The following is a 72,089-nucleotide window of genomic DNA, read 5'->3' as shown; positions in this document are numbered from 1 at the left end:
AGCCTGCTTCTTCCTCTGCCCCTCCCACCAACCCCACTTTTACACCTATCGCTCTCTCTCTCTAAAATAAAAAATTAAATAATAATATTTTTAAAAAGTAATATTTTAAAAACTTGTAAAGCTCATTTATGTTAAAAGTGAAGGGAACTAAACATGATAAATCAAAGTGATATGTACACTTCACAAAATATATCAAAGATACTTTAAACTAACAATACCCAGGCTACAAGTAGATTAAGCTTGAGTGCAAATTGTATTTACAAGACTGTTCTTCTCAATTTTATGTATGATAATGTAGTGGCAAACAAATGAATAAAAGAATAAAAATAGAAATTAGTTAAATAATGTTATATCTCTGCTATGGAATTCTGCATGGATCAAGAATTATGTTCTAGAAAAACACTTAATGGCATGAGAAATAATCAATATATTTAGCTAAGTGGATGGTATATGTTACAAAATACTATGTTCAATGTGAAGACATTTATTTTAAAATATTAAATTATATCCATACATCGAAAAACTGCAGTTGTATTCAGTTAAATGTCACAATCTTAGTGGTGTGAAGATAAATGTTTTGAATTTCTTCTTTGTGTTTCATATATGCTACATTATTCATGTTGACAATCTAAACTTTGTATCGACACAAACACATATATTACTAAGAATACAATACTTTTGTAACTCAGAACAACTCTCTCTTTAGGCTCCTTTCTTTCTTTTCTTTTTTAAGTACACTCTATGCCCAACATGGGGCTTGAACTCATGACCCCAAGATCAAGAGTCCCATGCTCTTCCAACAGAGCCACCCAAGTGCCCCTGTAACTCAAAACAACTCTTAAAAATTTTAAATGCAAATGGTAAACTTGGAAGAATATTCGTAGTCACTCAACAAACAATTAAAAGTATCTAATGATTTGTAAAGAGGTCATACACCTCATTAAGGAAAAACATCACCTCTGTCCACAAAAACAGAGGCCACAAAGGTTCAGTTTGCCAAAAATGCCAATAAGGAAGAAGCATATAAAATTACTCAATTTTCCCAGTAGTAGAAATAAGCAAAAATTAAACAAATCTGTAAAAAACACAGAAGCTCAACTGTTCTCATCAAACTCAGAAAAGCGAAAATAATCTCAAGGCTCAGTGCTAATGAGAGGGATGGTATAGAGTTTGACTGTAAATCAACGTAATTTTTCTGAAAAGCATTTTAGAGAATGTGTATGAAGTCCCTTAAAGTTTCATACATTCTGCTTCAAGAATTTCTTCAGGGTTTCTAATCTAGGCCAGTAATCAGAACCATAGATAATGTTGTATCGCTATCATGTCAAAATTTGGAAAAAACCCACTGATCCATAAATGACCATGTCAGCAATGCATCAAACGATTAAGAAAATAACATGCAATCACCCAAGTCTTTTTTCAAGGACATTTACTGCTATTGAATAATACCCATCACATAATAGTAAATGAGAAAAACACAACACACATGTGCACGTGTAAGCTTCCAACTTCATAAATGTGTGCACAGAAAAAACGGACTAAGAATGTGCAAAATTTTAGCAATAATTGCCCTTAAGTAGTTGGAAAAGGGATGGGGTTATCTCATTTACAACTTCATTTCGGGGCTTTCTAAACATTTTACAGCGAGCTGCCTTTGTTATATAGCAGCCATAAAAGCAGTCACAATAGAAATGAGAATGATGACCACATGCTGGTAGTATTTACTGGGGACACAGTAGAATTACATTGTGTATTTTTACTTTTTTCATATTCTTCTCACAACTGTCTGGCTTAGATGCTATTATTACCCCTCCCCAAATTGCCAATGGATGAACTGAAGTTTAGGTGATTAAGTAACTGTGTAGTTAAGGAATTTGGTAACTTGTCTGCATGGGCAGTACAAGGCAGAGACTGCGCTCAGAAGCATAACGAGAAAAAATATAATAGAAGCAACACTTGGGTTTTCAGCAAGACATGCAATATGAATACAGAATAGTTCTTAGTTCTTACCTTTTTCCTCCTCCTCATCCAGGTACGTTAGTGTCCACCAATGTTGAGTCTCTCACCGTTTACTGATAATTACTTTGCTTTATGATTCCATACCAGAGGTCAACAAAGTTTTTCTGTAAAAGGTCAGATAGAAAATATTTTAGACTTTGTGGATCATGTGATCTCCGTGGCAACTGCTCAGTATCTAAACAAAAGTGCACACACACATACTTAACACCTGATGTACAGGTAAACTAATAAACATTAGGAATACAAATACATGCGATACCCAAACAAATGAGCTTGGCTGAGTTCCAATAAGAATTTATTTATAGATGTCAAAATTTGAATTTCATGTAATTTTCAGATGCTATGTGCACTATTCTTGGTTTGATTTATTTAACCATTTAAACACTGTAAAAGTCCATTTAGCTCTGGGCCATATAAAACAGGGGAGTAAGTGGATTTCACCCATGGGCTGTAGTTGGCTGATCTCTGCTCTGATATCTTTGCATATAAACTCATCTGTGTTTGTACATGCTGCCTCCTCTACCTAGCTGACTTCTTCCTTCCCATTTTCAAAACTCAGATATGTTTCCTCTGTGATGCTTCCAGATAGGGTTATTCGTGGGTACTTTTAAAAATACTTAGTTATTCAGTTATGTTTTAATTATCGACTGGTCTCAGAATTTCCCAATTTAATCTGCAAGTTCCTTTAGGCCAGGATCTGCTCATTATTTACAGGCATAGGCCGAAGGCACACCCAGAGTTAGCTGTTTATATGTACTTTTGGATAAACGGATGGAAAAAAGAATACAAGAGTTTCAGAAAGTTTATTATTCCTGGAGTTTCCATTGGATTCCCTATCTACTCATACTCTCTACTAAAACCACTTTCATGAGAAACTCCTTTCCAGGACAAAGTGTAGTGTTTGGTGCTGGTGAAGAGGATTGGAAAGGTAGAGGGAGGAGAGATGGAACGGCCCTTTGGATTCCCATAGAACTTCTGGAAACTACTGGGGAAGAGGAGATGGCACCCTGGTGCAAGAGTGGGAGGCATCACGGAACCTGATGGCTCATGGCCGGCCCACAGGCTCCTTCGCACCCAGTCCCTCCAGAACTTCTGCAGGAACATCTCTCTGCTAATCATTTGACTGACTGCCCCAGAATAAGAACCCACTCTTCTAGGCCTTCGGCACCCATGATATCGCCCGAAAGCAGTAGTGTACTCTGATGTGCTCTGCTTCATGAATGTTCCACTGAGGCAAGTCTTCCCTGAGTTAATGAGAGGAGAGTCAAACTTAGAGGAAGTATATGTCCTGTGGAGGCTGCAGGGCTTGGAAGGTTTCTGACCCAGAAAGCTTTAGAGGACAGATTTGGAAAACTGGTAAACTCAATCTTTTTGTGGTCTCAGATGTCACTTATCTTATGAAGTAGAGAGAGGAAACTGAGGCCTACGCATGAGAGGAATGGATGAGATCTTACCAATGTGGACACCGGAAGAGAATGAGGTGTCCCTCCCACGCCTGCCAAACCTGGTCCAGTTGAGCATCTGAACCTGGAGAGGAGTGCTTGGCTGACCTGGCCCTTGCAGGGAGGCTTACCTGTGCCCATTAGGAGATCTGCCTTGCTCAGCTCTGCCTGACACCCATACTTCATGCTTGCCCTTGAGTATTTGCCGAGCTCTGGCTCTGTTGTCAGAAGAACCAGAAGAGGAACCAGGGAAGTCTTACTCTCTAGCCTGGAGGGGCCATTAATGGCTGGACCTGAATCAGCCAGGTCCCTGCTGCCTCCTTTGTCAGGCACAAGTGAGCACACTCCATGAGCTGGCCATGCTCCCAGTCCTGACTTAGGAGAGTTATTCCCAGCTGTGTCTCTTTTGCCCTCAGGGCCAGTTGAAGGGCTGACATCTGTTTTCCCTCCAGGTATAATTGGGCTCACCTTAGTTCCTCTTCCTTCCCTTCCTCAAGGGTACCTGACCTCTCTTGGATCCACTGTCCTTTGGGGTCCTCAGGAATATCAGATGCCAATAGGATGAAGTTCAAGAAACTAAACCCATACTCTAGGAATGTAGCATTGTGTAGAGAAAAGCACAGAAGTTTTGGATTCTGAGGGACTGCAGTATATTTTTTATTTTATTTTATTTTATTTTATTTTTTATTTTATTTGTAGCAGAAGTTTATTCTTCTGTTTTATATTCTGTGGAAAGAGATCTGCAAATATTCTTTATGTGGGGGTCTGAATGTCTTTTTTCCTATTTTTTAATTTTTAATTTTCATTATCATCAATTAAGCAACAGATAGTACATTATAAGTTTTTGTTGTAGTGTTCAATGATTCATTAGTTGGGTATAACACCCAGTGCTTGGGTGATGCTTATTAAGGAGGACATGTGTTGGGATGAGCACGGGGACTTTGGTTTAATTCCAGTACTGGAGCTCTCTGATTTGTGCGGCTTAGCAATTTTGTTAAACTCTCTGAATTTCACTTTCCATATTGCTGAGACAATAATAATATGTTGAGTTTATAGCATTGATATGATTAGATGGGATATATTATTAGTCTTGATGTTCATATATTACAGCATGTGTATGCATATCTCATATGAATATAATGCTAAAATAACCAATCATATTGCCAAGAATTGCTCATCAGCAAATATGTATTGACTGATTACTACATGCTAGGAATTCCATGCATGGATTGGAAGAACATTGTTAAAATGTGTATACTACCCAAAGCTATATACATATTGAATGCAATCCTTATCAAAATACCACCACCATTTTTCAAAGAGCTAGAATGAACAATCCTAGAATTTGTATGGAACCAGAAAAGACCTTGAATAGCCAAAGTAATTTTGGAAGAAAAAAAAAAAAAAGCAAAGTGGGAGGCATCACGATTCCAGACTACAAGCTGTATACAAAGCTGTTATCATTAAGACAGTATGGTACTGGCAGAAAAACAGACATATAAATGAGCAGAACAGCATAGAGAACCCAGAAATGGATCCACAACTATATGGCCAACTAATCTTCAACAAAGCAGCAAAGAATATCCAATGGAAAAAAATGACAATCTCTTCAAAAAATGGTGTTGGGAAAACTGGATGCAACACACACATGAATGAAACTGGACCACTTTCTTACACTATACACAAAAATTTATTCAAAATGGATGAAAGACCTAAATGTAACACAGAAAACCATCAAAGACCTAGTGGAGAAAGCATGCAGCAATTTTTGACCTTGGCCACAGCAATTTTTACTAGGCATGTCTACAGAGGCAAAGGAAACAACAGGAAAAATGAACTACTGGGACCTCATCAAGATAAAAAGCTTCTGCACAGAGAAAGAAACAATCAACAAAACTAAAAGGCAACCAGTGGAATGGGAGAAGATATCTGCAAATGAAATAATGGATAAAGAACTCAGCAAAATCAATTTTCCAAAATAAATAATCAAGTTAAGATATGGGCAGAAGACATGAACAGACATTTCTCAAAAGAAGACACAGAAATGCCTAACAGACACATGAAAAGATGCTCAACATCACTATCATCAGGGAAATACAAATCAAAACCACAATGACATACCACCTCACATTCAACAGAATGGCTAAAATTAACATCTCAGGAAACAACAGATGTTGGCAAGGATGTGGAGAAAGGGGAACTCTTCTGCGGTGTTGGTGGGAATGCAAACCAGCAGAGCCACTCTGGAAAACACTATGGATGTTTCCCAAAAAGTTAAAAATAGAATTATCCTATGACCCAGCATTTAGCACGATTAGGTATTTATCCAAAGGTTACAAAAATGCTGATTCAAAGGGGCACATACACCCCAATGCTTATGGCAGCACTATTGACAATAGCCAAATTATGGAAAGATCCCAAATGTCCATCGACTGAAGAATGGATAAAGAAGAGGTTGTGTGTGTGTGTGTGTGTGTGTGTGTGTGTGTAATATATATAATGGACTATTACTCAGCCATGAAAAAGAATGAAATCTTGCCATTTGTAAGGACATGCATGCAACTAGATGGTATTACACTAAGGGAAATAAGTTAATTAGTGAAAGACAAATATCAGATGATTTCACTCATATGTGGAATTTCAGGAACAAAACAGGTGAACATAGGGGAAGAAAAGGAAAAATAAAATAAGATAAAATCAGAGAGGGAGACAAACCATAAGAGAACCTGAACTATAGGAAACAAACTGAGGGTTGCTGGAGGGAAGGTGGCGGGGGAGGATGGGGTAACTGGGTGATGGGCATTAAGGAGGGCATTTGATGTAATGAGCACTGGGTGTTATATGCAACTAATGAATCACAAAATCCTACCTCTGAAACTAATACACTATATGTTAATTAAATTGAATTTAAATAAAGGATTGTTTAAAAAAACTTTTGTTTAAGGTGTACAACATAAAGACTCAATATTCATGTATATTGTGAAATGATCCACAAATAAATGTAGTTAACATCCATCACCATAGTTACAAATTTGTTTATTATGTGAACTTTTAAGATTTATTCTCTTAGCAACTTTCAAATATGCAGTGCAATATTATTAACTATAGTCTCCATGCTGCCTATTATATCCCCATGACTTATTTACTTTATAACTGGAAGTTTGTACCTTTTAACCCCCTTTACCTATTTTACCCCTCCACCCACACCTCACTTCTCTGGCAACCACTAATCTTTTCCCTGTATCCATGACCTCAGTTTTTTGTCTTTGTTTTTGTTTTAGATTCCACATATAAGTCAAGTCATACAGTATTTGTCTTTCTCTGTCTGACTTATTTCACTTAGCATAATGCCCTCAAGGATCATTTGTGTTGTCACAAATGGCAAGATCTTCTTCTTTTTATGGCCAAACAGTATTCCATTGTGTATATAAACCACATCTTTTTCATCCATTCATCCACTGATGGACACCTAGACTATTTCCATATCTTGGCTATTGTAAATAATGTTCCAATAAAAATATGGATGCATGTATCTCTTCAACTTAGTGTTTTCATTTTTTCAGATGAATACCCAGAAGTGGACTTGCTGGATTATATGGTAGTTCTATTTTTAATTTTTTCAGGAATCTTAATGCTCTTTTCCAGTGGCTATACCAATTTACATTCTCAGCAACAGTGCACATGGGTTCCCTTTTCTTCACATCCTCACCAATACTTGTTATTTCTTGTCTTTTTGATAATAGCCACTCTAACAGGTGTAAAGTGATAGCTCGTTGTGGTTTTGATTTGCATTTCTGTGATGATTATTGATGTTGAACAACTTTTCATGTACCTGTTGGCTATCTTATGTCTTCTTTGGAAAAACGTCTATTCAAATCTCTACCCATCTTTTAACCACGTTGCTCTTTTTATTACTGAGTTTTATAACTTCTTTATGTGTTTTTTATATTAATCCCTTATGAGACACATGACATGCAAATATTTTCTGCCATTCTGTAGGTTGCCTTTTTGTTTTGTTGATGGTTTCTTTTGTTGTGCAAAAAAGATTTTTAGTTTGACATAGTTCCACTTGTTTACTTTTGTTTTTGTTGCCCTTGCTTTTGGTGACAAATCCAAAAAGTCATCAAGATCAATGTCAAGGACCTTGCCACCTAAGTTTTCTTCTAAGAGTTTTAGAGTTTATGGATTTACATTCAAGTCTTTAATCCATGTTGAGTTAGTTTTTGTATATGGTGTAAGAGAGTGGTCTAGTTTCATTCTTTTGCATGTGGCTGTCCAGTTCTCCCAACACAATTTACTGAAAAAACTATCCTTTCCCTGTTGTATAATCTTTGTCATAAATTAATTGACCATATATGTATGGATTTATTCCTGGAATTTCTATTCTTTTCCATTGATCTATGTGTCTGTTCTTATGCCAATACCATACTGTTTGGTTATTACAGCTTTGTAATATAGTTTGAAATCAGGAGACATGATGCCTCCAGCTTTGTTTTCTTTCTTAAGATTGCTTTGGCTACTGGGGATCTTTTGTGGTCTCATACAAATTTTAGGATTATTTGTTCCATTTCTGTGAAAAAGTGCCATTGGAATTTTGGTAGGGATAACCTTGATTGCTTTGAGCAATATGGATATTTTGACAATATTAATCCTTCCAATGCATGAGCATGGGATATCTTCCCATATATTTGTGTCTTCTTCAATTTCTTTCATCAATGTCTTATAATTTCCAGTATACAGGTCTTTAAACTCCTTGTTTGAGTTAATTTCTAAATATTTTGTTCTTTTTGATGCAATTGTAAATGGGATTTGTTCCTTAATTTCTCTTTGTAATAGCTTGTTTTTAGTGTATAGATATACAACTGATTTTTTATGTGACTTTGTATCCAGCAACTTCACTGAATTCATTTAGTAGTTTTAATAGTTTTTGGTGCAATCTTTAGGTTTTTATATAGTGTGATAGTTTTACTTCTTCCTTTCCAGTTTGGATGCCTTTTATTTCTTTTTCTTGCCTAGTTGCTCCGGTGAGGGCTTCCAATACTGCCTGATTAAAAGTGGTGAGAATAGGCATCATCGTCTTTTGCCTGATCTTAGAGAAAAAGCTTTCCATTTTTTTCTTTGAGAATAATGTTAGCTGTGGGCTTCTCATATATGGACCTTATTATGTTGAAGTGCATTCTTTCTATACCTACTTTGTTAAGAGTTTTTTTTTTATCATGAATGGATATGAATATTGTCAATTTTGAATACTGTTAGATGCTTCTTCATCTATTGAGATGCTCGTGTGATTTTTATTCTTTATTCTGTTAATGTGGTGAGTCACACTGATTCATTTGTGGATGTTCAACTATATTTGCATCCTTGGAATAAATCCCACTTCATCGTGGTGTATGATCATTTTACTGTATTGTTGAATTCAGTTTGCTAATGTTTTGTTGAGGATTCTCGTATCTATGTTCATCAGGAGTATTGGCCTCTAATTTTCTTTTCTTGTGGTGTCCTTGTCTTGTTTTGGTATCAAGGTAGTGCTGGCCTCATAAAATGAGCTTGGAAGTGTTCTATTTTTTGGAAGAGTTTGAAAACGATTGGTATTCATTTTTCTTTAAAAGTTTGATAGAATTCAGAAGTGAAACCATCTAGTCCTGGACTTTTGTGTGTGTGTGTGAATTTATTTTTTATTCTTTTATTTTTTTAAATTTTATTATGTTATGTTAGTCACCATACAGTACATCATTAGTTTTTGATGTAGTTCTGACCTTTTGATTGTTAAGAGGTTTTTGATAGTTGATTCAATCTCCTTACTAGTTATCAATTTGTTCAGTTTTTCTATCTCTTTCATGATTCAAGTATTGATACACTGTATGTTTCTAAGAATTTATCTATTTCTTCTAGGTTGTCTAGTTTGTTGCCATGTAATTGTTCATATAATCCTTCGTATTTCTTGGGTTGGTTATAGCATGTCCTCTATCATTTCTGATTTTATTTCTTTGGGTCCTCTCACTTTTTTCTTGGTAAGTCTAACTAAATGTTTGTAAATTTTGTTAATTTTTTTCAAAAAAAAAGAAAGAAAAAAACCCTAACTCTTAGTTTCATTCATCATTTCTCTTGTTTATTTATTTATTTATTTTTTGTCTGAATTTCGTTTATCTCGGCTCTGACCTTTATTTCCTTCCTTGTACTAACTGTGCTTCATTTGTTTCTATGTCTTTGGATTGAAGAATTTAATTTAATTACATGTAATGTGATTATTGATAAGCAGGTAGTAATTATTTCCATTTTATTCATTGTTTTCTGGTTGTTTTGTAATTCCTTTGTCCCTTTCTTCTTTTTTGTTTTCTTCATTTGTAATTTGATGATTTTTCTGTGGTGGTATGCTTATATGTCTTTCTCTTTATCTTTTGCATATCTACTAAAGGTTTTTGCCTTGTGGTTACCATGAGGCTTACATAAAACAAGTTAGAACAGTCTATTATAAATTGATAACAAACTAAGTTTGATCCCATCCTAAAGCTCTACATTTTTACACCTCCCTCACTGTGTTTTATGTTTTTGGTGTCACAATTTACATCTTTTTATTTGTGTATTCCCTAACAAATTATTGTTATAATATTTTATAATGTAATATAAGTTATACTTATTTTTACTTCTTTTGTCCTTTAAACTTCATACTAGCTTTATAAATGCTTAACCCACAACCTTTAAATATTAGATTATTCTGAATTTTACTTTATATTTACCTTTACCAGTGAGATTTATACTTCCATATGTTTTATTGTTACTAATTAGTGTCCTTTCATTTCAGCATTTCAGCTTAAAGAAGTCTCTTTAACATTTCTTATAAAGTCAGTCTAGCAGTGGTAAACTCCTTTGCCTGGTATAGTATTTTGTTGGGTGGGTTCTGTTTTTTTTTTTTTTTCTTTCAGCATTTTGAATATAATGTGCAACTCCCTTCTGGCATGTAAAGTTTCTTTTTTTTTTTTTTTTAAAGATTTTATTTATTTATTCAACAGAGAGAGAGACAGCCAGCGAGAGAGGGAACACAAGCAGGGAGAGTGGGAGAGGAAGAAGCAGACTCATAGCGGAGGAGCCTGATGTGGGGCTCGATCCCGTAACACCGGGATCACGCCCTGAGCCGAAGGCAGACGCTTAACCGCTGTGCCACCCAGGCGCCCCTGGCATGTAAAGTTTCTGCTGAAAAATCTGCTGATAGTGTTATGGGGTTCCCATATATGTAACAAATTGTTTTTCTTTTGCTGCTTTTAAGATTATTTCCTTTTCTTTAACTGTTGATACTTTAATTAAAATGTGTCTTGTTGTGGAGAATTGGGAATTGAGTTCATCTTATTTGAGAACTTCTCTGGGCTTCCTGGATCTAGATGTCTCTTTCCTTTCCCAGGTTAGGGGATTTTCAGCCATTATTTCTTCAAATAAGTTTCTTGTCCCTTTCTCCTTCTGGGATACCTATAATGTAAATATTATTCCACTTACTGTTGTTGTAAGTCCCTCAAAAACTATCTTCACTCTTTTTCATTCTTTTTTACTTCTTGCTGCTCTGTTTGGGTGAGTTCCACTATCCTGTCTTTGAGTTCACTAATTCTTTCTTCTGCTTCATCTAGTGTGCTATTGAATCCCTTTATTGTGTTTTTCAGCTCAATTATATTATTCTTCAGCTCTGTAACTTCTAATTGTTACTTATGTTTTTTATCTCTTTGCTGAAATCTCACTTTGTTCATCCATTGTTTTCTTGAGCTCAGTGAGCACATTTCCTCTTCTCTGTGGCCTGGGATGTAGCCAGTTAAGAACAGACAAGTGCACAAGTTCCTTTCCAGGAGTTACTGGCAACCTGGGGTGGGGCAGAGGGAGAGCACAGAGATGGTACCCACTAGCATTTGTGTTAGGAGAGTATTTCAGTAGGCTGCCAAACATGTGTTAAATTAGATGTCCATCCTTCAGGCCAAGCTTCAAGATAAGCAAATAGGCCTATTTTACAAAAAGTCTGAGTGCTTTTCAGTTGGCTGCCTCCGTGCTGGGCCCTGGGGTGGGTGAGTCTGCAGAAGCTCTTTAAGAACTGTTCTGAGCTCACTGTAGTCTTGTGGGCCTCATGGACACAGCTCTGCTGGTTTCAAAGCTAGATGTTTGGGGGCTTGTCTCTCAGAGGCAAGTCTTAAAAATTGGGTACCAGATTAGGGATTCAAACCCTTAGCTCTTCAGTGAGAAGCTTAGAGTTGTGAGCTTCCTCCTTGTTGTGGGCTGCAGTGCTGGGGATGGGGTTTATGCTGACATTGTGTCTCAGTTTCTTCATCTGTTTCAATGTAGGGTTTTTTTGTTGTTGTTTTTGTTTGTTTGTTTGTTTGTTTTCTCATTCTCCCAATGTGTGGGAGTTGCTCATCTGGTTTTGGTTTTCTTTCAGAGTAAGTTTTTCTGTATGTGACTGTGGGTTCAGTGTGTCTACTGGAGGAGGTAAGTTCAGGATCCTCCTATGTTGTCATCTTGAATTGGAACTCCCATGCTTTTCTTTCTTTAGATTCAATTGGAAGTATTGCTCAGGGTCATCTATTGAAGAGCGACATCTTTGTTATATTTTCCCTGAGCCATTTTGCCTAAATGGAAGGAATTTTGGAATATTTGTTACAGAAGTATTACACATGTAGCTGTCAGTCAGGATACTACAGATCATGATGGAGTAAAAAGCAACACTAAAATCTCAGTGGCTTTCATCAACAATGGTTTATATCTTACTTTTTAAAAAGATTTTATTTATTTATTTGTCAGAGAGAGAGAAAGAGCACAAGCACAAGCTGGGGGAGCAGTAGGTAGAGGAAGAAGGAGGCTCCCCTCTGAGCAAGGAGTCTGATGCAGGACTTGAACCCATGACCCTGGGATCATGATGTGAGCTGAAGGCAGACACTTTGACTGAGCCACCCAGGCATCCCAACAATGGTTTATATTTTACTTATGCTACATTTTCAGTGTGGATTTATTGCAATGTTGCTCCATGTTTTCTTCACTGGAGGACCTGGGTAAACGGAGCATCCTCTATCTTAAACATTGTCTCATGACTGAGGAAGAATAGAAAGGTGGTAAACTACAAGATAGCTTTTAAAGCTTCAACTCAGAAAAGACATAGACTTCCATCCACATTTCATGGACCAAAGGAAGTCACATGGCTAAATCCGAATTTAGCAGGAAGAGATGTAAAATTCTTGTACCAAGGAGAGGTACAGCAAGTCTCTTGGCCATGTTGGACCTTAGCATTGCAAGAATATATAATTGCTCTAGAGAGAAAAGAACTGTAAACAGTAACATACTATGTCCCACTGCCTGTATTATCTTTTGGAAAGTTAAAATTTCATAACTGAAATGGATAATTTCCAACAAATATCTTGTTTAATTTTCAATTAATACAGCCGTGTAACTAGACTGGCAGAAAGTACATTTATTTGTAACAGATTCTCAAAGTTGTTTCACTTGCCAGTTTTTTATTTGTTACTGAAATTATCAGTGAAGTGTATACAGAGGGGTAGAAAATATTGTCACATCAATGATGTATTTGTACCACATTCTTTTGAAACCAGTAGGTCTGATGTCTTTTCTTTTTTAAAGCATTCCATCTATTTTCTCTAAAAATGTATCTGACAATCCAATTTTTTCATTTGCCCCAGGAAAAAAATCTCTTTTCAAATACTGATACTTTTGAAGAATTAATTTCTAATGTCTATAAATAAATATATCTTAGTATTTTATTTTTGAATTTATAACATTTAAAAATAATATATATGTGACAAGTCACAAAATTTTAACAGAAGTTGATTTTTATACAGACAAAAATTCACAAAAATAAGCAATTACTTTAATGTAATTAGGGAACCACTATGTAGTGATCCTTATGTCTACAGCATTTACTCTGTGGGTTACTGATGTTAAATGAATAGTAATATTACATTATTATGTCTGTCATGATAATAATTCCTATAGATTAAAATTGGAAACTAAGTAATTCCATTCTTAAACAAAAGGAAAATAATACAAACTATAACATGAAATGCTAAATTTGGCTAGTCAAGTAATACTAATAGAGATTTTTATTTTTTATTTTAGTATACTTACTTATCTGTACATAGGCCAGAAAAGAAGCACATTATGCTCAAGTCTTTTACAGCCTTACTGAATTTTTGTTGTTATTACATCACTTACTGGGAAAAGATGGGTGAAAGTTCCTACTATAATTGTAAACTTACCTATTTATCTTTTAAATTCTGTCATTTTAGTTTCATACATTTTGAAGCTATGTTACTAGAGACATTCAAATTTAGGATTATTATATCAATGTGATGAATTGATCTTTTTGATATTAGGAAGTTATTTTCTTTTTTTCTTTGGTAGTATTTATTTTTTTGAAAATTCTTTTTTTTTTTTTTAAAGATTTTATTTATTTATTCGACAGAGATAGAGACAGCCAGCGAGAGAGGGAACACAAGCAGGGGGAGTGGGAGAGGAAGAGGCAGGCTCCCAGCAGAGGAGCCCGATGTGGGACTCGATCCCGGAACGCCAGGATCACGCCCTGAGCCGAAGGCAGACGCTTAACCACTGTGCCACCCAGGCGCCCCATTTTTTTGAAAATTCTTGATACAGTTTATTAACTCAGCTGCTCCAATTTTCTTACAATTAGTGTTTGCTTTATACACCACTTCTTCATTCTTTTTTCATAGCTTATTTTTATAGTCTTTATATTTAAAAGGCATTTCTCATTAACAGCATATATTTGGGTTATGCTTTTTAACCCAGAGCGATGACCTTTGCCTCTTAATAGAAATATTAGTCTACTCCTATTAAATATGCATAAGTAGAGTAAATATGGAGAATATTTATTTTCCAATTTTAATCCATAAGTATTTTTATCATGATAGGCATTATAATATAACACTACTATTCATTTATCATGAATAATACACACAGTAAATTTTATAGACATAAAGATTACTACATAATGACTCCCAAATTACACTAAAATAATTGCTTATTGTGAAATTTATCAGTATAAATATCAATTTCTGTTAAAACAGACTAAACTTACAACTAATTTTGATATGGTTGGGTTTGTATCTGCCATCATTTCCTGCCTTCCTTTAAATTGAACATTTTTCTTCTCTTTTGGTATTTTAACTATGCTTATCGAATTATTGCTAGCTTATGTGTTTGCTCTAGGGATTACCATTTGCATCCTTAACATTTAGCAATCTACCCTGAAGTAATATAACTATTCATATGTAATGCAACATTTTTTTAAAGGTAAGCTTCCATTTACCTCTCTTTCTTTTGTGCTATTGCTGTCATACATTTTACTTATACATATTTTATAAATTTCACAACACGTTGTTATTATTTTGCTATAAAAATTGATTTTCCACTTTTACTGATTCTGTCCACTTAGTGCAACTAAACACCCTGGACATTATGTATAAAACATAAGACTCTGAAAAGTGGAGGAAAGGCTGACTAGCTAGGGACGTTGTGGCCCAAGGAATGAAATGGTAGTGAGTTCTCTGGGTTTGTATTTGATTTTATATATTCCAGACTTGATACTGAAGAAGTCAGAAATCTAGACATGCAGATAGGTGCAGACAAAAAAGCTCCAACCAAAGTGTGTTCTTTCTAGGTAAATAACCAGGAAAGGGGCAAACTAGCAAGATAGAATGTTTTAGACAAAGACCATTCTACTTCGGCAAACACAATAGAAAAAACTATGGTCCTATCCTTACCCATACTAGCAAAGGTTGAGTGGGGAGTTTAGACTTCCACCATCACCAGGCTGGGTGAGAAGCCAGGAATTTCACCCCCACTGGGAGGTGGTGAGCTCCTCTGCCCCACTGCCACCAGGTGTCAGTGGAGAGTTTGGACTTCTCCCACCCGGCAGTAATAAGATATCCTTCTCCCTTCGTCTGAAAGTTATGTCAGAAGATGCCTAGAGGAGAGTCAGGACTTTGGCCACCACCCAGCAGTAATGAGGCCACCCATATAGTATCAGTAGAGGCTACATAGGGAGCAGTAACTAAAGCACTCTTACTCCTCCTGGGAAGGAGTCAGTGGAATAATAGTTAGCTAGAACTCTCATCCTTGCCCAGCAGTAATGAGAAGCTCCACATCTGGATGTCAATGGACAGTGAATAATGAATCGAGAATTCTACCCACACCTGGCAATAACAAGGCCATGTCTCTCCTCCCTCTCATGTAGGAGAAATGTCAGAGAAAACCAGCTAAAGGAGGTTTAAATCAGATGCAAATCTCATAAGAGAATACCCAATATATTCTGTTATCAACAGAAATTTAGTCATCATACCAAGAACAAGGAAGATCTCAAACTGAATGAAAAAAACAATCAAGGATGCCAATTCTAAAATTACAGAAATGTTAGAATTATGGAAAAAGATTTTAAAGTAGCCATTATAATGAAGAATTATGAGCACACTTAAATGAAAAAATAGAATCTCAGCAAAGAAATAGAACATGCAAAGATACAGATGAAATCTTGTAGTTAAAAAGCAAAATAAGGAAATAAGAAAGTTAATTGATGGGCTCAACATCGGAATGAAGGGGGAAAAGGAAAGAATGGAGGAGACTGGAGAGATTATAACAAAAACTCTTGATATTCAGGTTATCAGAGTCCAGGAAGGAGAGGAGCAATCTCTTGATTGGGGCTGAAAAAGTACTCAAGTAGTGGCTGAAAATCCCTCAATTTGGCAAAAGATAAATCTACAGATTCAATAAGTTGCATGAACTCTAAACAGAATAAGCCCAATGAAATCCACAAGCCATCCAGAGACACATTTCTGAAAACTTAAAATTAAAAAAAAATATTTTGGAAGGCAGCAAGGGAGAAACACCTTTGAATGATAGCAAATTTCTCATCAGAAACCATGGTGGCTAGAAATAAGGAGCACCCTAGTTTTCAAATGCTGAAGAAAAACAGTCAACTTTGAACCCAATATCCAGTGAAAAAATCTTACAAGAATAAGGGGGAAATTTATACATTCTCAGATGAAGGGAAACGAAAAGAATATGTTACCAGCAGACATAACCTTAAATAATGGGCATAAGAAGTTCTCTAAACTGAAAGGAAATGATAAAAGAAGTTTGAAATAAGGAAGGAAGAATACAGTAAGCAAAAGCATGGGTAACTATAAGAGAATTTCAGTTTTATAACTGACATATAACATTCAGTTTCAGGTGTACAATATGTTGATTTGATACATTTATATATTGCACTGTGATTACCATCATAGCATTAGCTAACACCTCTATCACATAAGCTACAGTAAGCAAGGCCATTGTGTAATTTATGGAGGCATAGACATATAGATCAATGAAACAGAAAAGAGAATCTAAAAATAGACCCATAAACATATGCTCATTAATTTCTTAAAAATGTGAAAAAGTAATTCAATGGAGAAAAGAAAGCCTTTTCAACAAATGGTGCTGGAACATTTGAGCATCCATGGATGAAAAAATTAACCTTGACCCAAGTCTCACATCTTATACAAAAATTAACTCAAGATGGAACATGGACTTAAATATAAAATATAAAACTATAAAACTCTGAGGAAAAACATAAGAGAAAATCTTTGGGAACTAGAGTAAAACAAAAAATTCTTAGAATTCAGGCCCCAAAAAATTCATAAAAGAAAAAATTGATAAAGCAGACTTTATCAAAATTAAAAAGTTCTTCTCTGTGGAAGACTGTGAAGAGACTCAAAAGAGGCTTCCCTCTTAAATTGTTGGTGGGAATGCACACTGGTATAGACAGTCTGGAAAACAGTACGGAAGTTCTTCAAGAAGTTAAAAATAGAGCTACCATAGGACCAAGCAATTGCACTACGAGGTATTTACCCCAAAGATAAAAACGTAGTGATCCAAAGGGGCACCTGCACCCCAATGTTTACAGAAGCAATGTCCACAAGAGCAAAACTGTGGAAAGAGTTGAGATGTTCATTGACAGATGAATGGATAAAGAAGATGTGCTGTATAAATACAATGGAATATTACTCAGCCATCAAAAAGGATGAAATCTGGGGCACCTGAGTGGCTCAGTTGTTAAGCATCTGCCTTCAGCTCAGGGCGTGATCCCGGCGTTCTGGGATTGAGCCCCACATCAGGCTCCTCCGCTGGGAGCCTGCTTCTTCCTCTCCCACTCCCCCTGCTTGTGTTCCCTCTCTCGCTGGCTGTCTCTCTGTCAAATAAAAAAATAAAATCTTTTAAAAAAATTGTTTAAAAAAAAAAGATTGAAATCTTACCATTTACATCGACGTGGATGGAACTGGAGGGTGTTATGCTGAGTGAAAGGAGTCAATCAGAGAAAGACAAATACCATATGATTTCATTCACATGTGAAATATAAGAAACAGTGCAGAGGATCATAGGGGAAGGGAGGGAAAACTGAATGGGAAGAAATGAGAGAAGGAGACAAACCATGACAGACTCTTAACTAGGGAAAGAAACTGAGGGTTGTGGAAGGAGGGGTGGGTGGGATGATGGGGTACCTGGGTGATGGGCATTAAGGAAGTCACGTGATGTAATGTGCACTGGGTGTTTTATGCAACTGATGAATAACTGAACTCTACATCTGCAGCTAATGCACTATTTGTTGGCTAATTGAATTTAAACTAAAAGAGTCTCAAAGAGAAGCAGTGGATTGGGATAATACATTTGTAAACAATACTACACTCTAGAACATATAAGGAACTCTCAAAACACCAAGTTTAAAAACAGTAACATCAATCCAAGTAGAAAATGGGCAAAAGATACAATGAGACATTTCATTGAGGCAATATACTGGTGGCAAATACACACATGAAAGATGTTTAATTTCATTGACCATTAGAGCAATTCAAATTGAATCACAATAATGTATCAGTACACATCTATCAAAAACACTAAAATGAAAAACAGTGACAACATCAAATGATGGCAAGGATGCAGAGAAACTATCACTCATACATTTCTGGTGGCGATGTAAAATGATACATCCACTCTGGAAAATAGTCTGCAGTTTCTTAAAAAACTAAACATGCACAGGCACCTGGGTGGTTCAGTTAAGCATGGGACTCTTGATTTTGGCTCAGGCCGTGATTGATGTGAGATTGAACCCTGCATGGGGCTCTGTGCTGGACATGGAGCCTGCTTAAGATTATCTCTTTCCCTCTCCCTCTGCCCCTCCCCATCCTCTCCCCCTAAAGAAAAACAAACAAACAAAAAAAACAAAAAACAAACAAAACCCCTAAACATGCAATTAATATATGACTCAGTAATTGCATTTCTGTGCTTTTATCCTCAAGAAATGAAAACTTATGTACATATGTTTATAGCAGCTTTATTCATAGTAGCCTAAAGTTGAATCAACACAGATGTCCTTCAAGGGGTGCATGTTTAAATAAACAGAGGAACATCCATAGCATGGAATACTGCTCAGCAATGAAAAACAAAAGTTGGAACTATTGATACAGGTTCCCCACCTGGATGAACCTCCAGAGAATGATGCTCAGTGAAAAAAGCCTATTCCTAATGATTCCAATTATGTAGCACTTCTGAAATGACAAATTATAGAAATGGAGAACAGACGGTGGTTGCCAGGACTTAAGGAAACGATAGGAGCAGGGGAGAAATGGGTTTCCCTATTAAAGGGCAACATGAGGATCCTTGTGATGAAGTTATTCTTTATCCTGCCTGCATCCATGTCAACACCCTGTTAGTGATTAACGTACTATAGTTTGTAACGTGTTACTATTGCGGGAAACTGGGCAAAGAGTACATGGACTCTTCTTCATGTAGTATTACAACTATCTAACAGGTTTTAGTTTAGTACTCTTATTTTTCATGAGCATAATCATATATGAAAATATTTCTGCATCTATCTTTAAATATGCATTATTCATTTCTCTCATGTTGTATTGTATTGATAAAAACTGCCAAAGCAATATGAAATAATGGGTATAAAGACTACTTTTGCCATCTTCTGTTTTAATAAGAATATATCTAGTATTTCCCCATTTGTTATATGCATTTAGTTATAGATTCCATAAGCCCTTACCTGCAATTCCAAAATCCAAGCAGCTTTGGAAACTGAGCCATTTCCCTTCCTGGAGCAATGAACTTTGTTCCTATCATGGGATCAGCTGAGGCTTATGAATAACACATTGATCCAAATGATGATAACTGCCCAATCACACTTATTTTGTATTGTTTATTTAAATTCTGAGAACCGTTTCCTCCCAGTTACTTGTAAGAATCCCTCTTAAATCCCAAATCTCAAAGATTCTTCTCTTATATCTTTAATATTCCCACTAATAATTTCTCTCCAGTCTCAAGACTCAAATTTAACAAATATTTCTTAAACTCTAGCTAACGTTTATTGAAAAATACCACACTCCAAATACTGTTCTAAGAAACTCCCATCCATATATTTAATCTTTGTTTAATCTTTATAACTCCGTGAGATTATTAGACTTATTCCCACTTTACAGATAAAAAAACTGAGGCACAGAGAGGTTAAATAATTTCTCCAAGTTCAAATAGTTAAACAGAAGTGGTATGACTGTGGAGCCCACATTATCTTTTTTAAAAGATATTTATTTATTTATTTAAGAGAGAGAGAGAGAGAGAGAGAGAGAGCATGAGCAGAGGGGAGGGGCAGAGGAAGAGGGAGAAGCAGGCTCCTCGTTAAGCAGGGAGCCCAACACAGGGCTCAATCCCAGGACCCTGAGATCATGACCTGAGCTGAAGGCAGATGCTTAACTGACTGAGCCACCCAGGTGCCCCTGGAGCCCACATTATTAACTTCTACTTATACTGCTTACTATGGACTGAGACTCTGCCAAGTCTTTTCACAAACTTTGTTTCATTTAATCTTCAGAATACCCATAATATATGTTTCATTTTATGGAAAGTAAACTGATTTTTAACAAACCCTACACTAAACAAAATATCAACTACAAACATGAAACTAAAACCCAGAAACCTTAACTCTCAATTCAGTGCTCCTTTTTTTTTTTTAAAGATTTTATTTATTTATTTGACAGAGAGAGACACAGCCAGTGAGAGAGGGAACACAAGCAGGGAGAGTGGGGGAGGAAGAAGCAGGCTCCCAGCAGAGCAGGGAGCCCGATGCAGGGCTTGATCCCAGAACCCTGGGATCATGCCCTCAGGCAAAGGCAGATGCTTAACGACTGAGTCACCCAAGCGCCCCTCAATTCAGTGCTCCTTTATGACATCATGGAATTAAGAAATATTACCCATATGGTATTGAAAGATAAAGTAAGAAACAGTCTAGCATTGTTGAGCACCTATCATGTTCCAAGCACATTATATATATCATAACATTTACTCCTCTCAGCAACTCTGTGAGGTACATTAATCCCACTTTATAGATTAGCAATCTAAGGCTCAAAGAAGTTCAATAAATTGCCCAAGATTTCATAACTGAGCTAGGATATAAACTCAGATTGGGCTGGCCCAAAGCTGAAAGGTTTCCCTTAAACAAGAATGTGGCATGATAGAATGAATTAGAGACTAACAAGGAAGAAGGCAAGGGGAGAATCTATGAGGTTCTAGGGTATTGTGACACCTTCTCCTTCATGTAGCTTTCCCGATAAACATCTATTTCCTAAGTTTCCCAAACATATCCTTTTTAGTCTGTCCCAGTCTTTTTTTTCTCTTGTATCTCTTTTGGTCTCTTGGGCTCCTGCATCTAAGCCAACCCAATGCACCAGAAGGAGGAGGACCAAAGGGAGATTATAGGAGGGAGGTGCAAGATAAAAGAATCTTTTTTTTCCCTGATTTGGCTGTGTTCTCTGATCATGGGAGAAAGAGAAGATGGAATTTCTATACCATCTTTCTTTGTCCTGATGCAACAACTTTCTTTTATACACATTCCCTAAGTCTTTTCCTAACTAGCCTGGTCATCTTAGGAAGACCCTGAGTCAAAGGCATCTGGATAAAGTGAGTGTATTCTATTTCCTGCTTCATTCCTCTTCAAGTGGTCAATTTCCCCATGTTTTCTTTCTGTCCAATACATCCCTCTTCCTGTTACTCTCTACACCTAATAAAACCCAAACTCCTATCAGCATTTTCCACATCTGGTCCATCCTAATACTCAGACTAATATCACTTTTCACATCTTTTCCACTCATAGGTGGTTTCTTTATTTATTCATACTCTGCTTGGCCTCCCTATGGCTTTTGTAATCCTCCACTCGAGTCAATTCTTTCTATATTATAGATATCTTCACCTAATCTTCTTTCATTGGACCTGTTGTCTACATGGCAAATTTATCCTACCCAAACATCATCTGTCTTATCTACAGAAGGTCTAACCTCTTGAGCTTAATGTAACTTCCTTGTGTTTTATGTCGTCCCTGCAGATTTACTCACTCTTCTGTATTCGATGTTTGTTTTCCTTACATATTATTCCAACTCTGTCAAATTTTCTGGTAATTCATTTAAATTCCCTACTCCAGATCATTTCTAACCAACTCCTTTTTATATTCTGCCTTCTTTATATGCCATTCCTATTATCTGCATCTCATCAGTTCTGCCCATCTCATACCTTCATCATTTTCCCATTCACCCATACAACCATTATAATACCTTTATTTATCAGTTACTAAAGCAGACCTTGTAATAAGAACATTGTCAAAAGGAGAGACAGAAATATTAGTAAATAACCTATGTCTAGAAATACGGGTAGTTTGGGAGCATCACAACTAACAAACTGAAACATGATAAACAAGAATTTGTAGGAGCAGGGTTGTGTGTTTTTGACAGAAAGAAGACTGCAAATCACAAAGTTAGAGAATATCATGACATATTTAGAAAAATGGAAACAGTGGGCAATGACTGGATTATTGTAGGACAGTTAAGAAGAAATATATTTTGGGGGGTTTAGTATGTATTTCCCCAAAATTGGATATATTTAGGGTCAGTGATATGGTTAGATTTCTATGTAAAATTTCACTCTAGACAAAAATGGCAGTTAGATTGATGAGGGTTGAGGTTGAAGGAAGAAAGATCAGGTAATAGGCTATTGAAATAGATAAATTAAGAAAAAACAAGGAGAAGTTTTGGTTTGCTTAAGCAGGCAACCAAGGCAAGAGAGCCATCTCAATCTAATGGCTTCTTTTTTAAAAAATATTTGCCAATAACAAGACCAGTATAGGCAGGAGAAATAGGACAGGAGAAAGGGCAGACATGAGAGACAATTAAAGAGGAAACTGAGATAGAACTTGGATTAGTTGTGGGAGAGATGTGGGTTTGGGTAGGGAGAATAGGTATGGAAGACATAGGAAACTTTCAGATTTCTGGTATAGGTGACTGCATGGAAACTGATGTTATTGGTTGTGATAAAGGAATAACAGGCTTAGGAATCATTTTTTTAGACATTTTGTATTTGAGGGACTCATGTGACATCAAGAGAATTATGTCCACTCCTTGCTATACCATTAAGGACATATAGGGCACTTTGGCATAAAGTTCCTCCTTCATGTCCACCTGAGTAATAGCAGCAGTGATAGAGCTAGCAGAAGAGTACCTGGGCTTTCACGGGCTCTATTGGAAACAGTAATGAGACGAACTTCACCAAACCAGTGTCAGGGAAAGGAAAGAAAGAATGTCTCTATGTGGAGATGCCACATGAACCAAGATTTGAAGGTTAATTAGGAATTAGCTCCCCTCGTGGAGATTGCAGAATGAGCAAAGGTCAGAGGTGATAAGCATGTTGTATGCCAAGAGCTGCAAGGTATAAAATACAATGTATGCTGTGGCAAGAAACGAGGTTTTGGTAATAGTAGTGGCATATCATGAATACTTACATGCCCTGTTAAATAGCTTGAACCTTATTGTGTAGACAGTGGGGTACTATGGAAGAATTTTAAATAGGGAAGTGAAATGGTCAGATTTGAGCTTCAGGGAGAAACTATAGGCAGTGAAACCAATTAGGAGTCCCCATGTGAAAGGCTAATTTTTCCTTCTTTTTCTTTTTTTTTTAGCATGCAGAGCATCAAACATGAGAGTAGAGAAAATTAAAGGATGAGCAAAATGTCTGAGGCCAAGAGGGTCAAATGAACAATAAATGGTATATGAGGCAGTTATTGAGGAGAAAGGACCAAGGGTAAGGATACAAATGACAGTTGTAATTTTAAGGTTCCCTTTTATGAAGCTCGTATATAGTATAGGGGTAAGTATAACAGTTTAAACTTTCAGGGGTGAGAAGATGAAGATATGTCCCCACCACTAGATCATAAACTATTTAAAGACTTCATATCTTATATACTTTTTATGTATCAAATCTCTGAATCTGTGGCCTGGAGCACAGTTGATCCCTCATGAATTCTGAAATAAATAAAAACTTTGAGTGTGAATGTTAAGGAAGGTAGTGATGAGAAATGCAGCCAGGGATATGGGCATTTTGTAACTGCAAATACAATGGAATATTACTCAGCCATCAAAAAGAACGATTTCACAACATTTGCAGCAACTTGGACGGGACTGGAGGAGATAATGCTAAGCGAAATAAGTCAAGCAGAGAAAGACAATTATCATAGGGTTTCACTCATTTATGGAACATAAGAAGTAGGAAATTGGTAGGAGAAGAAAGGCAAGAAGGAAGGGGGGTAAACAGAAGGGGGAATGAACCATGAGAGACTATGGACTCTGGGAAACAAACTGAGGACTTTAGAGGGGAGGAGGGTGGGAGATTGGGATAGGCCGGTGATGGGTATTAAGGAGGGCACGTATTGCATGGTGCCCTGGGTGTTATATGCAAGTAATGAATCATGGAACTTTACATCAAAAACTAAGTACTGTATGGTGACTAACATAATAAAAAAATTATTAAAAAAAATAAAGTACTTTAGTACTGAGAGAAATGCAAGGGGCTCAGGTACTTAATAATGGTGACATACTGATGGCAAATCATAAAGCGAAGAGAAACTCAGGTATAAAATCATCAGCAGATTTGATAATTTTAGAGTCCATATATAAGTGAGGCATACAGTATTTGTCTTTTTCTGTCTTGCTTATTTCATTTATCATAATGCCCTCAAGGTCCGTCCGTATAGTCACAATGTCAGGATTTCCTTCTTTTCTATGACTGAATGATACTGCATTATACATAAGTATAATATATATATATATATATACATATATATATGTGTGTGTGTGTGTGTATTATATATATATTTTACATGTATATTATATATATGTATGTGCATATATACCTATACATCAAGATATACATGTATATTATATATATCTCACATTTTCTTTATCCACTCATCCATTGTTGACTTAGGTTGTTTCAGTATCTTGGCTATTCATAGAAACAGAGCGCTGGGTGTTATATGCAACTAATGAATCGTTGAACACTACATCAAAAACTAATGATGTATTATATGTTGGCTAACTGAACATAATAATAAAAAAAAAGAAACAGAGAATAGAGTTATAATGGTGGTTGCCGGGGCTAGGGAGTGGAGGAAATGGGGAGATGTTGGTCAATGGGTACAAACTTTCAGTTATAAGATGAATAAGTTCTGGAGATTTAATGTATAGCATGGTGACTATAATTAACAATACTGTATTGTTTACTTGAAGGTTGCTCTGAGAGTAGAGCTTTAGTGTTCCCATCATAACAACAACAAAATAGTAATTGTGTGAGGTAAACATTGTGGTAAACATTTCACAATATATACTTGTATCAAATTGTCACATAGTATATCTTATACAATGTTATATGTCAATTATATCTCAATAAAGCTAGAAAAAATCATTAGCAAGTTAAAGTTTGATATGTGAGCACATTCTGCCCCTGCTAACCTCAGAGGAACAGGCCTGAGACTAAAGAGTAAGGAAACTCCTGAGGGGAAATAGAACCCTGGTGTTTGGCTGATTCTTTCCTATTCTCCTTTCTAATCTCCAGACTCCCTTCCAATGCTATGACCATATAGAGACACTAGGGAGACAGTAACCCTTTCTTTGCACCAACTCCCATGTGACCTTGTCCACTTCTGTTTCACATCAAATCCAGAAGAGGCTTGAAGTTTTGAAAGGGCAAATTTTATTTTCAATACCAAGGTAAACAAAGACAGTCCTCTACTTCATGTATGCTTTTATACTGGTCTTGTTATTGGCAAAATATTTTTAAAAAGGAAGCCATTAGATTGAGATGGCTCTCTTGCCTTAGTTGTCTGCTTAAGCAAACCAAAACTTAAGCTAGAGTCAATTGTAAATGTGCTCATAACCAAGAAAACAAAATTTAAGAATAACCAATCACAACTTTCCCAAATAAGGCAACCACTTAAAATGTAGCCAATCAAATAATGCCTTTGCTTTGCTTTTGAGTCTGCTCTATAAAAGCCTTTCCACTAGCTTCTGTCAGTAGAGCACACTTTACCACTTTCAGTTTGGTGCTGCCCTATTTATTTATTTATTTATTTATTTATTTATTTATTTATTTATTTTTAAGATTTTATTTATTTATTTGACAAAGAGAGAGACAACCAGCTAAAGAGGGAACACAGGCAGGGGGAGTGGGAGAGGAAGCAGCAGGCTCCCAGTGGAAGAGCCTGATGTGGGGCTCGATCCCAGGACTCTGGGATCACGCCCTGAGCCGAAGGCAGACGCTTAACGACTGAGCCACCCAGGCACCCCATGGTGCTGCCCAATTTAAATCAATGTTGCTCAATTAAATGCTTGAAAATTTTAATATGCCTCAGTTTAATTTTTAACAATACTAAAGGAAGGTGTTCTACTCATTCCAAGGGAGCACAACTTTCAGAACTGATGGGATTCTCAGTTCTTCCACCATCCAGATCCACTTCCTGATATAATTTCTAGGTGGGTCCCAAGTCCTCCTCTTAAGTGCTCAGTTACGTAGAATTTTCTTTCTATAGATGCTGTGACTTTCTTGGGTTCTACTTTGTTCCCTCTTTCTTGTAGTATGGAGTCATTTCTGTAGCTGAGCTCTAAAGATTCTCTCCCCTAGATGTAAATCCAGGATGTAGTTTACAATCCCTTCTTTGTGTTGCCTGAATATTTTTGAAGCTCTGAGGTCCTGACTTCCTGGTTCCATCTCTTACTGTCCGTGTGACCCGGAACAAGCTACTTAATCTCTTTATGCCTCAGTTTTCTTAGGGGTTAAGTGGGGTTAATAATAGTACTAACTCACAGGGTTCTTCTGAAGATTAAGTGTCTGCAAATATTTTAAAACAGTGCACACACTATCAATGCCTAGGAAATACTCAATTGTGTTATACTTTACTGTTATTCCTCCACTATGTAACTTATTTCCTCAAAACAGAGTCACAATCTAGCTTACAAACACTTACTCACTTTAGGACAGCCTAGACTCTCTTACTATTTTTGGGTTTGATCTATATTCTTCAGGGACCAACTAGTATCACTTTTACAAGAGTTTATCAGTATATGTTTCTCCAAGGGCCATAACAGATTTTTATCCTATCATCAATATGAAGCAGTTTATTTTTGTCCACTTTTGTCTCAGCTCATTTCAAGACTACAGAAGAAACTGATGGCCTCAGTTCAGTGATGAATTACATGCATTACATACATTCTGTCAATATATACCCACCAAGAGTAAGGCTGGGTTCTTGCTGTTGGCTCCTGAGGATCCTCTCTTCTCTCTCCTAAAGAGCAGCGGGCAAGACCGATGCAATGGAGCAGAAGAACCAGAGCGGAAGGGTAAGTGAGTTTGTGTTGCTGGGCTTCCCAGCTCCTGCACCAGTGCGGGCACTTTTATTTGCTCTTTCTCTGCTGGCCTATGTGTTGGTGCTGACTGAAAATACCCTCATCATTATGGCAATTAGGAACCACCCCACCCTTCACAAACCCATGTACTTTTTTCTGGCTAATATGTCCTTCTTGGAGATCTGGTATGTTACTGTCACTATTCCCAAAATGTTAGCTGGCTTTGTTGGGTCCAAACAGAGCCATGGACAGCTAATTTCCTTTGAGGGCTGCATGACACAGCTCTACTTTTTCTTGGGACTGGGCTGCACTGAGTGTGTCCTTCTTGCTGTTATGGCCTACGATCGCTATGTGGCCATCTGCCATCCTCTCCACTACGCTGTCATTGTCAGTGGTCGGCTGTGTGTGCAGCTGGCAGCTGGCTCCTGGGCTGGAGGTTTCGGCATCTCCATGGTCAAGGTTTTTCTCATTTCTCGCCTCTCCTACTGTGGACCCAACATCATCAACCACTTTTTCTGTGATGTCTCCCCATTGCTCAATCTTTCATGCACTGACATGTCAACAGCAGAGCTTACAGACTTTGTTCTGGCCATTTTTATCCTGCTGGGGCCACTCTCTGTCACTGGGGCCTCCTACATGGCCATCACTGGTGCTGTGGTGCGCATTCCTTCAGCTGCTGGGCGCCATAAAGCCTTTTCCACCTGTGCCTCTCATCTCACTGTTGTGATCATCTTCTACGCAGCCAGTATCTTCATCTATGCCCGGCCAAAGGCACTCTCAGCTTTTGACACCAACAAGCTGGTTTCTGTACTCTATGCTGTCATCGTACCATTGCTTAACCCTATCATTTACTGCTTGCGCAATCAAGAGGTCAAGAGAGCCCTACGCCGTACCCTGCACCTATTCCAGGGCCAAGATGCTAAGGATGGGAAAGCTAGCAGAGATGGGTAGAAAGTGCTCTTAAGCTTGGGATCTATATTTTCTGTGAAGTCTGGAGGAGCTCTTATGGCCTACATTAAGGACTAGGGTTCAAAAGCACCATCAAGGAACTAATCCAGGAGAAAGAAGAGGGATGGATTGTAAACTGACAGCTGGATTTCTAGACAGCACTGTAAATACATTTACTGTAAACACATGCTAGAAGTTCCCATGTTATCTGCTCTATTGTAATTTACATAGAACAGGTTCATGAATCATGCATCCTGGTGGGGCAGAAAGGATTGACTCTGAGCAGAAGACTGATTGCACTTCAATATTTAAATAAGCAAACAAATGCAGAACTATTATCTCTCTAAATGGCCTTTCCTGGATTTGCTCTTTGTTTTAATTCTGAAGCTGAAAATGTAGAAAAGGAAAGCAGAAGGAGGAAGCCATTCAAGGAAGCACAGGCTTCATTATGGAATAGCATTAGGAGACTTCTGGTGAGATCTCTTCTAGCCACAAGCCACTGACTGTAACCTATGAGTAGCAGGGACCCACGTGATAATTCTACTATGAATTACAAGGCAAGCAGACAGGAAACAGAATTTTTTGTTGGCAACATATCACATCCTGGACTATAGAGATTTCTAGCTTCATTTCCTTGTTTACCTAGGTTAGGGGAGCTAGTGACTGAGTGCAGTTCTTTATTTAATCTTCTGTCTCCATAGACTTATAGTTTATATATTAAATGGAATCCTATGTAGGTCTTAAAATAACACAGAGCTAATGACAGATAAAATATTCCTAATACAATAAATGCGAATATTAGGTTATGTAACAGCATCAAAAGTATCAGGCTTAAAATGGATAAAAAAGATATGATATAGATTTACACACACACACACTGAAATATTACTCAGCTGTAAAAACGGATGAGATGTACCATTTGCAGCAATATGGATGGACTTAGAGGGCATTACACTAAGTGAAATAAGTCAGATTAAGGAAGAAAAATACCATGTGATTTCACTCATAGTGGAATCTAAAAAACCAAATGAATAAATAAACAAAAAACAGAATTAGACCTGTAAGTATAGAGAACAAACTGATGGTTGCCAAAGGGGAGGAAGGTATAGGATGGATAAAATGGGTGAAGAGGAGTGGGAGACACAGGCTTTCATTTACAGAATGAATGTCACGGGAATAAAAAACACAGCATAGGGAATACAGTTGATGATATTGTAATAGTAATGTACTGAGACTGATTGCAGCTACACTTGTGAATGTACATAACATATAGAGAAGTCGAATTACTATGTACCATTGTACATCAAGTAATGTACTATTGTATGTCAACTGTACTAGAGTTTTTAAAATTAATTTAAGGGGCCCCCTGGGTGGCTCAGTTGGTTAAGCATCGGCCTTCAACTCAGGTCATGGTCTCAGGATCCTGGGATTGAGCCCCACATCTGGCTCACTGCTCAGTGGGGAGTCTGCTTCTCCCTCTGCCCTTCCCCCTGCTTGTGCTCTCCCTCTCTCTCTCTAGCTTGCTGTCTCTCAAATAAATAAATAAAATCTTTTAAAAAAATTAAAAAATTAATTTTAAAAAGCTTATGACAGGGACGCTTGGGTGGCTCAGTTGGTTAAGCATCTGCCTTTGGCTCAGGTCATGATCCCAGGGTCCTGGGATCAAGCCCTGCATTGGGTTCCTTGCTCAGCAGGGAGCCGACTTCTCCCGCCGCCTTTGCCTGCCGCTCCCTGTGCTTGTGCTCTCTCTTTCAGATAAATAAATATTAAAAAAAAAAAAAGCTTATGACAGCCCAGCATAAACCTAAGCACAGGCTTTTTAAAAATATATATTTTAAAGTAGACACCATGCCCAGCATCACCGGCTTGAACTCACGACCCTGAGGTCAAGACCTGAGGTTAGATCAAGAGTTGGACACATAACCAACTAAGCCACCCAGACACCCCAAAGCATATGCTTTTCTGAACAAAGAATACTGGAGATAGCACAGATGTTATGGTTCTACCTGTAAAAACATATCTAAAATCTGACTATCTCAAAAAAAGAAAAAGTATCAGTCTTACTGATTTGTTTAAATTAGACTAGAAGGAAATTAACTGAAATGTTAGCTGTAACTATGCAATGTAGCCCTTACTCTTATAAATTGCAATCTGTGGCAAAGGTATTGTTACCAACATATTTATTTAAATAAATATTTCTTACCCAATAAAATACACAACCTTATTTGTCTGGATGGAGAGATAGTGACAGGGTATTTCAGCATGATTTTTAGAAATATAGCTCCGTACAATTACCCAAGACCTAGAATCCTGAGGACAACAGCCTACATGTAGCTTCTCTCTCCAGATGTGGGAGACTTCTGTTGCTGCAGCCTGTCTTTCCATAGTTTAACGCTGCTTAATAAAGTATGAAAGGCTACTAGCAAGAAAATCAAGCATTATTTGCTTATTGCTACTAATTAAAATTCGAATATAATATTCACATCTTTTTGTGCCAAAACAATTACATAACCTTATAAATATTTTTATTATAATTTATTTTTATATTTTATGTTATTATAATTTATATTTATAATGACTAGATAAAAGTTCATCTAAGGCACATCTCCCAACCATCTCCATAGAATAAATTCCTGAAATGGGGTTACAATCTGGGATTGGAGTGTCATCCTCTGGGCATCATTGTTGTAGCTATTATATGAACCCCCTTACAGGTTAGTTCCAGTTAATAGGAAGTAAAAACATGAAGCTGATTTCCTTCATTGTGCTCTTCTTTATTGTCCAAGCTTTTTATAGTAAGATGCATTATTTTCTTGTTTTAAAAACCACCTCGAATTCTGAATTCAAAATTTATTGCATGGTGCACTGGGTGCTATACGCAAGTAATGAATCATGGAACTTTACATCAAAAACTAGGGATGTACTGTATGGTGACTAACAATATAATAAAAAATTATTATAAAAAAGTAAAAAAACCAATTATTTCAGGTATAGGAAAAGTCTTTAACACAGTTTCCTGCATATATTCATTTCTCTATAACAATGAATGAAAAGATGCTTGAGTCCATGTGAATTATAGCAAGATCAAAACTTCTCTTGACTTGGACGGCATTTTCATAGTTGTGTGGTGATCCTCATAGCTCATATTGAATTTGATGTCACAAAACCTAAGATTTTTCAAGTAAACTATTAATTGTCAGATGAAGTACTCCTCATTCTCCATTGATTAATTCTACCCCCAACTTACATAGAGGACTTTATTTTATCCCTGTTACATTTGATCTTGTTCGTTTCAAACCATCTTTATAGTCTGCCATTCTTTAAAAATATTGCATAGATAATATTATTCTTTTATAATTCTCTTTTGCCAGAGCAGTGTCTGGGGAAGTCTCCAGTATTCTTCATCATTACAGGCGATAACAGTAATGATCCAGACTGGGTCTTTCAGGTGGGAGAGATACTCAGAGTGGCCAGAGGTAACTCACATCTACAGAACAAGTGAGGATTAACATCATAGAGGACTTCCATGTTCAAAAATATCTACTGGTTCCCGTCAACTTTCATAAACTTCAAGTTTCTTACTCTGCCTTTCAAGTTTTTTCACAGTATGGTCTGTTTTCCTTTTGGTCTTTTTGCCCCCCTTTTGGTCTTTAATTTCTTGCCCAATACAACCTTGTGCAGATGAATTTTAGATTGTGATTTTTTTTTACTCGAACGTTATAATCCAATCCTTTTATAATTTGCTAACATTTCACATTAAACAGAGTCAGAAAATATCCAAAAATCTTTCTGAAAAAGAGCATTTTAGAAACAAGAGTTCTTCTATAGTACTGAAAACCCTATTTTGCTTAAAAAGCCCTTATAAGTATAAGCATAAGTAAAGACTGAGAAACTATCAGAGAGGACTTAAGAGACAAAATAGTGCAATGGAATGTGATATCTTAGAGTGGATCCTGTGACATAAAAAGGATAAGGAAAAACTGGTAAAATCTAAATAAAACCTGGAATTTAGTTAACAATAATATACCAGTTTTGGTTTCTCACTTTTGAAAGTGTACAGGGCAATAAAATATGATAATATTAGGGGAACCAAGACTGGAAGAGGAGAATATGAGAACTTTCTTTACTATCTTTAAAAGTTTTCTGTAAAACAAATATTATCCTAAAATAAAATTTTTATTTAAAAGAAAATAATTTAATGGACCTTGGCTGATTTCAGTGACTTCGTAATACTAAAAGTAAACTATGGACTCTGAGAAACAAACTGAGGGCTTCAGAGGGGAGGGGGTGGGGGAATGGGATAGACCGGTGATGGGTAGTAAGGAGGGCACTTATTGCATGGTGCACTGGGTGTTATACGCAACTAATGAATCATGGAACTTTACATCAAAAACCAGGGATGTACTGTATGGTGACTAACATAATATAATAAAAAATATTATTATAATAAAAAAAGTAAGCTGTCCCTTTTTGCTTATGGCAATATGTACAGCAAACATTTGGCTTTTATGTGCTATGTTGAAAACCTCTTTTTCAAATTTTCCTGGATTTTTCAGTCTCATGAAAGCCATATAATGATGCTGTTTTATTTTGCTGATAAGAGAGAGTTGGAGTATATTTGACAAATAGTTCTTGCTTTACATTTAGCAGCTCTGCATCAGCTCCTTGCTCAGCAGGAAGCCTGGTTCTCCCTCTCCGTCTGTATATGAATTGCTTTCAAATACATATTACTTTTGAAACTAACATTAATGATATGATGTTAACAAGTGAATTATTGTTATCCCATCTTATGGGTGAGTAAACTGAGGAATAAAGACAATTTTATAAGATCAAAGTTCTTAAAAATGGTAGAACTTAAATTAGGAACTGGATCTTCCGACTGCTGAACCAAAATTATTTCCCCTCACACTATTTCCACACTATCTTCCTATATGAGTCTGGAATCACACCTCTTGAATTTTTTTTCTAAATTCCTAAGTTAGAAAGCATTACTCCCTCATTGGAGTTCCTAGAGCACATTGTACTTCTCTTTTGGTACATGTCACATTCTGTGCTCATTATAGTGTATATTTATCATTTTACTTAGAATACTACAAGTTCCTGAAGGGCAGAAACCATGACGTACATTTTTATTCCAAAGAACATATAGCACAGTACCCTACACATAATAAGAGCTTAATAAAAGCTGGTTGTGATTTTGTGAATAAGCAAATGAATGTATTGGTTATCTTATTAACCCAGTTAGGTTTCTTATCTTGGCTTTTGAATGACTTAGTGTTGGATTACATTGCATACAGTAGTAAGAGAAAAGGGCTACATCCCACCCACAGATATCAGTAAACTTGGTCCAGGTATAAACAGGAACTAGTAGGTAAATGGAGATTCAGCTTTCCTGTCAAAATCCCCTGGACATAGTCTAAGCAGCACATACAGTTTCCCTAGAGCCAGGAGAGACTGTCAGTGAGCCTCCTGGGAAAAAGACATGGGCAAGCCAGAGGTTAAATATATTCTCCTGCCTCAGCTCCAGACTTTCTTAATGCTGCAATACTTATCATGCAGTCTAAGCAGAAACCAAATGTGGATCTCCAGGAAGTAAAAAAATAGGCAAACCAGCCTGATTTTCTATGTTTAGTTGCAAATATCTGCAAAATTTTCCACTCTTGAAGAGAGGGCAGGTGGACCATGGTGAGTGGTTGAAAGTTCCAGGTGAGATTGGTCGATCTGATATCTTGATTCAAGAAAGCTCCAAGAAAGATGAAGAGGGAATTGGGGGAAGTGGCCGCAAGCACCATGATTGGACAGGAGAAAGGGTATTGTGGAGAATGAATGGGAAAACAAAGATTCACTACTTCTTTACCCAAGGTCGGGGAAATGTGGGCAGCTCTAGGATCTTTTGGATGTTGGACCAGGCCCAAAAGACATGTTTCTTATTCTAGAAGAAGTCTGTTGGTGTCCATATTGTCTCTTGGAAATAAGCACATAGAAGATTGGAAAAAAGATTCTATAGTACAACGAAAGGATTTCTTTCCTCAGATACCATAGAGGAGACTCCAGAGCTTAGTGCTTTCAGTTCTGAAAACAAAGAAAATAGTAAGAGAGAATTCTTCATTTCTCTCTGATACAAAATAGAACCTGCTGAGAGGTATATCCATGACCAAAAAGTGGAGGAAAATATGAAGTAACAGGGGTATGCTTGAATATATGAAAGCAATATTCTAGAAAGAGGATAAGAAAGAGGCATGAGTGATTTGTAACTCAGAGCTCTTCAAAGATGCTATAGTCCTGTTCAGGAAATTTGGCTTCTCTCATTCCCCCAGAATATAACAGAAAAAAGATGAGTAAAAGAGAGAGAGAGAGAGAGAGAGAGAGAATGAATGTCTGTGTGTTTATATGAATACATGTGAGTGAGTAGCATGTGTGAGTCTAATGTGACATAATATAGTAATAGCTAACACTTAGACAGAAAAACCATGGACCAATTCCTATGTTAAGTGCTTTCTGTACATTATCACATTTATTTTCACAGCAAACCAGTAAGGTAGGCATTATTAACATTATTCTATTTCACAGCAATGTATCTTTAAGTCCATAATTGTTGAATATTCTGTTCAAGATGACACAACTAGTAGCCTTGTTCTGACTCTAAATTCAATGCTCTTAACTAGTAGACAAAGGTAAATGTGTGGGAAATTGTGTGGCTGATGGTGAGAATGTGGAATATTATACACGCCCTAAAGGACAGTCTCTACATTCTTCCCACTGAGACAAGAACATGGGAAAGCTCACTATTTTCGGCTCCCAGAACCAGTTGCTTTTCCCAAGGAAAAGAATTAGGTCAAAGGCACTGAAAAACTAGGCCAGAACTACTTTAGGGTGAAGGTGTTGGTTGGACGCCTGGATGTACTGTACAATCCCTTTCCACCCAGGAAGCAGCCTGAGCTCTGCTAATATATACTGCTATGGAAAGGAGGCAGTGGTGTCAGTAATGTGTATTTCACTGCCTCATTCTTCTGTCCCTTGCCATGAGCTATGGCCATAAGATCTCTAGTCCAATGAGTCCCTGATCAGCCTCCCACCCTCTGTGTGTCAAGTGAAGAGTAAGATGGACAAACTGTTTGCCAGGCGTGAGCACTGTTCTAAAGGCAGGACTTGACCTCAGTCCTTATGGATCTTTATGGATGAGTGTGATATTTAACAGAGAGGCATATTCATTTGTGTGTTTTCAAAAGACACCCTGTGGACCAAAGATTAAAATAGTTGGGCTACCTCACAAATATGCTTTCTTCCAGCATCATAAGATGTGCCTGTCCTTACACTATATTCACATGCCCTCCTGCCTCCGTTCTCCTTACTCCTGTAGGAGACCTGAGACACTGGCTGATATTTACAGACCCAACCTACCAAGTAACCTGAGACCAGGGATCATATCCACTGTGTTCAGACCCTGTGGATATGTTTGCTGTGACAATACACTGGATATGCAAGCTGAGGCTATGTCCAAAGATGTGCAGCCTGATAGATAGATGCCTTCTGCCAGCAAAGTACCCTGAATTCATATTCCTCTGCCCCTGATCTATTTTCTGTGGATCCCAAAGCTCCAAGGGATTCATTAATTCACCTGTTAATCCATAGTCATTTAATATTCATGTATTTTCTAATCACTGTCCTAAGCATTGGATTCACAGTCATGAAGGCAAAGTCTTTTGTCCTCCAGTTTTATTGAGCTATAAGGGCACGTTAAAGGTGTACAGTGTGAGGATTTGATACATGTATATGTTGTGAAATTATTGTCACAATAAGATTAGGTGGTATCTCCAGGACATCACATAATTATCACTTTTTGTGTATGGTGAGAACACTTAAGATACAATCTCAGTAACTTTCAAGTATATGATACAGTATTGTTAACTACAGTCACCTTGCTGCATATCAGATCCCCAGAGCTTATTCATTTTATAACTGGAAATTTACACCCTTTTACCAACATCTCCCTGAGTTTTAGAAAATTGCAGTGTAATGGAGAGAAATCTCAACACGTGAAGGGGTTGTACCCAAGGTCAGGGAAATGTGGGCAGCTATAGGATCTTTTGGGTGTTGGACCAGGCCCAAAAGATATGTTTCAAATACTTTTGAGGCATTTGACTGAGTTTTGGTGAGATGTCTCCTAAGTGGAATCTTGAATCTTGAATCAGCCAATAAAGATTGGGGGATGGGCACAGTGGGAAGAGGGAAGAGTGTAAACAAAGCGTGAGAGTGATTAGTGTGTTTGGGAAGCAGAAACTAGTTGAGTACGGCTGGATCATGGAAACCACTTAGAGGGTCATAAGTGATGAGCCTGAAGAAATACACGGCTGGATCAATATATGAAGTGCATCCTCTATGTGATAGCAAAAACATTCCCATTTTTGTCTGAAAGCAACTGGAGAGTCACTAAGGAACTTTCCAAGAATTACTATCTCTTATTTCCACAAATAAAGTTGAAGAAACTGTGCTGATCAAAGGACTATAGCCAATGGATCACCCAAATATTAAACTTTGAAACTTTTTCTGACGTGAGGTTATCCCTCACATTTCCTTTAGGGAGGAAGGAAATCTTCATGCAGTGAGTTCCTCATTAAACAGAGATCTGGAACCCACAAGGGAGAGACTATCTATGTTTATTGACAAAGGACCTAAGAGCGACATGGGTAGTGACATTCAAATATTTCATCAGGTGAGTGAGAATTAGGGGTGGGGCTGCATTTTTTTTTAATTTAAATTTTTGGTAGTTAACAAACAGTTCAACACTGGTTTCTGGGACTGCATTTTGATTCTGAGAGACTTTCACAAAAAAACAAACACAAAAAGCATGGAGGACATTAGAAGAAGGAAGGGAAAAATGTAGGGGGGAGAAATCAGAGAGGGAGACAAACCATGGGAGACTATGGGCTCTGGGAAACAAACTGAAGGTTTTAGAGGGGAGGGGAGTGGGGGGATGGGTTAGCCAGTGATGGGTATTAAGGAGGGCACATATTGCATGGAGCACTGGCTGTTACACACAAACAATGAATCATGGAACAGTACATCAAAAACGAATGATGTACTGTATGGTGACTAACGTAACATAATAAAAATTAAAAAAAAAAGAACAACAAAAAACTTTGATGGAAATGTGTGCTTTCACATTTCAAGATTACTTTGTATTAACAGAAGTTATTTTATGAGTCATTTGCAGGGAAGTCTGATTTACTAACTTCTTTTGGTCTCTTGTCTGATAGCATAATCATCTTCATTATTCGTAGTGCCATTATATAAGACTTCAATACCTCTCAGTGCTTTTAGTCATGCTGGGGAAAAATATCACTCTGGTCAGTGAATTCATCCTGGTGGGCTTCCCCACTGCCCCATGGCTACAAGTCCTGCTCTTCTTCTTCTTCCTTGTGGTCTACCTGCTGGTGGTGGTAGAGAATCTTATCATCATGCTCACTGTTTGGATCACTGGCTCCCTCCATAAGCCCATGTACTATTTTCTGAGTAGCTTGTCCTTTCTGGAGGTCTGGTATGTCTCCGTCACAGTCCCCAAGATGCTGGATGGATTCCTCCTACAGAGACGGCACATCTCCTTCACAGGTTGCATGACCCAACTCTACTTCTTTATCTCACTTGCCTGCACAGAGTGTGTGCTTCTGGCCGCCATGGCCTATGACCGCTATGTGGCTATCTGCCACCCTCTCCAATACCCAGTCATTATGACCACAGGTTATTGTGTACAGCTGGTGGCTTTCTCCTATGTGAGTGGTTTCATGGTCTCTGTCATCAAGGTTTATTTCATTTCACATGTTGCCTTTTGTGGTTCCAATGTCATGAACCACTTTTTCTGTGACATCTCACCAATCCTCAAGCTGGCTTGCAAAGACATGTCCACAGCTGAGCTAGTGGACTTTGCTTTGGCTATTGTCATTCTTGTCTTCCCACTCATCACCACTGTCCTTTCCTATGTCTACATTGTCTCCACCATTCTGCGGATACCTTCCACCCAGGGAAGGAAGAAAGCCTTCTCCACCTGTGCATCACACCTCACTGTAGTCATAATTTATTATACAGCCATGATTTTTATGTATGTTCGGCCCAGAGCTATTACATCATTTAATTCCAACAAACTAATCTCAGCTGTGTATGCAGTCCTCACACCCATGCTAAATCCATTCATCTACTGCCTTAGGAACCAGGAAGTCAAAAATGCTATCAAAAAGACCATGGGTGTTGGACAGTGCCTCCTGCTCAGCTAAGCCCTGCTACCTTGAGGACGAGACAGTGTCTCGGCAAGGATGTCATTCCTGTGACACTTCATGGTTCTGCTTACTAGTGTTATTCTATAAATCTACATTCTTAAAGAAATCACAGCATGGGAAGAGAGAAAAAATTAAAGCTAGAAACAGGACACATTATGTATTTCTTTAATCTTGAATTAGTTTTAATACACACTGTATATATTTAAAAATTACTTTGACATGCAGAGAAATAATAATAAATATTTGACATATATAAATTTTAGGTGTTATTAGCACTTTACATATAATAACTATCTTATTCTCATAACACCTTTATGAGTTAGTTATGACTACTTGCCTGATCTTATGGATCAGGAAACTGAAACATACACGGAGAGGTTAAATAAGTTGTTCAACATTGCATAGTGAATAAATATCAAAACCATTATCTGAACCTGTGGAGTCTAGTTCCACAATCCACTGTATTGGATTCTCTCTCTATATAAGAGTCTGTGATAGTAGCTCTAGGGGCACATTAGTTAAAAAACATTAATTCCTGGAAGGAATAAGCAATCCAGTCAGTAAGATATGTGTAAATGTGAGGATAAGTGATAACGGTATGGTAGTGGTGGTGGTAGTAGGGATGGTGGTTATAATGATGTTTATGATTGCATTGGGTTAGTGATGACAAACTTCCACTGATACTAATAATATTGTTGAGCATTTCACAATTTTTTTTCCAATTGTTGCCTCCTTCCAGAACTATAATAGCTCATTTCTCATTCTAGGGATGGGAACAACAGTTTCATGAGAGATGAAATAATTTGTATTACTGCAAATTTTGCAGTTGTTATATGTCTCTTGAGAAATTGTTTTTTGGGCTCTTGAATTCTTGTGGCCTTCCATGCTGTAATAAGACTATTATCAGCAAACAGGAGCGCCTGAGTGGCACAGCGGTTGGGTGTCTGCCTTCGGCTCAGGGCGTGATCCCGGCGTGATGGGATCGAGCCCCACATCAGGCTCTTCTGCTATGAGCCTGCTTCTTCCTCTCCCACTCCCCCTGCTTGTGTTCCCTCTCTCGCTGGCTGTCTCTATCTCTGTCAAATAAATAAATAAAATCTTTAAAAAAAAAGACTATTATCAGCAAACAAATGGAATACCATTACATCAATATCTGTTTGAGCTGAAAGCCTCAATTTATCAATATAAAATATGTCCTACACATAAGTAATGTGAAAAAATGAATACAAAATTTTCCAAGACAAATGAGATTGGTAGATTGAGGGATCTGCTGATTAGAAAAAGAAGCATACCAGGGAGAATTCTACAGAGTTGAAACTAAAATTGAGAAAAAACAGAAACTAAAATATTAAAAAAAAAATCAGAAAGAGCTACCTTGCCTCTCTATATCCTATCCATTTTATTTTATTTTTTAAATTTAAAATAATTTTTTTAAAGATTTTATGTATTTATTTGACAGAGAGAGACAGCCAGCGAGAGAGGGAACACAAGCAGGGGGAGTGGGAGAGGAAGAAGCAGGCTCCTAGCAGAGAAGCCTGATGTGGGGCTCGACCCCAGAACGCTGGGATCATGCCCTGAGCCGAAGGCAGACACTTAACGACTGCACCACTCAGGTGCCCCATATCCTATCCATTTTAAGTAGGAGTCTAAAATTGGTCTCCTGAATGTTGAATGCTATTCAACATTTGTGGACTAATTTTTCTTATATGTATATTGCTCTTATAATGTTACTTTACCACTTCAGAATTCTCAATTTGAGTTAAATAGTACCTACTCATTCTATTTATTATTACTTTAGAATCACTCTAGCATTCATGAACCTCATTAATATCTAATCTTTTCCCCACCTACACCAACCCCACTTTTTTACCGATATCCATTTTGATGATATTAGTCACCTGAATATACTCAATACTTACAATATACTAAGTCTTATCTTGCTTAACTTCACTCATTCATTTATTTACTCATTCATTCAGTATTTTTTGTGCCCCTATTCTTTGGACTATTATAGCCCATGAGAATATACTGGTCAACAACAACAACAAAAATAGACACAGATTCTTCCTTCAAACAGTTCAGAGATTAGTAGGGAAGATAAAGGCACAGTTACCTTCAGTGTTAGAACAGTGGTGATGCAAGTACAGGGAAAATGTTCCAGCAGAGGTAACATCTAGGCTAACACTTGAAGGAATTAGATGAAAAAATGGTGGACAGTAGTGAAGGTCATGTGTTGCAGAGGTAGGAAAGGCTGATGGCAAGAGAAATAGCGGCACACTCAAAGATCTGAAAGATGATTAGCACAAAGTGACATGAGGGACAAAGGGGTCACATGAGAAAAAAGATTCATGTTTACCTATACAGATCTTACCAATTTGTGGAATTTCTTACTATATAGGTTTATAAACATATAACAAGTTCTACAGAGGCATTTTCAGTTTCTGCATGTACTAGATCTTTAGCTTGTAGCACTTCTACCACATGAATGGTAGCCACAGAGAGTGAAGCAGGAACAAGGCCTCAACTACAGTAACTTTTCATTCTGATTGATAGATGCCAGTTTGTGTTTGGCTCCTCATTAGATTGTGAGTTCCTCTAGGGCAGAAACTAACCTTATTCATCCTCGAGTCTACAATACCAGCCACAGTCCTTGGCACAGTAGGCAACTGCGCTGGTTATTCTCTATCCCCTTGCCCCCCAGTTATCTATTTTTTGCACTCCTTTAACACTGAGGGGATGGGAGGAGTTGGTTCTGTTGACTGTACACCCTGTTTCTGTTGGCTTCTGGCTTCCAATTTGGTTGAGTGAATAGGAGGCACCAGCAGGAAGTTGAAGGATGCCAGGCAAGAGATGGCAAGGGATTCATTTCTGCTTTCCTGGGTGGGTGACTGGCCACAAATACAGCTCCTGCAACAAGGGTGCCCCCTTGGAGGCTGCAGCCATCGCTGGGTTTCTGCACTGCTAATCCTGATTTGGCTCAGCATCCTTTGTTGGTTGTCATTATCTTGCCCAGCTTCAGTGAATTAGTCATGACATTTAATTCTACTCAAAAATGTCAGGAAACATTGTTTTCTGCTTCTTACTGGAATCCTGACTGATAAGACACTTGATAAATATTAGTCAAATTGAAATAAATCTCAGTGGGAATGCTTGGAATAAGTATACCACTCTAAAAAAGTCACATGTATTTAGATTTTGAAATCAATAACATAACACAGGCAAACCTCATTTTCTACTTAAGTATGATATATGACAGAACTTGAATTAAAATATAAAACCATTTGTTCCCACTTAGTTTTTCAAGTATTTCTCCATAATACTTTCTACTTTTCTTCCATTCACATGATGTTACTGCCAAACTGAATTGATTCTGAGAGTTCTGAGTAACACATTCAGCAAATTTAAACTCGGGTATTGAATATATCATGCCCAGCTTTTCTGCCATTTATTGTAAGTGTGTGTATGCCTTTAGGAAACACTTAGTTCCTCTCAGAATAAGCATAAGTTACTTTACTGCACAGAACTAATCCCTTACTCTTTCCTTCTTAGGTTGCACTTCTTTTCTTATCACAGTAAGTCAGACCATATTTTAGGATCTATAAAAGAATTTCCCCCAATATATTTTTCTAGGTGCTTCTAATTCATTCACTCAGGTTTACCAATAAATAACATAACCAGGCTTTTAAAACAGCCTCACTGGCAACTGGGTACCTGGGAAAATAATTGGGAGGCAAATATTTTGCTTCAGACTCTGACATTACCAGTTGTTAGCTTTGACTATTCCTTAGGTTATTAGAACTTTGATTTCCTTGAGCTTCAGTTTCCTCATTTATGAAATGTGGGTCATAATATCTACCTTCAAAGGTTGGCATGAAAATTAAATAAAAATGAATATATGTGATGAAGAAATAAAATCATATGATCATCTCAATAGATGCAGAAAAAGCATTTGACAAAATTCAACACCGATTCATGATAAAAACTCTCAACAAAGTAGGTTTAGAGGGAACATAACTCAACGTATTAAAAGCCATATATGAAAAACCCACAGCTAACATCATATTCATTGGTGAAAAACTGAGAGCTTTTTGTCTAAAATTAGAAATAAGACAAGGATGTCCACTCTCACACTTTTATTCAATATAATACTGGAAGTCATAGCTGCAGCAATCAGACAAGTGAGAGGCATCTATATTGGTAAATAAGAAGTTAAGCTGTCACTATTTGCAGATGACATGATATTATACATAGAAAATCCTAAAGACTCCACCAAAAAACTACTATAAGTAATACATGAATTCAATAAAATTGCAGGACACAAAATTAATACCCAGTAAATCAGTAGCATTTCTGTGCACAAATAATAAATTATCAGAAAGAGAAATTAAGAAAACAATTCTATTTACTATTGCACCAGAAAGAATAACATACCTAGCAATAAACTTAACCAAGGAGGTGAAAAACTTGTACACCTAAAACTATAAAACATTGATGAAAGAAATTGAAGATGACACAAACAAATGGAAAGATATTCCATGCTCATGAATTGGAAGAATTAATATTGTTAAAATGTCCATACTATCAAAAGCAACCAACAGATTCAGTGCAAAACCTAACAAAATACTAACAGCATTTTTCACAAAACTTTTAGAGCAAATAATCCTAAAATTTTTATGGAACCACAGAAGACCTCAAATAGCCAATGCAATCTTGAGAAAGAAAAACAAAGCTGGAGTTATCACTATTGCCTATCGCAGATTTCAAGATAGACTACAAAGCTGTAGTAATAAAAACAGTGTGGTACTGCACAAAAATAGATCAATGGAACAGAATAAAGAGTCCAGAAATAAACCCACATTTATATGTTAATTTATGACAAAGGAGGCAAGAATATATAATTGGGAAAAGACAGTCTCTTGAAAAACTGTACGGCTACATGCAAAAGAATGAAACTGAACCACTTTCTTACAGCATATATACAAAAATAAGCTCAAAATGGATTAAAGACCTAAATGTGAAGATTGAAACCATACACTCATAGAAAACATAGGTGGTAATTTCTTTAACATTAGCCATAGAAACATTTTTCTGTATGTCTCCTCAGGCAAGGGAAACAGAAGCAAAATTAAACTCTTGGGACTACACCAAAATAAAAAGAGTTTGCACAATGAAGGAAATCGTCAACAAAACAAAATGGCAACCTACTGAATGGAAGAAGATATTTGCAAATAATATATCCAATAAAAGGCTAATATCCAAAATACATAAAGAACTTATACAACTCAACACCAAAACAAAACCCCAGCCATTTGATTAAAAGATGGGCAGAAGACTTGGGGGGCATCTGGGTGACACAGTTCGTTGAGTGTCCGTTGTTGGTTTCAGCTCAGGTCATGATCTCAGGGTTGTGGGATTGAGCCTCATGTGGGGCTCCACGCTTAGCATGGAGTCTGCTTGGGATTCTTTCTCCCTCTCCTCTGCCCCTCTCCACTGTGTTCTGCTCTCTCTTGCTCTCTCTCAAATCGATCAATCAATAAATAAATCTTAGGGGGAAAAATAGGCAGAAGACCTGAACAGACATCTTCCCAATGAAGACATACAGATGGCCAATAGACACAGGAGAAGATGCTCAACATCACTAATCATCAGAGAAATGCAAATCAAAACCACAATGAGATATCACCTTACACTTGTCTAAATGGCTAAAATGAAAAAGACAAGAAATAACAAGTGCTGGTGAGGATGTGGAGAAAAAGGAACCCTCATGCACTGCTGGTGGGAATGTAAATTGGTATGGCCGCTGTGGAAAACAGTATGGAGGTTCCTCAAAAAATTTTAAAAATGATCCAATAATTCCACTACTGGGTATTTACTAAAAGGAAACAAAAACAGTAATTCAAAAAGATATGTGCATCCCTATGTTTATTGCAGTATTATTTCTCATAGACATGATATGGAACCAACTGAATTGTCCATCAATAGATGAATAGATAAAGATGTGGTATAGATATACAATGGAATGATACTCAGCCATAAAAAAGAATGAGATTATGCCATTTACAACATGGATGGGTATTACGCTAACTGAAATAAGTCAGTCGGAGAAAGACAAATACCATATGATTTCATTCATATGTGGAATCTAAGTAACAAAACAAATAAATAAACAAGCAAACAAAAAGCAGAATCAGACCTGTAAATACAGAGAACCAACTGATTGTTGCCAGAGGGGAGGGGAGTAGGGGTGAAATGGATCAAGGGGAATGGTAGATACAGGCTTCCAGTAATGGAATGGTGACAGATGTTAGCTACACTTGCGGTGACCATAACATAACCTATGAACTTGTTGAACCACTATGTTGCATACCTGAAACTAATATAACATTGTGTGTCAACTATACTCAAATAAAAAAAAATTGTAATGGATATACGTGAAACATCTGGCATGGTGTTTGACATATTATTCTAAATTTTTCATCAAAATATAAGATAAACAGGATTGATCATAGTATCTTTAAAACTTGGGCTGCAGTCCTAAGTCCTCCATGAAGCTTTCCTCATTTTTTCCAACTTCCAGCTTTTGGTTATTTATCCCCACACTATTAGAAAGAAATGATCTCTAGCTGTATTTAACTCCTATTTAGTGTGACCATATCTTGGTTATAACATTGTTCCAGACTCTGTCTTATTCTGATAATGATTCAAATATACATATTATTTCTCATACTAGATTATAAGTTTCTTATATCATAGACATTTCTGTATGACTCACAATTACTAAAAATTATTTCTATTTATTATCTATTCAATAGTCAATAGATATTTGATGAGTAAATCCCTGTGTGAATGTATGTCTACTCTCAGTCAAAAGCTAGAGTGCCCACACCTTCCAAATCTTCTGGCATAGCTCTAATTTTTACATACCCTATTCTTTCAAACTCTTCCAATTTTTAGACTGAGGTAAATATCATGTGTTAGTTCTTCATATCCATTTCAATACTTTCTAACAAGCTGAGGCTGGAAAACCTAAACCTACAGTTCTCAGATTTCGTTCATCTTTAGGTTCCTCTCCAATGTGCTTATATGGGACTCTGCTTCACACATAAGTCATATGCAGAGGGAGGGAGGATGTGGGACATTGATTTATCTGATATAAATTATGGCCAGTTTTGGAGCCAGTTGATTCTGGTCCATCAGCCCTGAAGAGGAAGCAGCAGCAGTAGCAGCAGCAACTCTTTCTACAGTGATTGAGATGAGGGGATTCTGGAGGTTGAATGTTGTTCCTGGGGTTCAGCCTAAAGCCCCAATGCCAGCTCTCTCCATGATTTTAAAGAATCAAATTCTCTTTCTACCTAAACTAACTAAGGTGAATTCCGTTACCTATAACAGAACACTGATGACACAATCACCCTGGGAAAATTGTTATTTATTAGTTAGTCTCAGTTTTCTGTTAAGAGTTGCTCTTGCTCTTATGTACTCACGGATGTCCTTAAGTCCCTACTGATGGTAGTCCTTGAATTTTTTAAATAGAGATGAACTTAGTCATTTGATTGACGAAGGTGTTTCAGGGTAAAGGAATTAAAGTTTAGAATAATTCAAAGGTTTCTGGCATGAGAGCTTGAATGGATAGTTTAATTACTTTCTAAGGTATCTGGAATTATCCTAGAATTCCAGTGTTTCAGCTACTGATAATCAAATCAACCAAGTCAGTAAACTTTATGAATATTGACAGAAGCAGAGTTCCTTATAAGCATAAACGGAAAAATATCACGTAAGCCCTCACATTAGATGAATGATGAAAATATTCACATAAATATAGTAATAACTATTTTCTTGTTGAATTTCATAATCACTTCACCTAAATTTATTTTTAATAAAGGATATTCACCTTTTGAATATTCACTAATTGAATGGATAAATTGATATATTTTTATATAAATTAACATAGATTATAACTATGTGTTTGTATAAAAAAATCCACACATAAAAAATTATCTCTGTTCTTGTTTATGAATTTTAGTCCAGAAAATATGTTCACTTTAATGCTATATAGATGGCACCAAAATTCTACTTACGTTTGATGGTCTTACTTCTAATCAAAAGTATTTAACAGGAAACTAAGAAAATTTTCAAATATTGGACAATAGCCTTCAGCTGCTGCTACCACACATGCCGTTTTCAAAGAGAGATGCATGCAAAAGGAATATTGTAGGCAAAGACACATTCTGTTGCATGTTAGATTATGTGTCCTCAGTCTCTTAATTGGTCAGCAGGCCTGGACCAGATCTGAGACACAAGGTCATTTCTTGTTCTGATCTAACTCCTAGACTTTAAAAGTCTGAGCAGCCTCTTTGTACTTTCCCCCAGACCCACCCACAGTCTAAACACAGCCCTCAAGGTCTTAACATTTTGGTGGTTAAAGGAGACATTAAAAGATTAAATGAGCAAAGAGAAGCTTTCAATCTTAAGGTTTAGAGCAGAGATGCCATCAGCTGCCTGTTTCACATGCCCTTTGCCTTGCCTCCTGCCCTCCTTTGCTTGGAATCCCTGCTTTTTTTCTTCTTGGGTCTCTAGAAATGGATATTCCTCCTTCTAAAACCGCTTCCTCAGGTTATTCTCAATAACTATTCACATGAAACACAGAAGAGAAGAGTAATGTAAAACATTCCAAAAGGAAGAGCCAAGATAAGAGAAGTTTCCTTAAAAGATAAGAGACAAAACTGGCAACTTCTAAATTTGCTTCACCCCCCAAAGCTTGATCCTTAACTCTATGTACAGTTGTTTGTCTTTGATGCTTAGGAGTACTCTTCTCTTGAGTGAAGGGAATAGAGAGAAAGTTGTGCTTCTCCCTAGAGTTTAGCTTGTACTATTAACACTGTTCAATCATCTTTTCTGTATTTTTAGCCTCTCACCAGCACTGCTTTGAGTAATAATAATGCCTGAAAGTCCTACATCATGAGTAATAGTTACCTCCCAGACAACCAGAGACAGAAAAGAAAATCAAGGCTTGGAATCAGGATTAGGATCAATCCCAGGCTGATTTGCTATGAAACTGTTGCTGTTCTCTGTTTCTCCATCTGATAATCATCTAGCATCTTCTCTGTTTGTTGACCTTTGGAGATCACTAGGGAAATTTCTCTAATTTCTTTGTCACTGTTGTTCTTGAAAATCCTATAGCACTTGTGAACCAGATCCCCAAGGATGTGTCTTTTAAAGAATGGTTGTCTCTACTGAGCAGCGGGCTTGTTGCGTCCTTGACCTATTCATCTCCAGGTTCTACCTGAATGAGGTAGGTCTGTGGGAAGAGTCAACATGCAAAGCCAGCCCAAGTTCAGTGGCAGAGAAACAGAATGAGAGCAAGAGAGAGAGGAATGGTAAAAGATACACATAAAACAGCTACAGAAAAAAAAAACATACAAAACAGAAAAATTTCTTCTCATTTGGGCTATCATCCAACAGGGGCATTCAACAGGCCAAGAAGTAACCTTTGCATTTTGGTTATGTTACATTTTCTTTGAATCAATAGCTGATTAAATTTTCATTTCCTTATAATCCATCTGGACCCCAGAGTCTTTCCCAGGCAAGGAGAATCACAAAGTCATGGAACTCTTGAGTTTCATAGAGAAACAATTTTCCAGGATTTTAGATCAGGCTATTCCAAAGGCTCTTTTTTATTTCCTTTCCCCTTTTCCTTTCTATAACTTATCTGCAAGTCCTTTCAGGTGGAGAGGCAACATAGGCCATATTCTCTGTGAGTACCCCTCCACACATCTGGCCACTGGGCAACTGAACCAAGGTCTCCACACCAGACTCAACCAAAACAACCTACTTCACCCAGATCCCTAAAGAGAAGTAAACAGAATGCACTATGGTAAGACACCTATTCTTAATTAAATATCACGAATTATTTGCTTATTGAGTGCCAGCCATGCATCAGGAACTATGCTGGACACTAGAGATAAAAAGATGAATAAGATGAAAACAGGATAAAATTGGTATTTTCAAGGAGCTCACAAATCTAGTAGCGGTGAAAGGTAAGCAAAGTGATACATGTTATCATGGTATGATGCTCTAAGGTCCAAAATGTTACAAAACCAGATAGCTGGGGATGATGGGCAGGAGGTAGGTGATAGAAGAAGGTGGGTAGGGGGTTTATAGAGAGGATGAACTGAGTAGGCTTTTGCCAGATGGCAAGAGCTACAAAGAGTTTCAGGTAGAGGACACAGTATGCACAACTGCACGGTCTTGAAGAAAGATGTTGCCCTGAAAACTAAAAATTCTTCAATGTGGCTTGAGCTTCAGTTGCGTATCTAACAAAGGAAGAAGATTAAGACATGAGGAATGTGGGGAGTCAGATCATGAGAGACCTGCTATGCAATGTAAGGAGTTCAGATGTACAGTTGTCACTACAGGATTTGAACTGGAGAGACCATAATCATATTTATTTTAGCAAAATCGCTCAGTCTGGAGAAAGGAATGCTGTTTAGTATCTATGTATGTTGTCTCCAGTGGACAAGTCCTTTTTGATAGCCTGTATGGGTTCTAGCCCTTTGTAATGCATGCCCACTCTACCTTTGCTGAGACTTGAACTTTCAATTTTTCTTTCCATCCTATCTTCCACCTAAATTATACAAACCACATCCCTCTATTTGCACTATCCCCTGGGTTCTCACCTAACTCCCCCTCCCTTCTATTTCCCACCCATAGTATCTTCCAAGTAATACACATCAATCTAGGGGCACCTGGGTGGCTATGTTGGTTAAGCATCTGCCTTCAGCTCGGGTCATGATCCCAGGGTCCTGGGATCAAGGCTTATGTCAGGATCTTTGCTCCAAGAGGAGTCTGCTTCTCTCTCTCCCTCTGCCCTTGCCCCCCCTCCCCCGACTCATGCTCTCTCTCTCACCCACTCTGTCAAATAAATAAATAAATAAATAAATAAATAAATAAATAAATAAAATCTTTTAAAAAATACACATGCATCTATTCCTTTGACTCAATCAGTGAGCCCCTCCTCTGACTGAACCAACACTCTATTCCTAATAAAGACCTTCGGGGTTAGGAAATGGTGACTAAGTGGAGCATACCAGGTCAGTGGCTGGATCAGAGGTCAATGTGCAGTGGGAAAGGCCATGTAGATTCAGACATGTATGGAGGTCTAACTAGGGATGGGGTGTAAAGCATCATGAGTACTAGGAGGTCTTAAATGTTATACATATTTGGGAGGCAAGTTACTATGGGAAATGACTAGAGAAATCAAGTTTTGGAACTTAACCTGATCACAAGGCTCACATTGGTATAAAAGCTATGAGGAGCTTGGACATGAAAAACTTGAATAAAAAGGAAAATTGGTTTCAATTTGAGGGTTAAGACTGAAGATCAGGAGAATGGACGAGATGGTAAAGAAATAAGAAAAAAGCAGATTGGATACACACAATACTGGGGTGTGAACTGGGAGCGTGGCAGTGAGAAGCAAGAGAGGTGGGAAGCAATACTTAAAGAGGGAGGATTATTACTTAGTAGAAGGAGCATAGGCTCTGGGAACTAATAGTTTTAGGTTATAATTCCATCTCCACTACTTTTTACTTGTATGAATTTAGCCAAATTATTGACCCTATTATCTGTAATGTGGGACCAATATTATCTACCTTATTAGATTGTTGTGAGAATTAAGTGAGCTGAAATACGGAAAGAACCTAGTACAAATTCTGCCATATGATAGATACCCAGTAAATGATGAATATTTTTATTATTGGACAGATTATATTGGGGAAGGAAGAGATGAGGAGTGAAGATGATGAAGGCCAAGTAGGAAAACTTGGAGAAAGTGAAGGACAGTAGTCCTATGTGGCCCACATTCACGTACTCAGAATGGTGGAGTGTGTGCAGAGATCTAGGTCATGCTGGAGGAAATACAGTAATATCAACTTCCTCAAAGTTTCAAGAATGAAATACTAATCTTAAAAATCAAGGGAGTTCAGGCTAAAATTAGAGAATGTGCAAATGAGACTCATCTTTTTTTCCACATGTGGTCAGTGTGACAAGAGGTATTTTGTCAGATGCTGTAGGACTCAGTGTGCTGGAAATGGGGAGGTAATTAGTAAAAAGTTATGGGAAAAAGTGTGAAGAGGACTAGTCATATATAACCTCATGCTCCAGCCTTATCTTGATCCATTTCCCTCCTCCACGCCACCAATTCTTTCTAATCAAAATGCATATCATTACATCATTAACTTTTTATTTTTACTTTGTGCCTTTGCATTTGCTGTTTTGTCTCCTTGATATTTCACCTCCTCTCCAAAACTCTACAAGCTTCATTTCAGTTCAAATGGCACCTCCTTTGTGAAGGGGCTTTCTGGGCTCCTCTGTCAAAGAGTTATTCTTTACCCTGGGTTCCCAATACTTAGTACTTTATTGATAATTAGAATGCTCAATATTCTATTTCAATGCTTATTACATTATATTCTAATTGTCTTCCCTTTTCTTTCTCCTTTACTAAGTAGCTCCAATATCTATTTGTCTTAGTGTTCTCAGTACATGGAACTGTCGTGGTAGGGTTGAAGAAGTGGGGGCTAAGGTTAGGTGAGAAGTCAGGGAGTGGGAAACTAAAGCTAAGATTTTTTAAATGGCAATATTACCAGAGAGGTAGTAGCAGTAGAAAGTAGGCAATCAAAGGAGAGGAAAGAGAGGAATTGATGCACAATTTTTTCAGGCAGGTGCAAAAATATGACCAGTAAAGAAGAATTATTTTTAGAAAGAGATAATTCATCAACCATTTCAAAATTGTAGGAAATGATTTAAATAAGAAGAACCTGCCAGAAGAATTCTCTTTTTTTAATATTTTATTTATTTATTAGAGAGAGAGAGAGATTGAGCATGAGCAGGGGTGGCAAGAGGGAGCACCAGGCATGGGGCTTGGTCTCAGGACTCTGAGCTCATGACCTGAGCCAAAGGCAGCCACTTAACTGACTGAGCCACCCATGTGACCAATGCCAGAAGAATTCTTAAAACATGAACAAGATCAGGTCATTCAACTGCTCTAACCCTTTCCAAGTATTCCCAATCTACTCAGAGTAAAGGCCAACATTACTACAACTGCTTAAAAGGCCTGTGGTGATCTGCTCATCATCACCTCTCCTACCCCTTCTTCTCTGATTTCATTTCTCCCTTCCACTCACTCTACACCAACCAACTGGACTTGCTGTTCTCACATTTTATTTCACTTTAGGGTCTTTGAACTACCTGGTCCCTTTGTCTGGAAAGCTCTCCCATCAGACAACCAAATGACCATCAACTTCTTCATGATTCTTCTCAATGAGGCTTATAATGATCATCCTATTTGAAATATGAACCTGCTCAACTCTCTGCAGTCCTGATTTTCTTTACCTTCCTTGCTCTATTTTCTCCACAGAACTTATCAATTCTTACATTTATATCCCTACTGTATTTATTCAAAGTCTTGAGAAGAACTGTATTTACTACCTGTATCCTTCCACTAGGATGTAACTTCTTAATATTAGAGCTCTTGTCTGTTTTGTTCAGTGAGCTAGTTCAAGTATCTAGAATAGTGCCTGTCACATAGTAGATGTTCAATGAATATTTGTGAAAAGAATGATTTTAATATACAGAAAGAGATGGGGTCTCTGATAGATGATTTTCCTGAAAAATGAGATGTGTAGAGCAGACAGAGGAACTGGTCTTGGATAAGAAGTAAAGAAGGAATGGGCAAAGATGTGAGAAAGTGAGCACAATGAATTGATAGCAGGAAATGGAATAAATATGCCTCCTATAGCCTCATTTGTAAAATAAAAGGTAAAATAGTCTGCTGAGAGAGAAGAGAGTAAGGGTGGCAGATTGGCGATCACAGCAAAGAGTCTTTGGGAAGTGTGGAGAGTGAATTGATTTAAAACATAGTGTAGGATAGCCAGCCATTATTTGTGAATCAGTTGAGTTCCATGACCATAAATTATGGCAGTGTCACCTGTCTTCTTTTGTGGCAGTATCATCTGTCTTCTTTTGTGATTTTTCTCTAGCAGGGCTCAGCTGCCCAGATGCAGATTAAAAAGCTCCATTGCTTTCTTCCTTTTTTAAAAAATTTAAATTCAATTAACCAACTTACAGTACATCATTAGTTTCAGATGAAGTGTTCAACAATTTATCAGTTGCATATAACACCCAGTGCCCATCACATCACATGCCCTCCTTAATGCCCATCACCCAATTACCCCATCCCTATCTCCCCTCCAGGAACCCTCAGTTTGTTTCCTATAGTTAAGTGTCTCTCACGGTTTTTCTCCCTCTCTGATGACTTCCCATTCAGTTTTCCCTCTCTTCCCCAATGGTCCTCTGCTCTGTTTCTTATATTGCATATATGAGTGAAACCATATAATAATTGTCTTTCTCTGATTGACTTCCACTCAGCATAGTACCCTCCAATTCTATCCATTGTTTTCTTTGAAGGCCACTTTTTTTTTTTGTAATGAATGTGAGGAAAACAGAGGGGGAGATGAACCATGAGAGACTATGGACTCCAGGAAGAAAACTGAGGGTTTTAGATGGGAGGGGGTGAGGGGATGGGCTAGCCTGGTGAAGGATATTAAGCAGGGCACATATTGCGTGGAGCACTGGGTGTTTTATGCAAACAATGAATCATGCAACACTACATCAAAAGCTAATGATGTACTGTATGGTGACTAACATATAATAATAATAATAATAATAATAATAATAATAATAAAACACTTCTAAAGGCAATGTTAGGACCCTCCTCATATGGACTACTTGAATACGTATCTATCTTATGGCTGTAACACATTGGACTATAACAGCTTGTTTACTTGTGTAATCTACTTCTAAAGACTTTGAATAAGGATATCTGACTTTTTCATCTTTATATTTTCAAAATGCATTGTGGGACCAGGCCCCAATAAATATTAAATAGATCTTTCTCTTAACCACTAACAATGCTATAAATTGTCTGCATTCATTTTCACTCTCAAGGGAATTAAAATTTAGATAATCTGAGGTTTGCTTCAGATTGCAAAATTGGTAAGAGATAGATAATGGACAAGAATTCAGCTCTTAAAATTATTTGTTCCAGTGGTCTGAAGTTTTCTTCATGCTTTAGTATATGCTGAGTATTGGAGCTCCTTTTGTCATTGTCAAGTCTCTTATGCTACTCTTTTGTTTTCTATGATTCCTAAAATAACAGACAAGAATGAGTGTGCATTCACATGTAAAAATTCCTTCACAGTCTTGTTCTGTAATTGGTTCAGTTTAGGCTAGGTACTTCCATACTGCCTCACAATGGGCAAAAATGACCTCCCTGAGAGAGTCGTTAAAAATTAATTAAAGGATAATTATTTTTAGTGGAGAAAGAAGTCAAATTTGAGTTCTATTTTACCGTGGTAATTTTTCCAACACGTATAACCAACTACTTTATTGGAGATCTGGGGGCTTTGGCCCACACGGTATATAATAAATCAGAAATCAGTACTAAACATTTAGAAAATTCTGTATCTTGTGCTTTTCAGGTCCCTAAATTATGCCTTTCCCTTTCCAGGTCATCTCTACTGGTGTGCTTGAAAAATATGTTTCTCTTTTCAGATTAATTTTATTTATAATGTCAAGCAAACTTTTTTTATTGGCTTTTCCCCCTTTCCTAAAAATTTAAATTCAATTAGCCAACATACAGTACATCATTAGTTTTTGATGTAGTGTTCAATGATTCATTAAATGAGTTGCATATAACACCCAGTGCTCAAACTTTTATCTCTACTTTTCTCTTTCTTCTATCCCCACTTGTGAAGAAAGTGTTTTTAAATTTCAATTCTCTCTTCAGATCCTACTGTACCCTAGGAAGCCCAGGACTCTTCTGAGTTGTTGAAGTTCCTGACTCTCCACTCTCAAGGCAGCTCCTTAAATGCAACTTGTGCTCAGCAGTATCCATATTGAGGAGAAGTTTCAGAGTCAAGGAGTAGATAGAATTAATCAGGTAACAATTCTGGTAGTATAAAAATTTTGAACCAGTCTTTGGAGAGGGTATAGATGAACTGTACAAATTAATTTGAGATCAAATGTGAACTATTTTATATGTATATATACAACTAATATATATATATATATATATATATATATATAGTCTCTCTCTCTCTCTCTATATATATATATATATATATAATTACTATTAGGAGCCATCTAAAAAATCCAAATGTATTTAATTACTCAATAGAGCAGACATTTCTTCAATTTTTTAAGCCATGGCCCTAAAAATAGGCAAGTAAGTGTTAACCAGTTTTGCCAGCATTTTCAAGAGAAATACTATATAGCCGAGGAGTTGGCCAAAGTCAGCAATTCTCCTGTCAGAAGGGTGTTTTCCAGTTGATATTCTGCTTTTATGTTCTCCGGAATTTGAACTACCTTGCTTCCTGGCCTTGCCCTAGATCAGCTTTGGCACTTACTCCAATCATGATGGTTTCCTGCCTTATAGCTGCCTGTGAAATCTGGAAATATGCTGATAAGTAAAGTATTTACTCCTAGGACTACCTGAAGCCCTCCTTCTAACCCAGATTTGAAGGCCTAAATCCTGAATCTGACCTCATGATTCTGCTTTGAGACTCTTAACTTTGTGTCTTTGGTGGATTTGTTTTCAGGTTCTGTTCTAATGTCTGATTTTCTGGAGAGGATCTTGTCCTCTCATGACTCTCAAATCACACCCCAGGACCAGATTGTGGCACTAGGGTTAAGTTTAATGATAAAGTACCAATAGCCCAAGGGCACCTTGCTGCTAATGTGGATCTCACTTGTGCTATTTTCATTAAATCCTTTGTCTTTTGGTGTCCTAACCATGTCAAAAGAAAATATCACCCATATTAGTGAATTCATCCTGGTGGGCTTCCCTACTTCCCCTTGGCTACAGGTTCTGCTTTTCCTCCTTTTCCTCATCACCTACCTGTTTGTTCTGTTGGAGAATTTGGTCATCATTCTCACTGTATGGATCACTGGGTCTCTGCACAAGCCCATGTACTATTTTCTGGGCACCATGTCGTTTCTGGAGACTTGGTATGTATCTGTCACAGTACCCAAGATGTTGGCTGGATTCCTACTTCGTCCCAATACCATCTCCTTTCTGGGATGCATGATCCAACTCTATTTCTTCATCTCACTTGCCTGTACTGAATGTGTGCTCTTGGCTGCCATGGCCTATGACCGTTACGTGGCTATATGTTGTCCTCTTCGTTCTCCAGCCATGATGACCACAGGATTTTGTGTGCAGCTGACAATCAGTTCCTGGGTGAGTGGCTTCACCACCTCCATGGCAAAGGTATACTTCATCTCCCAAGTTGCTTTCTGTGGCAATAATATCTTGAACCATTTTTTCTGTGATGTTTCCCCAATCCTCAAACTGGCCTGCATGGACTTTTCTATGGCTGAGATGGTAGACTTTGTGCTAGCCATTCTCATCCTTGTGTTTCCTCTCTCAGCCACTGTCCTTTCCTATGGCTTCATTGTCTCTAGCATTCTGCACATTCCCTCAGCCACTGGGCAGCGGAAGGCCTTCTCCACCTGTGCCTCTCACCTAACAGTGGTGGTCATCTTCTATACAGCTGTGATCTTCATGTATGTCCGACCTCGGGCCATTGCTTCATTGAATTCTAACAAATTGATCTCAGCCATATATGCAGTCTTTACTCCCCTGCTCAACCCTATTATCTACTGCCTGAGGAACAAGGAGGTCAAAGATGCCATCAGAAAAACCATGTCAAGTGGCCAAGCCCTTTTCTTGAAAGATTCTCTTTGCTAAAGAGACTCAGACATTCCTTCTCTTTTCATTTGAGTTAATCTCAAAATGCACCTACATTAGGTGAAAGTCTGCAATTATAAACATACTGACTTAGTACACAATTAAAGGATAAGAGGCCAGATATCAAAGAAAATCTTTTCTTTTAGGCTTTAATTAAATGCTTCCTTTTATAATGTGGTGAGTGAAATAACCAGAATTTTATGAGATGTGCATTGGTACCAGAGTTATAAAATCATTTTATTTTTATAAAGATGCTAAGAAATAATCAGTTATTAACCAACTAGTTTTTAGAGTTCTTGGTGGGATTTCTCCATTTTGATTTTGTTTTGTTTTGTTTTATTTATTTATTTGTTTATTTATTTATTTATTTATTTTTAATGGCAGATTAGAATGAACTTTATTCAATTTTTTTAAAAGTAAATTTAGGGGGGTAATCAGAAGGGGGAATGAAACATGAGAGACTATGAACTCTGAGAAACAAACAGGGCTTCAGAGGGGAGGGGGGTGGGGCAATGGGACAGGCTGGTGATGGGTAGTAAGGAGGGCACGTATTGCATGGTGCACTGGGTGTTATACGCAACTAATGAATCATTGAACTTTACATCAAAAACCTGGGATGTACTGTATGGTGACTAACATAATATAATAAAAAAATATTTTAAAAAAGTAAATTTTCTCTTTGTTCTTTTGAAAACCTCTAAGAAGAAATAAATCATGAAATGTCAATACTTTCAAGGACTAAGAACTGCTCAAGGAAAACACACAACAAAAATATTATGTTAAAAAAGCAAAACACAAATAATGTTGAACAAAAAGAGTAAAAGAAAATTGTATTAATTATTTCAACTAACCAAATACTCTCTTCAGAACTAATAAAGGGATGGGCACACTGAAAAATCAGTAAAACTGTTAGGTTAAGTCAGGGAAAGTACATTCATTTTTTAAAGTAAGTATCCTCTAATGGGACTTTGAAGATAATGTTAAAAATCAAAACACGGATTTTGTTTTGTTTTAAAAGCCCTCTCTGTCTTAGGAGGAGTTCACAAAAAGAGATTCTGCAATCATCAGTTTCATGGCTAGGACCTGTTTACTGCGTCCTAGAGGGTTAGGGACCTGGTTCCTTTTATGATCAATTGATGATATTTCATTGTAATTACTTTTTCAAATTTAAGGAAATATGAGAGACAACTCCTTTTAGGATGGAACAGAAACACCATAAGGTACACAGCATGCAAAACTTATCATGGCAGAGAGAAAACAAGATTAATATACATATGTGTGTATATGTATGTGTTTGGGTGTGTATATAGTTATATATTATGATATGTATTTGTACATAAAATTTATAATTTTATAATGTAGAAGTTCCAACAAATTATATGTGTAATATATAATTTCAGGCTTTAATTTTCTTCCTTTGTTGGAATTTCTACATATATAATCTTTTAGATGTAACAGAGTCAGCAGCTAGACCTTCAGAAAACCTAGTAGCAATTCATTAAAGCCCATTCCTTTTCAGGTAAAGGAAGCATTGACATTGACAAGAGGTCACAAAGTGCTTTTGCTTAGATGGTACTTGGCCTGGATATGCAGGATTTTCCCTCTTCTCATTTGTTTTACTTTTGATTTTGGAAAGGTGGATGCAATATCCTAGTAACTGCTTTCACTCAGCCATTATAAAATGAGAGAAGAGAGATGGATTCTGTCTGGCTCAGCAACAATATTGGATGAGTGAGTTAATGAAATATAGTCTGCCAAGAATTTAAGGATTGCAGGCATACTACTTAACCCCAACACTTTGGAAACCACATTTCATAAGTTTTAATTGGGTTATTGGCTTAAATACCATATTTGATTTTATTTACATTGTAACTACATTGTCTTCCCATTTGGTATTAAGTTTTTGTATAAGGTCACATGAAATTGTTTTAATTTATTTTATATAGATTATTACATTTTATAAACTGTGGTAGTTTCCAATTTATCTAAACCTGTTATAGTCTCCTGGCTTTCATTACTTTTAGCCTAACAACTGTATATCCATAATGATATGTACCATTTTTCTTTAGCCAAAAAGAAACGTAATGGGCCCATCGCTTTCACACAGACACTAAAAATAATATAAGATGCTCTATTTTGAATCAGAGAATTTCTTACCCAAAGCTAGAATTTTCTAGTCTTTTTATCAAAAGAGAGCAGCGTTATATATTTACATATAAATATATATATATTTCTGCTCAAAAATCTCTGTTAATTCCTAATAGATAATTAATGCTATTTTGAAATCTCACTATTTTATTTTTTATTCTTAAAATTCATTTCAATTTTGGTTAAGCATCCCTGTGGTCATTTATTGTTATAACCTCAAGTATCATCTATATTTATAACCTGATATTGCCTTTCTGGCCTAGACTGTCTGACTTTTAAAGTTTTCTATATAGCCATTAGATCATTTGTTATACAAATCCTCTGTGTACTTACTTATCTTCTTTTTTTTTTTTTTTAAGATTTTATTTATTTATTTGACAGAGATAGAGACAGCCAGCGAGAGAGGGAACACAAGCAGGGGGAGTGAGAGAGGAAGAAGCAGGCTCATAGCAGAGGAGCCTGATGTGGGGCTCGATCCCATAACGCCAGGATCACGCCCTGAGCCGAAGGCAGACACTTAACGACTGAGCCACCCAGGCGCCCCATTACTTATCTTCTAATTTATTTGATGAACTTGCTTTCCAAGAAAGTTAACTTATTTTTTCCATAACAGTACATTGTTCTTTCTCCATTTATGATGTTTGCTTTTTATATTTTACTTTAATATTTAAAATATTTTACTTTTAAATGTTTAAAACATTCAGAAAGTAGAAAAATAGTAAAATTAACAACTTCATCCACAACTCAGATTTTAAAAATTGAAGATCAAAAGCTGTATGTAATTAGATTTTATAATTATGCTACATTGTTACTGTTGCACTCCAGTTATAACTATATAACTTTATTCAAAACTGGAAGAGTGGCATTCAAAAAGGAAAGACAGAGTGACCTGTAGCTGAATAGAAATCTGCAGAGAAGGAGGTAGATAGGAAAAGGCTATGGTTTTGGATATCAGACAGTGAACCAGCAAGAAAGTAATAGATAAATTGTCAAAACTGAGAGTAGCAGGAAGTTTTCTAGATGACTAAATTGGTAACATTTTCCCTTTATCGCAGAAAAATTTGTATTGGATGTACAAGTAAGACTTAAACCAAACAAACAGAACCAGTGGGAGATATAAATTAAGAGATTTATTATGTGGAGCTGGCTTATGCAATTGTGGGGGCTGGCAAGGCAAATCTGAAAAGTATAGGGCAGGCTGTCAGGAAGGGCAGCCTGGAAGTCTTGGGCATGAGCTGAAGTTGCTTCCCCACAGGTGAAATCTATTTTTCCTCAGGGAAATCTCAGTTCTGCTCTTATAGCCTTTCAACTGATTGAATCAGGCTCCTCTAGATTATCTAGAATAATTTTCCATACTTAAAGTCAACTGATTATAGACTTTAATCACATCTACAAAATACCTTCACAGCAACACCTAGATTAATGTTTGATGGAAAAACTGGGGACTAAAGCCTAGCCAAGTTGACACATAAAACTGACCACCACAGTCCATCTCTTGTCAACCTGGCACTCGTACACACTCTTTAAACCACACAATCTCCAAATCAAGACAATAACAAAGTCACACTTCCACCTACCACAACACAACTATCCTGTGTAAAACTGAAAATAGGCTAACCTTTGCTCCAGAAGATGCGAAGTCCTTGGAGAATGTTTGCTCTTCTCCTTTGATATCCTATAACTTAAATACTGTGATATAAAGTTAATTTATTAATATATCTTATGTTAGGTGGTACAGGGATAAAGGAGATAAGAAAATGAAAACATATTTGTGATATATAGATATACGTTTATTTATATACCAAATATCGTGTGTGTATTCATAATAGAAGAAATACTAATAACTATTAAACTATTACAAATCTCATCTCATTTTCGCAACCGCTCACAGGGTCTTAACTAGTATTTCTGATTGCCTTCTTCAACTACCCATGCCATATTCTTTTTGCTCTCAAAAAGCACCTCAGCGGTTCATAGTTCTTTGACAGGTAGGGTAACCCAAGCCTTCATTTCTGAAAGGTCTGAGCCATTAGAAGTACTGCCTAAACTAGATTGTCATAATTTTCCATTAACTATAATCACAGTCATGGTAGTTTTAAGAGATACCCAAGAGATCTCTTGTATTCCAGACATACTCTCCCTTACCTCCATTATATAGTAGCAACCAATTTCCCCTTGGATCAGGATCAATCACCTATTGATTTAAGACACAAGAGACCAAAGTGGCCAGGTGGCAGTCTCAAATCGTAGTTCAATGAAATTATTGTATCTCCTAGTGGAAACATCCCTTCTTTTGGAACTAAGGCCTCTAGACTAGAAAAGTCACAGGGACAGGAAGCAAAAGTTTTTCTAAGACTCAGTAGAGGTAATAAGGAATGGAGCTGCTCCCATTTTAACCCCTTTGTTCCTGGACATATGAATATTGGTAGTGGGAGAAACATCACTATATATTGGATGCTGATTCAGAGCATAGACAGCATCCTGGAGGACATTACCCCAGCCCTACAAAGTATTGACAGCTAGCTGGTGCTGTAACTGCATCTTTAAAAGGTTTTCCCACCATACGATCTAACCAGCTACTTCAGTGATGGTGGAGAACATGCTAAGATAGTGAATTCCATGAGGATGGGCCCTTTGCTATAGTTCATTTACTGTAAGGTATACTTCATTTATTGATCAAAAGCAATGCTATGTGAAATAATGGGTTCACTCATTTATGGAACATAAGAACTAGGAAGATCGGTAAGAGAAGGAAGGGAAGAATGAAGGGGGGGTAAACAGAAGAGGGAATAAAGCATGAGAGACTGTGGACTCTGGGAAACAAACTGAGGGCTTCAGAGGGGAGGGAGGTGGGGGATTGGGATAGGCCGGTGATGGGTATTTATTAAGGAGGGCACATATTGCATGGTGCACTGGGTGTTATATGCAAATAATGAATCATCGAACATTGCATCAAAAACTGGGGATGTACTGTATGGTGACTAATATAACAAAATAAAAATTATTAAAAAAAAAAAAGAAAAGTCACAGGAAAAAAAAAAAGCAATGCTATGTGAAATAGCATGACAGTGTATAAGGTCATTCTGTAAGTCCACAGATAGTAGTTTTGACAGAAGCACTGCATTTAGGAAAGGCAAATCTTTATCCAGGGTTAGTGTCTCTTCCAGCGAGAACATAGTGCTGCCCCTTCCATGTTACAAGTGTTCCAATGTAAGATCCATGACAGAGGGACAGTTGTCTATTTTTTTCATTGCTATATAATTTAGCATCTTGCATCTAGCACATAGGAGTTCAATAAATATTGAATGAGAAAATTCAAAAAGAAAACAGATCTGTGGAGGGAAAACAAAGCAGGAAACTCTGTATGCATTCGTTCTGGTTAATTTACTCTGAGATACTCATTTGTGTTCAAAGGATTACCTCTTGGGGAAAGATTAAGACAGTCCTGCTTCCACAGCTTTTCTGAGACCACGTGGGGTCTTCACTATACCCACATGGGGGACATATATATATATACACAGTACTATCCCAAGGCATGGTCACTAAGTGCACAGTCAGAGACATGAAAATGGCCCTCCATGTTTCCTTTACAGGTGGAGGGTTCTCTCTGGACCAGCAGAGCTCATTAACTAGGAGAAGAAAGCAGAGGTGGAAGGTCAGGAATCACACCTAGGGGATTTATTAAAATCCCGTCTCCTAGGCTAGCATCTCCAGTGAGGGAACACATCAGCTGGGGAGAGATTTCCTTTTAAATAAGTGGAAGGTCAAAGTCATTGTCACACAGGAAGGCAGAAGAGCCATCCTTAAAGACAAGGCACTGGAGGCAGCTGGGTGGCTCAGTCAGTTAAGCACCTGCCTTTGGCTCAGGTCATGATCTCAGGGTCCTGGGATCGAGCCCCACATTGTGTTCCCTGCCTGCTTCTCCCTCTGCCTGCTGCTCCCCCTGGTTGTGCACTCTCTCTCTCTCTAGTGTGCTTTGGCGTGCGCTCTCTCTCTCTCTAATAAACAAATAAAATCTTCAAAAAAAAAAAAAAGACAGAGCCCTGGCTCACTGTGGCCACCAGGGAAAGTGTGGCCAGGCATTTTAAGTTCTACTTTTGGGTCTTCTTAACATAGCCTCTTTCTTGGATTTTTCCTTTATTCAGCTTTTCCTTCAGAGCTCAGTAGGAGTGAAAGTGTTTTTAAAATTCTAAGTAATATCTCAGCCTGACAATTCCTTGGTGGCTAGAAAAATTCCTTCAAAGGGTGACTGGGTCAGAGAAGCAGTCTATCCTAACTCCTCACATAAGAGGAGACAGGCAGCTTCTTGTTCCTATGTGAATCTTCTCTCAGTAGTGTTGGCCACTCAGAGACAAGGTTGCTCATTCCCAAGAGGGGGTCTGCAAAGCCAGAAGAATGGGAGGGCCCTGAATCACTGATCTCACATACCTCCTCACAGCTGGTACCCTCCCCAATACTGGCAAAAGCCACTTTATTCACCAATTTCTGTTTGCACTCCTTGGCTCCCTCAAACAAGCTACTACATCTTATGGTAAAATCTACCAGCAGTGTCTCTAATTCATCTGAGGTAAGGATTTTATCTCCGTTTGAGTGGATATTATGAAGTAAGTGTCTGTGAGTGATTAGGAATTGGGCAGGATCCTAGTTAGGAAATGTGGCTGGTTAGGAACCATTACCTGTCCCTTTGACCATCTCAGTAATGTTAGTCTTGGTAATGAACACCGCAGTAATGTTGGTCTCATTCATCCATTCAACAAATAATCATTAAGGGTATTCTATAATTCAGACTCTGTGCTGTATGTTGAACAAACCCTGTGAATAAGACACAAACCCTGTATCTAAGGATCAGTATAAGAATATGTAAATACCATAGTCAGGGTAGCTGCTCACTCTGTGAGAAACAGGCAGGTTTCTAGGAGGTAGTGGCAGCTGATGTTCTGGAGTACCAGGAAGCTATAACCAAGAATAAAAGATCAAGGGTATGAAGGATGGGATGAGAGGAAAGAAATGAAGCATTCTAGGCAGAGGGACATGCAGGTGGAAAGGCCTAGCAGCAAGAGAAAACAGTTTCTTGGGCAATTCCAAATTGATCACTGTGGAGCGAAGTGGGGTTTGGATAGGGATGGAGGAGGGAGGGGAGGATAGGTCTCACTATAAGAAGTGAGGCAGGAGAGATCAGCCTAGCCAGATTATGAACTTTTTAAAAAAGATTTTATTTATTTATTTGAGATAGAGCAAGAGTTTGAGAGAAAGAGAACAAGTAGGTGGAACAGCAGGCAGAGGGAGAAGCAGGCTCTCACTGGGCAGGGAGCCCGACACAGGGCTCGATCTCAGGACTCTAAGATCATGACCTTAGCTGAAGCAGGCACTTAACTGACTGAGTCACCCAGGTGCCCCAGATTATGAACTATGTTGCATAATATGCCAAGAGATTGGAGTAGATCTTGAGGGAAGTTATTAAAGTATGTTAAGTAACAGAGTAACATCAGAGTTGTAATATTAAGATTTCTATAACAGTGTAGAAATGGATTGCAGGAGATAAAACTAAATCCAGGGAGAAGCCTAGTGAGTTACATAACCTTGAGGTCATTATTTCCTCTCAGTTCTCTTTGCCAAAGATATATTTAATTTTAAAATCCATCCTCAGTGTTACCCTAGGGACTTAGATCATAGCCTTCTTTTCATTCCCTAGTTGTCATTATTTTGGATGATTTTAGTGTCCATGGGAATGACTCATTTTAGTTCCATATTGTTAAAACTCAAATAACTTACATGTTTAGATAATTTAAGCCACCCATTCCAGTGGGTGAAATATTTCTTCACTTTTTCTTTCCTGCCCTGTAGATTTAGATGTCCTACAAAGTCTCTATCCTTCATTTACGCCTCTTCCACATTGTATTATGAATATCTGTTTATTAAGGATATGTCTTTCCTTTTAGACTGTGAAATTCTTAAGGGCACCGACCAAAAATTTTTGCTCATCAAAGTACTAGGTTACTACTAGGCACCAAACATATATTTCACTAGACAAATGCTTAAATGCTCTTTGAACATTGACTGAGTGGCAAGTTTTAATGTTGTATTCGTATTGTCAGGCTTGGATTGTTGTTTCCTGAGAACCCAAAGTCTCCCTGGTGTTTGCTGACTCCTGAAAGATTTTGCAAAAGCTGTCAAAATAGCTCGCACAGGGGAATGTCAAAATTAAATAATGTGTTATATATATGCCTTAAATTGGTGGTTTGAAGGCATTTGGAATATTAAGGAGAAATTTTGAAGGTCCAATATTATGCAGACCTAATATTAATTAGAAAGCCTATTATATGGAAAGAATTGGAATGAACCAGGTAGACACCAGACATGCAAGGAAATTTTTGAATCTATCATTATGCTTAAAGAAGGAATTTGACAGTAGGAGGGCTAGCTTAACATATATTAACATATTATAAATATTACATATTTTGCTTCCTATAGATAGGTTTGGAATATTCTGTTCATGATCTAGAAAATTTTGTTTGCTTAGGATCAATTTGAGTCATTTGTGAGCCAGAATAAAATTATTTTTAAAAAATGCGTATGGGTATGGTTTCTCTCTTCTATGGAACATAAGAACTAGGAAGATCGGTAGGAGAAGAAAGGGATAAAGAAAGGGGGGGTAATCAGAAGGGGGAATGAAGCATGAGAGACTATGGACTCTGAGAAACAAACTGAGGGCTTCAGAGGGGAGGGGGGTGGGGGAATGGGATAGGCTGGTGATGGGTAGTAAGGAGGGCACATATTGCATGGTGCACTGGGTGTTATATGCAACTAATGAATCATCGAACTTTACATCAAAAACCAGGGATGTGCTGTATGGTGACTAACATAATATAATAAAAAATATTATTAGAAAAAAATGGGTTTCCCTACTGATATACAAAATATATATAGCTTAGAGGTCTTGTCTTGAGGCAAAGTAATATGATGTGTTTTAAAATTCTTTATAATATGAGCTGAATAACATGGCAGTTAAGAAGTTTCTCTGGCACCAGATTGGGTTCACATTCTGACTCTGTCATTCAGTAACTATATAATCCTAGAGAGCCAGATAATATCTCTGTGCCTATTTCCTTATCAGTAAAGTAGATTTAATAATTCATCCACTTCATAGGATTGAAGGAAGAAAGCTCTCAGAATAAATCTGGCACATAATGAGAGTTTAATATATTTTGTCTACTATTCTGACAATAATTCTTTGGACCCTGGCCATAACCTATGATATATAAGGTACAGGACTCCAGGAATAGCCTCAGACACCTCTGCAATTGCCCCTTTTCTTTTGGGATTCACCACGCTGATTCAGAGGTGACAACAATGGGACAGAATTGGCAGAGATATTTTAATATTAGAGTTTAAAATAACTTTTTTGGAAAATTTGTCTTTGAAGTAGTCTTGTGTAAGGACATTACCTGCCTACTGCACGTGAGTCAATAAAGTGTACTAAGTCTCTTCAGGACAAGTGGGGCTGACACCAGTAGCAATAAGAGCAGTCTCTCCAGGCTATAAAAAAATAAATAAAAAATAATTAAGGACTAGGAATATTGAATAAGGATCTGAAACATGTTGAACTGGATAACATAAGTTAGCTGACAGAGGTAAATATGTAGACAATACAGAACATTGTAATATTGTCATTGTGATACATAAGTCACTTAATTCTAGAATAGATGCTAAGACTATGCATTTTGCAAGAGGAAACAGTCCCTGAATTCCGAGCTTTCCCACTAAGTCAATACCTCTTTTCCTTCCATCCATCTCATTTATCTATACACACTGAGCAAATAGACTTCATTCTCTTGGGAGTTTCTGGTTCCTTACCCACTCTTAATTCTTCTAGTTATCACCTCCCAAACTGGCTTTTCTTGACTTATTTCCATTGCAAATATCTAGTCAATCACCAATTTTTGTTGTTTCTGCTTCCAACATGTATCTTGAATCTATCATACCTGTGCTATTTCCCTGATTCATCTTACCTGTATGATCACAATCGCTTCTGCACATATCTTTTTTTATTGTTTTTCCAAGTTTTTATTTAAATTCTAGTTAGTTAACATTTAGTGTAATATTGGTTTCAGGAGTAGAATTTAGTGATTCATCACTTACATATAACTTACTCCTGCCCATCTTCTACCTATTACTCCTTTGTACAACTGTAAGAGTTATCCTTTAAAAATATAAATTGCCTAGTGTCACATCTATGTGAGTGTGTGTGTGTGTGTGTGTGTGTGTGTGTGTGTAGAGCTTTGCACTGCAGTCCATATCCCCTAAAAGGCCAAGGATGACTTGGAACATGTGTATCTCTCCATATTTATCTCAGTTAGTACCCACATCATCAGTCTTTATTTAGCTCCTCAGAAAGTATAAGCTCCTTTCTTTTTCAGAGATTCTGCATACAGTGTATCCTCTGCTCGGGTACCTCTTCACTCCTCTTCATTCGAATAATTCATGCTCATCGTTAAAAACTGAGCCTGAAATTCAGTCTGAGAGAGGTATTTCCTTAATTACCAATCTACATGAGAACCATTATTATTTACCTTTATGAGTTTTCACATTTGTAATTACACCCATCTCTAAATGCTGTTCACAAGAATGTAATTAAAGATAAGTGTACTCTTCAAGGTAAGTGTATACTTATCTTGATGAGCACTGAGTAATACATAGGATTGTTGAATCACTATATTGCACACATGACACTAACACTGTATGTTAACTATACTGGAATTAAAATTTTAAGAAACAAAGTAAAACTCAGAGATGGTAAAAAAAAAATGTGGTCAGGTATTCTATATTTTATGTACTCCCTGCTATACTTGGGAGCTATCACAATGCCTGGCACATAAGAGCAATGGGAGGGGATGGTTCTTTCTCTATGTCAAGTGAATGGTAATGTAAGATACCTAGTCTTTACTCTCTCGTTTCTTCTCAAGGGAAGGAGAAACATAATCAAATTGGAGAATGAACTGGGGTAAATTTCTCTTTTTTTGGAAGATACTATGGCTAGTACTTGATCTATCTGTTCCCCTTTCCCACTATTCCTTCCTTGTGGGAATACCAATTTATTCCTATATTGTCTGTGATTGCAAAGGTAATTATGCATTTGGGGCTTAGTATTACTAAGCCCATTGTCCACTGACATATAAGAGTCATTCTTGAATTTCTGCTTTATGAAAAATAGAGGTAATACTTTGGCCTGCACAAATATCTTCTTTCTCAATTGGTTCAAAACCTGGATGGGATAGAGGGAGATACATATTAGGCCCTCTCAAAGACCCTGAATCTCCTGAAAAGAAGGCTGGACAGTATGTGTCCAGATTTTCCCTTTAATATTTCACATTAAGTTGCTCCACATTTCTCAGAAAACGTAAATGGGATGAAAGGCAGAGATAAGCCCAGAATTATTGTACAGTGGGACTCCCCTAACATTGAAGAAAACATCAGAAGTGAGAAGAAATGTGCTCTTATAAGAGTATGTGATCAGTACATATTTGGTGAGTTAATTCATGAATGAAAAAGTATAATATGATATGATAAATTGAACAACCAATCCTGCTGATCAAGGGCTATAACATTGTAAAGCCAGAAAGTCCCCAGGTACCACATCAGAACTATTTTGCCAAGATCTTATGTAATTTCAGATAGGTAAAGAAACCACAGAATGGAGCTGTGGAATTCCACCTTGGGAAATGGCTTCATCTTGGTAGGGATTCTGAATGACAATGGGGCTCCTAAACTACTCTGTGCCCCAAATGCTGTCCCGTGCGTGTTTGCCCTGACCAGCAATGGCCTGCTGCTCTTGGTCATTACAATGGATGCTTGGCTCCATGTGCCGATGTACTTCCTGCTCAGCCAGCTATCTCTCATGGACTTGATCTTTGCATTTGTAGTTACTCCCAAAATACTTGCGGATTATCTCTGTGGGAAGAACACCATCTCCTTTGAAGGCTGCACCTTTCAGATAGTAGTTCTCACTTTGGGAGCTGCAAAGGACCTCCTACTGGGGTTAATGGCCTATTACGGGTACGTGGCTATTTGTCATCCTCTGAACTACATGGTCCTCATGAGGCCAAGGATCTGCTGGCTCCTGATAACATCTTGGATTCTGGCATTCCTAAATGGTGTGATATACACTTCATATACTATGCACGTTCCTTTCTGCATGTCCCAGGAAATCAGGCACCTGTTCTGTGAAATCCTGTCCTTGCTGAAGTTGGCCTGTGTAGATACCTCCATATATGTGCTCATGGTATATGTGATAGGTGTGACCTTTCTCGTCCTTACCCTTGCTGTTATCCTTGACTCTTATACATTTGTCCTAATTGCTGTCCTTCACATGTCCTCAGGTGAGGGACTGCAGAAAGCCCTCAACACATGCTCTTCTCACCTGACTGTGGTAGGAATGTACTATGGAGCTGCCATGTTTATGTACATCTGGCCCAATTCCTACCATAGTCCCTACCATAGGCCATAGAGGACAACATCCTCTCTGTATTTTATATTATCATTACTCCAACACTGAACCCTCTTATCTATAGCCTGAGAAATAAGGAGGTAATGGAAGCCTTCAGGAGAGTACTGGGGAGATTCACGTCCATCCAGAGACAGTAGATGCCAATGTCATGTGGAAGCCCTATAGCTTCTAGATGGGACTCCATATCTGCTCTTGGTTTTGAGTTCACATCTTCCACATTTTGAAAATTCTGAAAATCTGCCACATTGGAGATAAGTCCTCATGTTTCGTGAGCTATGTATCAATAGCTAAGGATGCATTCATTTCTCTGATCAACACCCCAGAATCTGGGTGAAATTCCCTTTCTGTTCTAACAGAGATTATTTTATTTTTCACTTCATGTTTTTCTTTCCTCTACAACAATCCTACACCCAACAACACAGGAAGTTGGCCAGAATTTTTTCTTGATAGTTCTATTTAAAGCAGGAAATAAAAACTAAAGAGGAAAATGAAGAAACTGAAGATACAAATGTTAGATTTTACTACTTGCTAGTGACAAAATTTCTCAATTCTTACCTCTTTATTAGTATGAGTCTGTAGTCACAATAATATTAAATGTTTTACTGCGGAGGGATCTTCCCACGTCCACATCAGAGTTCCAGACTCTGAAAAAAGTTCCTATCAGATACCTATGTTTTGGATTCTAGCATCAGCTCCTTAAGCTGTCCATATTACATTAGGACAGCCACATGCATTACATGTCATATTATTTATAAATAAGCTTCATTACAAAATATTAATGCCTTAAAGCTAGTGTGTGAAAGCAGCCAGCGCACATGGTAGTGAGAACCATACTGCAAATGTTCTCTGCTGGGAACCTGCTCCATAAAAGCCTCAGCCCCAATTAATACTGAATGTGAACAAATGGTTGAACTCAACATCTGAAACAAAAATGGTCTTTCCAACAACTTTCCTGTATCTGCATCATTGCCAATTACACTTTGGCCAGTGAGTAGGTTTTTCCTTTATGTCTCCTTCCTGATCCAGTCCTTTCAACTTTGCTTGAATTCCCAATTTAAGAGGTTTTTTTTTAAAAAAAAACAAAAAACAAAACAAAAAAAAAAACAATAAAATCAGAATTTGAACCAATTTCTAGTTGAGTCCCAGCTTCTCTTTTTCCCACTGCATGAAAAGAATTTGAAAGTCTTTCTCTCCTAATACAGTTTAAAGCCCTTACCTGCAGGACCTGTCACTGAAACGTTTCTATCATGAAAAGTATCTTGTCGAAGTTGGAGCTCAATTGCTTATTTATGTTTCCAAAAGCATTTACCAAACATTTTCCATGTGCCAGGCACTAAGATATGTTTCAGAAATGCAAGAAATGTTCTTATCTGGTACTATTAATCTAGAAGACCCAGATCCAATGAATCTGTTAAAATAAAACCGTTCCACAAACTAAACTAAAAATTAAAATTAAAAAGAAATGGGACTCCTCTTTATTCCAAGCCCCTTGCCTGAAAACCAACCAAATCAGTTACTCTGTAATGCTTGAAGCTGACTCGTAATGAAAAAGATTAAAAGGTACCTTTCCACACACACACACACACACACACACACACACACACACACACACACAAACAGAATTAATATTTCCTTTGGACAAGAGTTAAAAAACAAACAAAAAAGGCAGAACAGATACTGAAATTAATGCTCATGAAGGAAAGAGATATCATATACTCACTCAAGCCAAAATCTTAGGAATCATTCATAATTTTTCCCTCTCTCTCACAACTAGTATACAATCTATCAGCAAATCCTAGGTTGTATTTTTTCCCCTGAATACATCCCAGATTATACCAGCTCTCAACACACAAATATTCCACTCTCGTCCAAATTACCATCACCTCTGCCCTGAGCTTTTACTACAGCAGCTTACTAACTGATCTTCCTAAATACCACCATCTAGCATTAGCAACACTATTGAGGCCTTCTGCCTATTATTCCTTGCCTTTCACCAAATATCCCAGTTCCTGATGGCAACAATATACTACTCAGTTGTATGATCTTACCATACACACATCATGAACTGGATACATAGCTGGATTTGTTTATTTCACTTTTCTTTCAGTTTTTAGGGATTGCTTTTAATTTTTTATTTTGTTTTATAATTATGTAAAATATTTTCCTGATAAAAAAAAATCAACCTATAAAACAATGTCTAACCAGAGAAGTCTAGCTGATATCTCTGTCTTGTCCAATTTATTCACTCCCATTCTCTATGGATAACTATCTATGTATACTGTGTGTATTATAACTATTCACTGAAATTGAGATTGGGTTTATAAAAATATTTGCAATGTTTCAGGTACATTTGAAGGAAGATATAATTTTTATTATGATGGTTTACAGTTTGATATGTACTTATATTATCTACGTTATTGGTTTTATTTTTAGGTCTTTTTATTCTTGCTATTTTTGTCCTTTTGATCTGTCTTGAATTATGAAAGGTATATTAAAATAGTCTCTCTTCACATATTTCTGTGTATACCTCATTTCATCTCCTGTAGAGTCTGCTTTGTGAACATTATTATTGCAGGTATAAATATTAATAACTGTTAATTTTAAGTCTTTAGAATTATAAAGATATAAGCAGGACAAATATTATTCTATTCCACATATAAAATGACTAATTCCCAGAAATGTTTGGTGGCTTATCCATATTCACACAGCTATTAAATATTCTCTCCTTATCTATATTCACACAACCATTACATGTTATCTCTAATCAAAGGGGGTTTCTCTTTTGCTTCTGCTGAAAAAAGAATTTTTATTCAGTGCTGAGCATATATTCATTCCTCTGCTGACTTTTTGCTGTCTTGAACAGAGACATGATCAGTGAATACTATTGTTCAATTACTCTGTCAAATTGCTGTAAAAATTTCTTATTGCTGCTTGTACAAAAGTAAAAATAAAGTAGAATCAGTGAAATAATTGTGAACAGAAAAAGTACTTAAACATTGTAATAAAATTGTGATCATATTGTTGAAGATCTATAACTAATAGGAGAAATAAATTAAAAGAAGAAATAAATATATTAACAAGTAAATTAGCTACATATATGTGCCTGTGAGTGTGTGTATGTGTGTATCCCAAGTTTAACACAGCAAGAGCTTTTAGTCCCAGCTGAAATGTAAATAATTTGTGTGAGAAATAAATAAATCCTGACCA

General features: G+C 37.2%; 4 protein-coding genes across 4 annotated transcripts; all 4 read left to right on the top strand.

Annotated features, from left to right (window-relative positions):
• The first annotated feature begins 27,178 nt into the window (after positions 1-27,178).
• On the top strand, positions 27,179-28,162 carry LOC103681397 (olfactory receptor 226). Its single transcript, XM_008710961.2, has one exon. The coding sequence runs from the start codon at positions 27,179-27,181 to the stop codon at positions 28,160-28,162; it is 984 nt and encodes a 327-aa protein (XP_008709183.2).
• A 9,320-nt stretch (positions 28,163-37,482) lies between these two features.
• LOC103681430 (olfactory receptor 6-like) lies at positions 37,483-38,427 on the top strand. The gene has a single exon (XM_008710993.2). It carries the CDS (start codon positions 37,483-37,485, stop codon positions 38,425-38,427), a length of 945 nt encoding a protein of 314 aa, XP_008709215.1.
• Positions 38,428-55,273: 16,846 nt separating this feature from the next.
• LOC103681431 (olfactory receptor 6) lies at positions 55,274-56,230 on the top strand. The gene has a single exon (XM_008710994.2). The coding sequence runs from the start codon at positions 55,274-55,276 to the stop codon at positions 56,228-56,230; it is 957 nt and encodes a 318-aa protein (XP_008709216.2).
• An 11,793-nt stretch (positions 56,231-68,023) lies between these two features.
• On the top strand, positions 68,024-69,019 carry LOC103681432 (olfactory receptor 2AG1-like). Its single transcript, XM_008710995.2, is given in 2 exon segments — positions 68,024-68,873; positions 68,876-69,019. Coding segments are annotated over 2 exon segments (948 nt in total). The 5' UTR covers positions 68,024-68,069.
• Positions 69,020-72,089: the final 3,070 nt, after the last annotated feature.

This window comes from Ursus maritimus, unplaced genomic scaffold, assembly GCF_017311325.1.
Source record: "Ursus maritimus isolate PB19 unplaced genomic scaffold, ASM1731132v1 scaffold_16, whole genome shotgun sequence".
Classification (NCBI taxonomy): Eukaryota; Metazoa; Chordata; class Mammalia; order Carnivora; family Ursidae; genus Ursus; species Ursus maritimus.
This window is presented reverse-complemented; position numbering and strand designations above follow the sequence as displayed.

Excerpts from the sequence above, each read along its gene's own strand:
- LOC103681430 (XM_008710993.2), top strand. The coding sequence starts at position 37,483 with ATGCTGGGGAAAAATATCACTCTGGTCAGTGAATTCATCCTGGTGGGC.
- LOC103681397 (XM_008710961.2), top strand. The coding sequence starts at position 27,179 with ATGGAGCAGAAGAACCAGAGCGGAAGGGTAAGTGAGTTTGTGTTGCTG.
- LOC103681431 (XM_008710994.2), top strand. The coding sequence starts at position 55,274 with ATGTCAAAAGAAAATATCACCCATATTAGTGAATTCATCCTGGTGGGC.